Genomic DNA, 72,089 nt, shown 5'->3' on the forward strand with positions numbered 1-72,089 from the left:
GTACAAGTTATACAGATTCCAAGCACCAGAAAATCAAATCGTGGCGTCATCCCAAATGATGAAAATGATTCAAAAAGGAGCACCAGCCTATGTAGTACAATGTCACCAATTAGAAATGTTATCTACAAAAGTGATTAGTGAAGAGTCACCAGAAGTAGACGAGCAAATTCAGGAGCATGAAAAAGTATTCCAAGACCTGCCCATGAAAATGTCGCCTAACAGGGAAATCGAGCATACAATAGAAGTCAAAGTAGGATCAGACCCTGTCAACATCAAACTACATAGATATCCGCATCACCAAAAGACTGAAATTGAGAGATTAATCCAAGACCTTTTAAAATGTGGAATCATCTCAAAAAGTAAGAGTATGTATGTTGCTCTAGTTGTATTGGTAAGGAAGAAGGATGGATCGTTCAGGCTATGCATTGACTATAGAGGATTAAACAAAATAACAAACTACATGGTGCAAAATACTTCTCAAAATTGGACTTAAGGTCAGATTATTACCAAATCATAATCAGGTTGGAAGACATACCAAAAATTGTGTTCTGAACACACGAAGGTCACTACAAATTTAAAGTAATGCCCTTTGGGTTAACCAATGCACCAACACATTCCAAGACACTATGAACAAGTTATTCCATCCATATATTAGGAATTTTGTATTAGTATTCTTTGATGATATTTTTATTTAGAGTAAAACTTGGAAGAAGCACCTACAACATCTAGATAAAGTTCTTACACTACTGGAAGAGCATCAATTCTACGCCAAGAAATCCAAATGCACCTTTGGGAAGGAAGAAGTAGAATATATCGGACACTTAATATCCCATGAAGGAGTAAAAGTGGACCCTAATAAAATCAAGGCTATAAAGGAATGGACCAAACCTGTTACTATATCCAAGCTAAGAGGGTTCTTAGGATTGACTAGATATTACCGAAGATTTATTAAAAATTATGCACATATAACTGCACCTCTAACAAATGTTTTAAAGAGGAATTCATTTCGATGGAATGAGGAAGGAAGAAGGTGTTTTGAAAAATTGAAGGAATTTATGTCTAACGCTTTGGTATTGGCAACTCTAGATTTCTCTAAACCATTTATCATTGAGTGTGATGTTTCCGGGTTCGGTATAGGTGTAGTGTTAATGCAAGAGGGGCATCCAATAGCTTTTGAAAGCGGGAATCTCAATAAATTAAAATGTCTTAAATCCACATACAACAAGGAAATGCTCACTATTAGGCACGCACTGACCAAGTGGAGACAATATATTTTGGGAAGTAAGTTCTCCATTCGAACAGATCATAACAATCTCTTGAACCTCCTCCAACAAAAAACACTTTCTGAAGAACAAGAAAAATGGATTGAGAAAATTGTCGCCTTTGACATGGAGATACTACATAAAAAGGGAAAAGACATTGTAGTAGTAGATGTCCTATCTAGGAAGGAAAAAGAACCAACATTACTTGTAGTCTCAATTGTTGTTCTTGAATGGCTTAATGAGATTCGAAGTGAGTATGCCAAGGATCCATAAATAATTGCGATAATCAATAACCTTCCAAACAACTCAAAATTTGAATGGAAGAACGATATTCTATGGTACAAAGGAAGAATCTATCTGAAATCAAACTCCAAGTTTAAATCCAAGATAATCAAGGAGTCACATGATTCACTATCATCCGGACATGTAGGATTCTTTAAAACTTACTACAATGCACGTCAATCATTCTTTTGGAAGGGGATGAGTCGCGATATTTAGAAATATGTAGCAGAATGTGACAAATGTCAAAGAAATAAAAGTGAAAATATTATGACACCTAGATTACTTCACCCCTTAAACATTCCGAATCAGAAATGGGAAGAAATATCAATGGAATTTATTGAAGGATTACCTGTATCTGATGGAAAGGATAAGATTTTCGTAGTAGTCAACAGACTCACCAAATATGCTCACTTTATTGCAATGAAGAAATCAGACTCAGCTAAACAAATCACTGAGATATTTTGCAAAAATATTTATAAATTACACGGTTTTCCGAAAGTCATTGTGAGTGATAGAGATGCCAAATTTAAGGGTAATTTCTAGAAGGAATTGTTCAACCATATAGGAACCTACCTAAATATGAGTTCCTCTTACCACCCTCAAACAAATGGACAAACAGAGGTTGTCAATAAATGTTTGGAAGCCTACCTACGTTGTTACGCTACAGAAAAACAAAATAAGTGGGTTCAATGGTTGCATCTCGTTGAATGGTGGTATAATTCTACTTATCATACATCAGCAAAAATGACTCCATTCCAAGCTTTGTATTGGTACGAACCTCTGAAATGGAAGGATCTAGCTACTGAGACAAATCTACCAGCTGTTAAAACCCAACTAGAAGAAACCTAAAAAAATTGTCCAAACCCTAAAAGAAAATTTTAAAAATGCAAGAAATTATATGAAGCAACAAGCTGCCCGAAACGGAACCAAGAAATAATTTGAAGTTGGAGATTGGGTATTTGTCAAGCTCTATCCATACAAACAGTTGTCCTTGAAACAAAAAGGAAAAAATAAATTAGCACCAAAGTTCTATGGACCATAACAGATCAACAAAAAGATCATCCAAGTTGCATATAGTTTAAGCCTTTCGGATAAAAGTCATGTTCACACCGTCTTCCATGTATCCTGCCTTAAAAGGGCACTAGGCGACCATCAATTAGCACAAACAACGCTTGCACCCTTAGATGATGAAGGAAAGCTCATTTTAGAACCAGAAGGTATCATATCCACCAGGCAAAAGAAGCTTTGATCTCATGTAATCAAGGAATACTTGATCAAGTGGAAGGACTTACTAGAAGAAGAAGCTTCTTGAGAGACTGAAGCATTTTGTCAACAACATCCATCGTTATGTATGCTTTGACGACAAATCATTTTTTGGGAGGAAGGCAGTGTTATATAAAAAATTAGTTAATTAGTAGTTATTAGGCAAAGGGCATGATCAAATATCATGCCCATTCACCAAGAGGCACCCAAGGCAGTATAAAACCAAGGGACTCCCACAAATTGTAATCATTTCTATATGTTTAAATAATAATAAAATATGTTTTCATTGAATAATTGAGTTTCTCTGCCGCAGATGTGTTTGTATTGATTATTGTAAAGCATATTTTAGATGCTAGAGTCAAAAGAAAAATATATTTTGAGTCAAAGTCCCATTGCGACTTTTAAAATTTGAAATTTTTGGCTCCAAGTTTGTCAAGTTGGCCCTAGTAGAGTCACACCTATTTGACTCAGGAAGAACTTTGTACAAAGGCAGCTTGACCTCCTCCTCGAAGCTACAATTCACATCTCTCTCATAAATTATATCCTAGGCAAGCAAGCAAAGGACAAGAAGGACAACGAGGACAAATTGCATCTCTATTTCTCTCTCTCTCTCATGCTCGCACGTGTGGATACTCTCTCTCTCTCTCTCTCTCTATAGTTCTCATATTTCTGAGCAGTTTCCATTGTAGGGGCTGAAATTCTAGGCAGTTGCATGGGGCCGAAATTTTGGGAATCTAACAGTCGTAGGAGTGTTGAAATTCTGGGTAGATCTGCAAGAGTGAAGTGTTGGATTAAATTGGGAGGCTTGACTTAGATGGTTTGACCAGGTGTGAACTAGTTAATGACTAGAAGGTCTAGGTGTGTCTCTTGTTGAACAAAAGCATTTCTCTATTGAAAAGGTTGTTGGTTTTTTCTCCTTATTGGGTTTTCCCAAGGTAAATCTTGTCTTCTCTTTGTGCATTGTGATATCTATCATTCTACTGTTCTTGTATGGTTGAATTTTTGAAATATAATTATTGAATGATATATTGAAATAATTTAAAAGAAGATCAACAACAAAAGTAATTATTAGTTTTTCATAAATATTGTGCTAGTCTCAAATTCTACACCTTATAATGGGAATGTTAAATGTTGAGTTCTTAAAATTGTGAGTACACATAGCGTAGGTAATATGAAAGAAAAATAGAATAATTGTAAGATGAAAAATGTCGTTATGTTATTCAATCCAATCATTATAAATTACAAGGCATCAAATAATGTGATTAACAAACTAAGCATGATTATCTAGTAATCAGAGACCATCAAGAAAGACAACCCCAACACATACAGTGTGTACTAGTAACTACTCCCATAAGATAAAACCATATATTGTCTAAAGTGAAATAAGGGTTAGGTCTATAAATAGGCATTAGTGTGTTGTACCCTTATCTCAGGGTATTGTACCCCTAAGAGATGCCCAATCACATTAATGTGATCCATAATGGACCACAAAGAATATATAATACATGACACTAAATAGCCACAAGTCAATCATAGAGATCATATCTCAGATAATATATGTGTTTATACATGCTTTAAAAAGTGGCATATCAAGCTTAACAAGATTGGATTTGCTCTAAAATAAACAAATGGGAGTTGGGGAATTGTTGATAAAATATTTTATCATGGTGGCTCCCCTCTTTTGTTGAATGAGTTCTTTGAAAAGTAACATATCAAGTTGAATAAGATTGGATTTGCTCCATAAAAAATTGGGAGTTGGAGAATTGTAGGTAAAAGCTTTATCACAGTGGTTCCTCTATTTTGTTGAATGAGAAAATAGCCTTTTGGATGAGACACATTTATGTCATTCGATAAGGCAATGACCAAGTTGGATAAGGTCAATTGATCATTTTTACATTTATTGGTCATTGGGCTGGCTTAGATTCATACCCATCAATAAAGTCGTTTATTCATATGGAGTGGCCATTGGTTGACAAGTGTAATGAATTTTTTATACCTTTAATTTGAGAGGTGTCTAAAAAGTGTGTTAGTGCAAACATCATTAGCCACATTGAGAGCATGGACACCTACTAAGCACAAAGTTATATTTTAGCCTTTTTAGTTAGTTATAAGTGACAAAAATGTGACCAAATAAATTATTACATGTTTAAAAATTCAAATACTTTATCATTTTATAAATTGTATAAAGAGATCATACTTTAATTCATGAAATCATCATCACTAAATTTTCATGAGTAAATCTTGATTAATTCGATGAATTGTTTAATTGTCATGCATGTCGTTGACCACTCCATGTCACCCACCCTATAGTAGCATACAATTTTTTCAAAGCACTCCATTATGCTCGAGCAATCAAGCAGCCAACGGTCATCATTATCTTTCAGCGATTTGTGAAGTCATGTAAATCCAAATTATGCAACCTTTTGAGCCTTTATTGTAAAAATGATTCTAATATGACTATGAAGTCATGTAACACACCTAAGTAAGCTTAGGAATTTTCATCAATGAGTTTCATCCTAAGGAGTTTTTTTAACCTCAACTAATTATCTGTTTTTTTAAGCAGCCAGATAATTAATGGAGTTTTTCTCCCAAATATACCCCCAAAGCAAGGGTGGGATTCAATGATGGTAAATCCAAATTATGCAACCTTTTGAGCCTTTATTGTAAAAATGATTCTAATATGACTATGAAGTCATGTAACACACCTAAGTAAGCTTAGGAATTTTCATCAATGAGTTTCATCCTAAGGAGTTTTTTTAACCTCAACTAATTATCTGTTTTTTTAAGCAGCCAGATAATTAATGGAGTTTTTCTCCCAAATATACCCCCAAAGCAAGGGTGGGATTCAATGATGGTAAATCCAAATTATGCAACCTTTTGAGCCTTTATTGTAAAAATGATTCTAATATGACTATGAAGTCATGTAACACACCTAAGTAAGCTTAGGAATTTTCATCAATGAGTTTCATCCTAAGGAGTTTTTTAACCTCAACTAATTATCTGTTTTTTTAAGCAGCCAGATAATTAATGGAGTTTTTCTCCCAAATATACCCCCAAAGCAAGGGTGGGATTCAATGATGATGTCTTAAGTGAGTCCTAGTGTATCGAGTCTATGTAAAATTATCATACTAAATCATGTCTTGATTCTTACAGAATTTTGTTAAGTCTAAGTGTCTATTTTTAATTATTGAAATTTCCAACTGATCGGATATTTTATAATTAGTTGGATGTAAATTGTAAAATCAAATGATTGTAAAAGTTGAAGGAGGTAGAGTACTCATAATTAAAACCTCTACACCTCAACTTAGTGTTTGAACACATTTTAAGGGTTGAAATTATATCTATCCCCTCAAATTATTTTTATTTTTTGCTTTCTGGCAAAAAGACAAAAAATTAGCCAAAAAATAGTCAAAATTTTAAAATTAACAGAAAATAAATTTCTCTCCAAGTGGAAAAACGAATTTTTGAAGAATGTGGTGATTCCCAAGAAAGAATTAAATTGACAAACTCAATTCGAAGGTAGAAAAAACCACAAGAAATTTTTTGGAGCCAGACAAGAATTATTTTTTTCAAGAAAAATATTCTTTTTGATCCAATGAGTTGAAGAAAATTCGTGGGTCCAAAGAAGTCAAATTTTCAAGGCCCTCCATCAAAGGAAAAAATCAATTTTTGAACAAAATTGAACTTACAAACCAAGCTGATTAAGTCAAAAATGATTTTTTAAGGAAAAAAAATAAAAATAATATTTTTTGGATCACGAAAAAATGGAATTATTATGGAATTCGAATTTCTTCATCAAGATCAAGAGATAGAATTTAATTTTGGCATGCATCAAGCAGCAACTAGCCGTTATTCTCTAGGATAAAGTCAAAATTGTGCACTTCTTTGGACCTAGTCATTTTCCACTCGGAGGAGAATCTAAATCTCTCTATTTTCTATAAATTCAGTCTGAGGCTCCTCACTATAATCATCTTTAGATGTTGTAATTGGCTCTGGAAGCTCTGTTAAAAAAATGCATTAATAAAATAAAAGTTTTTGGGGACAAAGTCATCTGTGTATGTTTGCAGTGTATTATGGTAAATTTATTCTAGTTATGTGCTTAATTTTCTACTGAATTTTAGTGTTGTTATTTTCATGTCTTTGGGATTTATCAGTATAAGTATCTTGCATTATTATTTCGTTGAGTAATCATTGATGATTAAGCAGATCTATTGGTTTCCTTAGACTTCATTTTCAATGTGTAAATCAATCCCATTTGGATTTAACAAGTTTTTCGAGTGTTTGTAGAAATATCTTTTGAAACATATCTCAAGCGTGCGGGAAAGTTTTCCGCTAAACCATCCCACTCTTGAGCATGAGAGCCTAAAAACCCTTAGTGAGACATCTCAAACACTGGTCATAAGAACATTGTGTAAGGGGTTGTCTTGTCTTTTACTTAACCTCAGCTAGATCACTCATTTTAAAATTAAATCTTTTACTCATTTTAAAGAACTTCATTAACTTATCTGCTAAATTTGGAATTATGTTATATAAACAGTGGTGTCTTCGTACCCACCTATAAATTAAACTTGTAAATTATTTGTAAATGTTTAAACTTGTAAATTATTTGTAAATATTTCTGTAACCTTTGTAATGATAAACTAAGTTTTTTATATATTTTGTTTGGGTTTTCTTCACAATTTTGTTGTAGATCTGAAGACAAGGGTTTGAAAATAAAATTAAATTAAATTAATTTCCTCAACGCTGAGGGGGCCTTGAGCTATTTTCATCCACCGAAATTGAATTTTTGCCAGGGAAATTTTTAGCAATTTTCTTTTAAAATTTTGTTGGGGTTTTGGCTCTCTTGCAGGCTGAGTAGACAAATTTTCTTGGAAAAGCTATGCGCTTGAACCCTTTTCAAAAAAATTGTAATTTATAAAGGCCCCAAGGGTTTACAGAGATCGATTTTTCTGGATACTCCAATGTGATTTTGCAAAGGCCGCAAGCCCTTTAGGGCTTATTCTTGCATTTTGATATATTAAACTCTAGGTTTTACAGAAATAATCGAAAAAAAATTAGGAGTTTATAGCAAAATCAAATAAAAAAATTGGTGGTCGTTCGAATTTCTGGAACCCATCTGCGAATCTTCAAAAGTAAAACTTGAATTTCTGAAGTCGTCTTCAAATTTCTGGGAGTCGTCATCAGATTTTGAGCCTATACGATTTTTTCTTGGACGTCCAGCAGTTTAAACGGAAACTCTTTTGCGGAGAAAGCGGATTCCGTTTTTTGGAAAGGGTTCTAAGCTTTCTTTTTTTTTTGGGTAGTCGGGGAATTGTCCAAAAGTGGCCGGAATCCGGACCAAAAAAAATTCAAAAAATCTTGTAAATGCATTGTTCGAATGGTGTTTTTGATGGTGGAAATGGATTCAGCCCTATCAAAAACTTTTAGAGCACCTAAAATTATGAAAAACGTTTTGAGCACCTAAAATTATGAATTTTGACAGCTTTTACTTGGATTTGCAAAAATCCCTGCTGGAATTTTAGCTGGAAGTTCCATAACCTTCAAGGCCAAAAAGCATAGCTTTTTTTTTGTTCCATCTGGGAAGAAATTGATTATTTTAAAGCTTACAAAAATGTCAGATCTATTTTGGGGAAGCCGTCCCTTCCTCATTGTCCTCACTGTCCCTGCAGATCTATGGTGACTCCAAACTCATAAAAGATTGTGTAAATGCCAAGCATTCCATAAAAAATCACAATCTCACTGGATGGATGAACAGAGTTGATTCTCTCTGGAGAACAAGAAAGGATTATACTATAAACCATGTGAACAGGTTCCAAAATACTCAAGCAGATGAACTATCAAAGAAAGGGCTCCAAACTCAAATAGGCAAATGGAAAATGAATATAACAATGGGGAACGAAACGCACCGAATTCAAGATTTTTCACTTCCAGGTACATAATTCTCTCTGGTCACACATCAGGCCCTGGTATGTACCATGAACCTGTTTTTTCTCAAAAGGCATATGCTTCTCAGATTTTTGCAAGTATTGTTGTTTTTGGTTTTTCTCACCTATTTCCAGATTCTATTCTTGGTAAGGTTTTGTATGGTATATAGATTGTATCTTGCACTATTGCAGTTTGTCTTCTTATCAAGCTGAATGTATTAGCTCTCTATCTTTTTGTTGTATTGGGACTCAATGGTTTTAATACAATCATGCTTTTTCGTACTGAAAAAATAATCATTTTTCCTAGAGGGAGCTTGAGGTCGTCCCCTGGTATCCCATCTAATTCTTAACATTCAAATGTTAGATTTAGATTTAATGCCATTTGCTAATAGCTTTTGAATCACTTGTTTTTACATTGATCTAATTATATGGTGGTTTTATTAGCTATTTAATTAAATTCTCAATTTAATAATTTAATATAATTTGCTAATTGGTATCTCCATCAAAATTGTTCTATCTTGTCATAGATACAATTTACATTGCTTCATTGGGCCAAATTTATTTACTTCATTAATTATTGGTATAAGTTAATCTTATTGAATAAATTGTGCTCAAAGTTCGAAGTGCTAATTCAATCATATAAGTGGAATGGTACTTGCTATTGGTAAATTTTAAATACATTTCACATTATGGATAATTTTGTTTTAATTAATCTCATTGAAGCACTTGATTAAGATCTCATTACTAATTTGCATTTCATCTCATTTACTTATGCTTTATTGAGAAATTCATAATTGTTTCTTTGGAATCATATTAATACTCTAAAACACATATCCTAATTTGACAAATTGAAAGTGAAATTGTATTTTATTGTTGATACATTTAAAGCATTTCACTTTTGAAACATTGTGGTTGATCTCATTTGGGGCGTTTGTTTAACATTTGCATTTGCATTTAAATCTAGATAGCATCCTAAAAGTTACCTCCAAGCATAAGAAAGTTAGGAACCCCTTCTCCACCCAACTTGTGACATTTGGCCCTTGCTCAACAGTTATAACAAGCGACCTTGCAGTTCTATTGCAGGGAATCCCTTGTAGGAACGAAGGCGCTTGGGTCATCAAAACTCCAAGGGAGGTATTGTTAATGAGGCCTTAGCCTCCTTCCCGTGGACTTCTTTCTACAACCTTGGGTGAGACTTACTTCAAAACAATTGAGGAGAAGGATTTCATTTAGAATAGGCATCTAATTAAAGTTGACCAAGATTCTTACATTTCCCCTGGATAGGCTTTGGCATTCATCTTGCATTTTCTCATTGGGTTATTGTATCTAGAATTGTGCGCTTGTTCATCTATTTGCAAGTTTTATCTTTCATGCTTGTATTTGTCCATCTTATGCTTTGCATGTCATATCATCATTGGTAATCTTTATTTGAAGTAGAAGTTAAAGTTATTCATTCTTGCAAGTTTCTTATCAAGTATTATAGCTCATATTCTAACAGTGTATAAACTTTTGATTCATTGTATTAACTCTTTCTTTGCAGCATTGCTTATCTAATTAGCTTGAGATATCATTGTGCAAGTATCTTTAATTTATTTGGGCATTGTATCAAGGCATTGGTCTCTTATTTTTTCATCTTAAGTGTCATATTGATCTGATTGAATCTATCACATTGCTCAATTTAATAATATAATTTGCCTTCTAATCTTAATTCAAGTTACTAAGAGAAGTGATTGTATGGCCTCTTGATCTCTTAGACTTCTTGTTCCAATAAGTTTCCCATTAGTTTTCCATCTTTGGGGACTACCCCCATTGACTTAGCTAGGAGAGAGTTTAAACGGAGTAAGTAGGGATCAAAGTGACAGCCCCTATTCTGAGCATTGTGCCTTAGGTGTACACTTTATGTGACAACACACGTACAACCTCAATGTGTATAAAAATCCCATCATCTTCAACCAACCTCAATGTGTAAAAGAAGCCCATTTCTTCAATCAACAGGTTATCATCACCAACATAAGCAACTATGTTTTTGCTTCACCTCCAATCTACTTATCACGTGTGTATATAACCTCACTTAATGAAGGGAATTGTGGTTAGGACCCTTTGCAAACAATGGATCTGCCCAGATAATGGATAATAGCATTATCTAAAATATGTTCTATGCAGTGTAGTAATTGTTAAATTAAATGATGTTATGATTATACCTTAACTCTCCCAAAATTAGCAAAAGTCGTGTTTTTTCTTTCATAGTATAATCTAGTGTTATCATAACCAAACCAAAACCGACAAAATCGGCCAATCCAACCAATTTTGGCCCACAACTAATCCGATTAAGGCTTCTCAAATGGTCGGTTTTGTAATGATTCCGGTTCTGTGCAGTTTCTACCTGCACAAGTCAACATAAAAAAAATGTTTTTTTTTTTTTGGCCCACTTAAAATTCTTAACTAGGCCATTTTAATATTCAAGCCTGTGACCCTCAGCCTAATATTCAAGTCTATGGCCCTAGTATTACTATGCAATTCACGATAATGTTAAATTCTTAAAGTAAAAGTGGCATTCTTCTTTATCTTTCATTTTCATCATTCTAGTTAAATTTGTAACATCACCATGAAATGACTCGAGATGTTTGAGAGTGGTTCCAACCTCATTGGATTTCATATGAAAAAAGTAAAATTTTAGATTTCACTCAAAATCCAACAGACTTAATAGTAGTTTTTCAAGATTTCAGGATTGGAGGGATTGCAACGTTTCCATTGGATTTTGTCATGTACGAGGGTATGGAACTAGTATTTAATAAAGAGCACCAAGCCCTCTATGTACTTTGATGTTAGTGGCATTGGTTGTTGAACTCCTCTATCATGACTCTACTAAAAATGTACCCATCGCTCAAACAAAATCTTGACATGACATGCTACTTTTTTTCTATCTTATTTTAATGCTTAGCGGGTTATATTGATGACAAATATCCCAATATATACAATGGTTTTGATGATATGTAGGAATTTGTTATAGCATGATTTTTTTTTGGATGTTAGATGCCATCTAGGGCCTATTTGTTGATATATTTTCAGTTCAAAGATGGATTGCACTCGATGTTATTTTGGTTATGTGCACCCTTACATACTATGTAAATGAAAACTTTTGCTTATTTGTGTATTGGATTCATATGGACGCACATGTATATATATGTTTTTCTTTAAAATTTAAATATTTTGTTTTTTTGGTCAACCGGTTTTTGTACCGGTTCCGCTTTGGTTCCAACTAGTTCCCGGTCCACAAGGCTTCCCTGTCGATCACTGGTTCGGTTCTGATAGCATTGGTTTAATCCCTCCGGCTCTCCATCTATTATTCCAAAATTCAACTCCTTTCCCATCTTCATCAAGGTTACCTAAGCAAATTTATAATATTTTGGTCAAGAAAATGAAACTATATGTGCATAACCTCTTAACCAAGTAAAGATAACTCAATCTAGCAATTTCAAAATTCAAAGTCAAAGTATGGTATGATTTGTTTTAAAACGTGGTTATTCAATATCGTTAAATCCTCTCAAGATATGGGACTTGACACAACATTCAAAGATCAATCCAGTGCTACGAGCTTAAATTATAATGGTTTTAGGTTGAAAGGGTCGAGAGTCCACCAAAAATATTAGAGCAGAACTAACTTAAAATTTTAGATTTCTTGCATGTCAAAAGAGATGGCATTCATATCTTGCCCCTACATGGAAAAAAATTAATTTATGGCTCCCATTTTTTCCATCCTAGAAAGATTTGTTGGCCAAGGACGATACATTTTAGTTCTATATGTGCCCCCCTATGTCACCCTGTTATATTATGCCACAATTAACAAGACTACAATAGCTCATATTGCTGTCTATAAGCAATAATATGCATATTTGGCTGCATAGGACACAAACAACTTCATTGTTTCATAGTTACAAATTTAACCTCCAGGCCAAAACATCCAGACCAGTTACAATATATGTTGAATGAAGGCCATCTAACTTTGGGCAAATTTTGAGACCCGAGACAATATCCAAGGAACTGATTTACTAAAATCTTCAAGAGATAAATACCATGCAATCTAGACCTTTTCATGTAGTCATAGTTGGCAGTAAGGGAGAATCTATAGAAACAGAAAAAACAGCTATGAAATCTCCCCAATATCAAGATGTAGAAACAGATTCTTCAATAACCTTACATGGACGCTAGATTAAAGTAGATCATTCAGTTGCTTACTGGAAATTAAAGGGATGTAGACTCAACTCTTTAAAGCAATGCTATAGGCACAAGTTACATTGCATAGAGCCTAGTTGAATACACGTCACCAATACAGAGTAAGTGTATTCACGATATATATTGAAATTTCAGAATTCCATCCCAGATGCCTCCTTGTGACAGTTCAAAATATGCAGGCATCCAATATGAGTACAAAAGTATAAATGTGTCAGTGTTTGACAACCTTGATTTTATTTGTAATTGAGCTCTCCTCTGAAAAGTGCCATCATCACAACATAAAACATATGCGAAACAAAAATAAGACTAAATGGCAACTCTATGTTCCAATAGGCAAACATTGGCCTTTTGTCACATTCAAGATGTAGGATACAATCAAGGACGGAATTTCAAGTGAATCATCCCAGAAGAAATGGGAAACTGCTGCCGCAAATGATGACATGAAATCCACATGTAAGATCTGATTAAATTGAAGAATCATCCCAGGAAACACCAAAATCAGTTAAAAAGCGAGCAAGCACCGTTTCATACATCAGCCACCAAAATTGCTTGAAGCTGTTTCACATCGAGGGCATAAGCCCTGGCATTCCAATATCTCAAGAGGATGGGAATCTCAAAAATAATGAGCAAATGAGACAGGGAAAAGTGGAGAAATGCTACCGCATCTGATGATTTGGAATATACTTGTAATATTCATAAGGATTAAAAATCAACCCAAAAAGGTTCCACAGAAATCTAAAGGCAAGATAGCACTGCTTCATACGTTAGCCACCAAAACTCCTTGAAGCTAATTGACATCCAAGGCAGAAGTGGAGCTACTCCAAAATTGAGAGAAGATGGGACTCTGAAAAATTAGGACAAATATGATCCAGAATAAGTGCTTCCAGAAATTCCAATATCTTTATCGTTATTCTATCCTTCAAATTTTTCAATGATTGTTGAGAAAAAACGCACCTTCCTCCACTGAAAACTTTGTAAGCACATGAAACACCAGATGACAATGACAGCCCCTTGAAAGTTTTACCGAGATGTGGAGAAATAACTTCACCTGTAATAGTTGTCTGTATATTAGTGAATACAAAATTGAAGTTGGCTCTATGTATAAGAAGCATGTTTTATCATTTGATTTAAAAATATTGCCATAAATCTTCATATGTGATCACTTTTAAATCAGGCAGAAAGCTATATCTTTTCCTCTCGATTCAAAGGCAAAAGAACCATACCTAAACTTGCAATATTGGTACCTAGGACAGATATGACATTCTGTGAAACATAAGAGAGAGAATTAAATGGTTGGAATCCAGTTGGTGACTTTGCATTGATCAGATGAGCAGATGAGTCCTCCACAGTTCCAACAGAAGCTAGCAATGTCCCTGAATGGACATCTACTTTTTTTGGTCCACTGAATCTAATGCCTGATGAACTCTTGGTGCATATTTGTTTAAACCATATCCCAGAAGGAAATCTCTTTGGATGGATCAGCCAGATGACTATTTCAGCATATGGAAAAGCATGAAGGATCGATATCAAAAATTGGAAACCAATGCATACTAAACTGACTACAGTATTTAAAATTGTGAAGAAAATATAGAATACTGATGTTGTGGGAAGCAACAACAAAAGTGGTGTAAAAACAAGCGATCCAACAACATGCTGCTCCACACTATAATCATAACTGTCAATCCTTGCTCGTAAAGGATTTCGTTTTTGGCCCCTGTTCAATAAGAAATATACCATCAGCCCTGAATGTTACTTTGCAAAATTTGCAACATTCAAATATTTTACAATTTATAGAGGAAACTAAAGAGCAAAGATGTGACCTGAAAAGGCGCAATAAAGCAGCCAACGCTTGAATTTGATGTGAATATACAAGTGCCAACAACCAATGTAGAGTTGATATGTGCAATGTTGCAAGTAAAAGAATATCTACAAATAATGCAGCTTGTATTGTGAATCCAAGAAAAAATCCAGAGACAGCTAGCACTTTAATGCCATACTTTAAAAGTGGCTTAACAAAGAACCATAAAGTAGACCAGACTTGGATGCTAGTCAGTGAAAATATTCCCAATGTTTCAGCAAGTTTAGTGTTCAGCTTGAATCCTGCTGGAACACCCATAAGCCAAGCACAACCAGAACGTAAAATATCATCTGTTATGTCATGGACTAAGTATAGAACCCAATTGCATATAGCTTCACAATGAATGATCAATATCAGCCCTCCAATACTTCCTAAGAAAATGTCAAAGGCAATAGCTGACCAAATAGAATGCCTTAACAATGCAGTTCTATGAGCAACAGCTACAGTCGGTTGAAACCTACACAAAAAATAACCTTAATTTAGAAAAAGCTTCAATATACAACATCACAACATGACGGAACAATGACAATACATCTATAAAAGATCCAAATGTTGAAAACCAATATAGAGGGATCTGTGAGACTTTGTGATGCAGCAGCTTGCAAGATAACAATTATTACCGGAAACCACTTCCTACAAGAATGACAGGCCAATATATCAATTGACGACTGCGGACATGTAAATTTATCCATGTATTTCTGAATAATTTCAGAAATATTTTATTCAGAAACAATAATGGTCCATTACGCAGAATCATGGCAGTGAACTGCAGACTGATGTAGAATAATGTGGCAACAAATGCCACACTTGCAGCTATCATAATCCATATGTAATTTATCATACTGCAAAACCAAACTGCATTTCAATTAGAAATTCCATAATTCATAATGGACTAGATAACAAAACATAAAACTCTGTTCAAACTTCAAACACATCAAAAGAGCTCAAGACATTATGCTACTCTAGGTATCCCAGAAATGCACATACAGCAGAAAGTGCCTTACATGGAAATTAAAGAAAGCCGCTTACAAGATGTACCTAGAGGTTTCAATGATTCCTGGACTATAATTTGTACTGCAGATGAACTATTCATTGCTGACATAACCACATCCTGAAAACACCCTTAGTCATATCAGCATTCTGTCTGACACCACCCAACAGATTGAGGACCATCTCATTTGTCATTCTTCCAACTATATATTATGGGTACATGCTTTACTAAGCCATCAATAAAAGGTTAAAAATCAAATTGCCAAAGATGGTCATGGAGTCGTAGGCATGGAAACTTACAAGGTTAGAAGGTTCCCGTTGTTGCTCAAGATCAACCATCCACTGAGGGATTGAAGGAGACCTTTTACCATCCCGTAAAGAAACTTTAGGAGGTTCCGACAAGAATCTCCAGGATTTGAAAGAAAAATGATGACTACCATATCTTGGTTGTTCATATATTACTGTCTGCCAATAGAGAACTGGGTTAAAACTTAATATTCATTTTGACAATTACATTAGAGTAACAACAAATTTTGTTTTGACAAATGACAGGGATGGGTATGTTGATTAAATGAACTCGGAAGTGCAAAAAAGTGATAACTTAAATTAATACAAAAAATGCATATTGAAATAAATTGCATACGTGAATATCCGGAGCACAAATCAACCCCTCCCAATAAAAGTAAAATAATTCTGGAATCCATCTAAGCTCTTTCCTTGGTACAGACTGACAAATTAATTCAATCCAAACAGTCCCACATTTCTGATACTTCTCATGCAACCAGCTTCTGTTATGCAGATCCTTCTCACCACATTCACTGTGATTCTTATGAGGATCAATGTCAGTCAACCCATTTTCCCTGTTGTTAGGTACTATAATGTGATTTCTATCGGTGTTGCTTCGTGATTTCTCATAGCCTTGTTCCACAATACAGCACCCAACTACTAGTAGATTTGCTCGCCCTTGCAAGATGAATGACATTTGAGTTTGTGTGGACTCAACAACGGCCTGAAAGAAGAAGATGCATTCTACAATTAGTGCTGCAGAAAAAGCCATTTACATATATGTAAAGGAATACATGTAGCATTATCTGAAAGAGTTTCTAACTAATTGCACCATATAGCATTATCTTTTCTAACCAGCTCTCATCTTGTAGCTCATAATAAAGGCACAACGCTATACTAGCATCCACCCAAACCATTACAAGCCTTTGTGTCTGTTGTTGTTGAGATCACAACAGAGAGAGGAAGGATCGAATGGATCCACCGTACCACCAACAAAACCTACAAACTGCAATAAAAGAGAGAGAAAAGTGCTGAATAAACACTTGAACAAGTGTGCTATGGCTGCAGTAGAGGTGTGCTATAAGGAGAGATGCCAAGCATGTTGATGTAGGTCAGGCAGGTACTTCTGCACAGGCCTAAGTGTCTAGGTGTGCGGAAGTTGCCTAATACACCCTTAACCTTAGCAATTGCTTTGGTGATTAAAGTAATTGACTTTTATAAGATAAAGTAGGTTAATCTAATGATATGCAAATGTTTTTGCATTAGTGAATTAGATGAATCTCAACCATCGATCTCTGATGTTGAGATCTAATCTCAACCGTCAATCACTTTGGAGATTAGGGTTGTGGATTTGATCATAACTCGCACTTATAAAAGAAAGGCTAGGCGAAGGGAGAAGACACATACAGTAAGTACAATACAGTGAGAGTGAGATCTCAGTGATTGGGTGGAGAAGGACTTCCATTCAAGCATGCCGGGTTCATGGAAGACTGCAAGGAGCAGCAAGGGAGACAGATCCAGATCAGCTGAGGAAGATCAAAGGACAGATCTAGAGCTTCATCAGTTGGATTTGTATTTGTAATTTCCTCAGTGGGCCATTATCCCAATAAGGGAGGCCATGTAGATTCTGGAGATTTAATGAGCTGATTTAATTGGGAAGAAAACTTTTGTGTGTAATGTGTGATTGAGATTAGTTGTTTATTTGCTTCCACTGTTTAGTTTTGTTAAGATCCTAGTCGTGCTTTTATTCAGTAGAACTATGATAAATCTGCTAGGTAATAAATTGCCAGGTTACTGGGTTCAAATATTAACAAACACAAGTGTAACACCAATTTTAATAAGTGAACACATTCTCTAAGAGATGTGCTTGCACTCCCACATTGTATTCTTACTAGAGGTATTCTTCAGTCCTATTGACCTACTTGTGTGGTCTTTTTTTGGACATTAATAGAATTATCTTATGTCCTCTTCTATTAGAGACAGGCACTCCTATGATGAGGACCCTGATATGCCCGATGATGCTCCCTAAAATTTGGATATGTCTCCACACGTCACCCAGATGTGTTTCCACATTCCTGCATTCCCACATCACAAAAACTTGTTGGAACATTTGGTTTTGCAACTTCGTGATGTTAATAAAGTTGTATGGACTTCTCAAAGGACAATCATCTAATATGGTAGGCAAGATTTACTATGGCTGGGGTGGAATGAGGAGTGTACCTTGTTTCAACTGAAGCTTTAAACTTGCCATTAAACAAAATATCATTATGAGGAATGTACGTTGTTTAGAGTCCAGTGGAAGTTGTAAACTCATCAATAAACAAAATAAGGTTCCTTGTTACAAAGAGAACAGATTGATACAATGTCCCATGTGTTGCTTTTTACACCTAGTATTGTATGAGGTTCCACGTGGAGTAGTTAGACATGTTAAATTTCTAGTCGTGCTCCCCCTTCTTAGGCATGATGTTCAAGGCATGCAATATTTTATTTGTTTCCTAGAGAGGTGTTAGTGTTAAAATCTCTACTCCAACAACCTCAGTAAATTAAATACTTATAATTTCTTTACTGAAAAATTGATTTAAAATGGATTCTTCAACTCATTGAATAAAATACACTTGTTGGAAATTTCAATTAAAATCAAATTATCAATAGAAGCTACAAGAAACCAATCTCCAAAATACACAGAAATTTTTCTCTTACAAATATCAACCTTTCAATAAAATTGCTCCAAGTTTACATGGGCTCTCAAACTAGGAAAATTGCCCCTGAGCAAACAAGAAAAAATTACAGAAAAACCTAGTTGTTTTGGTGCACCGTACAGCCTATACAAAGATACCAAAACCTATTGTAAAAACCCTCCTACTACTACTAAAATCTGTCCCAGAAATTTGAACGACCGCCCTTCTCGTTTGTTGGGTCATATGGCCCTCTTGAAGTTTCCTCTACACCTGTTGTGTATAGCCCCTTCAATTTCTGAGAGTTGGGATAATCTCCATTTACTGCTAACACTGTTTCCTCCTTTCTCCTTTGGACTTGCACACTGAGTGAAAATCCTCTATCACTCTCTCACTTATGTTTTTCTAGAACTCGGTGTATCACACAATCTGTCTTTTCCTTTCATGTCTTCTTTTATAATATTGAGTTGATAACCAAGTCTCTATAACCCTAATCTCTCAACGAGATTGACAATTCAGACTAAATCCCAATTGACGATGGAGATTACATCTAAATCACTAATGTAAATAATTTACATTTTATTAGACAATCAACTCACTAATAAGAGACTCTTCACTTTAATAATTAATTTTAATTAATGTGAGTTACAAAATAAAAAGGACTTTTTGGACGATTTCCACACGTCTAACACTAAACATGTGCCTAAGTTCATGTCTGATGCTACAAACATCAAAACTCCCTCTTAGCGAGGAAGGAACTTTTTCAAGAGACACCTGGGATTGGCTTTCCCTTCGATCTTGGCACGATGTCCCACACATCATTCTAAACCATGGCATTCCTCCAAGCCTGCTGGTTTGTTGCTACTTCAATGATGCTACTTATTAGTGGCATATAGTTTGAAAACTTCTTTGGAGGCTTGATATCCCTGACTGCACTCCTAGGACCCTCCACATGCTCTTGAGCATCTCTCAATGTCTACGTGAACCATCGAGGTTTCCTAACAGGACTAGGAGTTGATCTCTCCTCATCTAAAGGTTGACTTCCTGAATTGGAAGCTATTGATCTGCACTCAACCTTTGAAGCATCCTGCTCGTCCTCTATCACTAGTAGGGTCTCATGTGACTTCCAATATGCAGGGTCCTCCTCGAACTTCACATCCTAGCTCACCACAGAGCTCCGTTGTGCTGGAATGAAAATCCTATAAGCCTTTGAAGTCTCGTTGTATCTTGCAAACACACCCTTTATGCTGGAGGGCTCCATCTTGGTCTTCTTCTCTTCTGATACAAGTATATACATTGGACAACCAAAGATACGTAAGTGGCTCATCTCTGGCTTCACGCCAGTGAATGCTTCTCTCATGTCTTATCCTACAACATTTTGTGAAGACTCTTGTTATGGATGTAGACCATTGTAATCCATGCCTCTACCCAAAGGAACATGGACAAATCTTGATCATGGTCCATGGCCTTAGCAACCTTATATTTTACCTATTCTTTCTCTCTGCAACCCAATTTTGTTGTGGGTTGTAAGATATTGTCAGCTCCCTCTTAATTCTTGCCTCCTTACAAAAATCCTTGAATTCATTATCGGTATACTCACCACCATTAACTAATCTCACGACCTTGATCTTCTTCCCTATCTAGCTCTCCAAAAGAGTCTTGAACTCTTGAAACCAACTGAAGACCTCATCCTTCGTCTTCATGAAGTAGATCCATGTCTTCCTAGAGAAGTCATTAATAAAAGATATGTAATACATGCCTCCCTGTAGTAATGTTATTGACATCGACCCACATACATGTGAATGCATCAAATACAAAACCTCCTTGGATCTCGATTGGCTACTTGTTAAGCCTTATATGAATCCCATGTTAACCCTAAAACCCTTTATTGAGTCCCAGATATTGTGTTATTACATTTTCATTGTTATATTGTTATGTTAGTTAGAACCTTTCATTGTACCATTTCATTATAATTGTACCCTTCCTCTCCTATATATATACTAATGAGACCTAGTCTTAGGATCATCAAATTTTGTCTTAGACAATGTATTCATTGTAAAAGGAGGTTTACCCCTCGAAGTGGACTGTAATTATTGGTTTTTTATCATTTTTTGGGCACAAGGTTAATAACACTTAGAATCAGAGCTATGATCCTAAGGTTTTGTTGCTTCAAACGAGTCATCTAGCCAGTTTTGCTATAACTTGTTTTGGGGAAGGCCTCAGAGCATGAAATTTTGGGTACATCGAGAAGTCATCTCAAGGCACGTCTAGTAAAATCTTAGATACCAATTCACTATACTTTCGGAGGTATACCTTGTTGAAGTTAGGGTTTATGAATGGTCTTGAAATTAGTTTTAAAAATGTGATTTGGAATTTTTGTTATAATTCTTTTTCTGACAAGATTCAAACCATGCAATTTTGAGCATATTGACAAAACATCTCAAGGTACGTCCTATAAAAATTTTATACTCTACTTCATTGTAGTATGCCCAGGAGGAATAATATGGGGTACAAAGGGAGGTGCCCAAGGTAATAATGAGATGTACGGATAATAAATAAATGGGCCATAGTTAATAAATAAAGTGGTTAACCCACATAATGTAAGGGACCACAAGTAGTTAGGAAATAATGTGATAAGCCCATAGTATTGGATATATGGTACTGAGAGACCCATGGTTATTACCCATGGTATTGTATGTACGAAGCCTATAGAGAGGCTAGAGACTCTCCATTGAGGGATGTCAAGTATTGTTGTATTGACAAGCATACAGCGTGTGGAGTAATCTAATCTGCAAACTCGTCGCCCAAATAATCCCAATACAATTACAAGAACAAAATAAAGAATCTTCAAATCTTCATTGATAATGATATCAAAACCCTTAAGGTAGGGCAACACCATACAACTACTACTTAAGGAAGGAGATCACTCCACAAGCCATATGCTTGTCAATACAACAATACTTGACATCCCTCAATGGAAAGTCTCTAGCCTCTATATAGGCTTCATACATACAATACCATGGGTAATAACCATGGGTCTCTCAATACCATATATCCAATACTATGGACTTATCACATTATTTCCTAACTACTTGTGGTCCCTTACATTATGCATGTTAACCACTTTATTTATTAACTATGGCCCATTTATTTATTATCCTTACATCTCATTATTACCTTGGGTACCTCCCTCTGTACCCCATATTATCCCCCCTAGGTATACTGCATTCACTCTAATTTCAAAGATATATCCTATGCATTGTTTTAAGAAACGGCCGTTTCGAAACCGAAACGGCCGGGTTGATCCGAGCCAATACCTTTTTCTATGACCCGGCCTTTGGAACGGTTCGACTGGCCGAGTTAGCCATGACTCGGCCGAGTCATTGAATGACTCGGCCGAGTCATGGCTGACTCGGCCAACTCGGCCGTTTCCGTTATGACTCGGCCGAGTCACAAAAAAACGCCCAGCATCATGTCAAACTGCGATTTAATAAAATTTTAATGGATTTTAAAATTGTTTTTTGGTTGGTTTGGACTCCAAGCAGTTATAAATTTTCATGGTAATGTTAAATTCTTAAAGTAAAAGTGACATTCTCCTTAATCTTCATTTTCATCCTTTTACTTAAATTTTTAACATTACCATGAAATGACTCAGGATGTTTGAGAGTGGTTTCGGCCTCATTGGATTTCATATGGAGAAAGTAGAATTTTAGATTTCATTCAAAATCCAGCAGACTTATCAGTTTTTCAGGGTTTCAGGATTGGAGGATTGCAATGTTTCCATTGAATTTTGTCATGTATTAGGGTATGGATTCTGGAACTCGTATTTAATCAAGAGCACCAATCCCTCTATGTACCTTGATGTTAGTGACATTGGTTGTCGAACTCCTCTGGGATTCGCTCCCAAACCAAGAGCTTCTCAAAATGTCGCTCCCGCTCCCCTTTTCGCTCCCGCTCCCCACTTTCGCTCCTGCTCCCAAGTAACACTGAGCCAGATGATGTTGGCAACTCTAGTAGTAGCCATTAGTACTGGTCACAGAGTTTTGTTGTAGAGGCCATTTATAGCCTCCTTGGTTATGTGTTTTTGTTTTGATCTCTATATCATCATCGTGTATGTATTGGACAATGTACTGGGTGACATTTTGATATAATGGATATATTCATGAGCCTACTTTGATCATATGTTGTCTTCTATCTATATTCTAATGCTGTGTGTTTGGAAATATGAATGAAAATCTTTAAAATTATGTGTTTTTATAAAAAATAAATATTTAATGTATTTTTTACAAGGACCGAGTCATTGAAATCGAGCCGGCCGAGTCGATACCGAGTCGGAGTCAACCCTCGGCCGAGTCGGAGTCGGAGTCAGAGTTTTAAAACATTGATCCTATGGAAGTTAGGTTTTTGAATGGTCCTAAAATCAACTTCAAAAGAATGATTGTGGCATTTTCACTGTAACCTTTTTTTTCCAAAACACTTTAGACTATAAAATTTTTAGAGATCTGAGGAGATATACTAAAGTACTTGTTAATTTTAGGCAACAATGGTATGTTCTATGTTTTAGAGCAATTTTACTTCAATTTCTTTTATGAGCCCAATATCAATTTTAGTTTAGCAATCACATCAACATGATAGTAAAACGCAGATAGAACATAAACATAAACAGTAGAAGACAAACCAAGACAAGAAGACACAAGATGTGGCACCACCCAGGGACAAACCCCAATGTGGGGAAACCCTTGATCAAATCTTCTTTTAGTCTTCAATAGTTCAATAGAGAGAGTACAATTTACAAATGTTGATAATTTATAACAGCAGCAAAAAAGCCCTAACCAGAAAAGTCAACGTTGGTCAACAAGGCAGATTTGACCCTCAAAGATTCAGTCAACTTCGGCCTCCAAACAGCAAGATGAAACAGCCCTCAAAATAGTCGAATTCTGTCTAGTCAAAGTCTGGTCAAACAGTCAACCTACAGTCAGCCCTAACAACAGTGAACATTGGTCAAACAGTATAGATTGCCTCGATTTTTGTGCCTAGAAATGTGACCTGCCCAAACAGAATTTTCCCCAACAAAAACGCAATGAAACAAGTCAATGTTGGCTAGTCAACGCTAGTCAAGCCCTTTCTGAAATTTGGTCAATGCTGGTCAACATCCAAAACTGAAAATTATTGTCCTTTCCTTCGCACATGTGGAGAGAGAAGTTGCCCAGAAATTCGTACCAAATCAGATGAGGAGAGAGAAATGTGTGAAGATGAGTGATGTCCAAATGAGGCCAAGTCACCTTATATGCAACGTTGAGGATGAATAGACGTGACTGTTGGGCTTCTAAGCCTAGATGAGTTTGTTGGCGACCTTGATAATTTGTCCAAAATATAAATAAATTCATATCTTCATTTGTACATGTCAGAATCGGATGATCTTTAGATCAATCCTACACCTCTCCGAGAGAGGAAACTAATAAGAATATCAACTGTCATAAATAAGATGACCCATGTGGAGTTTGGCCCTAGTTGCCAATTTTAACAGTACCTTATATTAAAATTTCAAAATCAAATTTGAAAAATTGGACATGTCACACACTATACAAGTTTGCTCTTAGGAAGAGGCCACAAATTAGCAAGTTTTGGAAAAGTTACCATAACTTTCACTTGGCACATCAAATTTTAGTCAAACTCGTGGAATTGTTGAGAAGACATATTAGAGTATTGCAAACCAAATTTCATATTCAAAAGGGTTCAAATTTCAACAATATATTAGGATAAAGGTCAGCCACCCAGATAGTCTACAAATTAGGATTTTGAAAGGTATGTAACTTACAATTGGTGAAACTTCTAATTGGAAGATGTATTTTTGGTGATTCAAAATTTGTGATAAAGAGGAAAAAGAGGAGCATTATTAAGTGCTCATATGGCTACTACGGGTGCTTCAAAAGTTACTTCACCACCTAAAACTCTAGAAACCTCATCCAAGACTCATGAAGAAATAGAAGATGTCCAATACCAAGTATCAAAGTTGAAAGGTCAATTATCATACATGGAACAAAGGATCAAGGAAAACAAAGAAGAAATGCACAATGTCAAGGAAGAAATACAAAAGTCCATGACTGAAAATAAGGAAGAAATACAAAAATCCATGAATTCCATGGAAAAGCTTCTCTTGGAGAGGCTTCCTAAAAGGGATATTGAGATCCAAGGAAATCATAAAAATAAGAAGAAAAATTGTGTTAGAACTATAACATATGGGGAGTATTTTATCACAATTGGAGAGCACAAATAGCGAATCATAGAACCATGATCATGATTTTTCATGTCAAAATCCACATCAAAAGGGCTTCAAGTCCGCACCAAGGAACTACTACATTCCAAAGATCAATACGAGGAAGTTTAATGGTAACAAACATATAACATGGATATTCTAGATGGAACAATACTTTGATCTACACAAAGTGACACCCTTACAAATGGTAAATATGGCATCCACGTATTTAAAACAAGATCAATTTGTATGGTATCAATGGCTTTGTGAAAGGAAAAAGGATTTTATTGTATCTTGGTCAATTGTCACAGAGGAATTAATAGCACATTATCGGGATATTAAGAGCAATACATTCTTTAGTAAATTCATAAATCTTCGGCAAAAGATCCAATTACAGAACTCATTTAACAATTCCAAAAGTTGAGTCTCATGTTAAAGAACATTTCAAATGATAATTTGTTAGACTTATTTTGGCAACTTGAAAGGAAAGGATCCAACATAAGGTGTGTCTCTTTGAACCTAAATCCCTAGAGCATGCTTTCAGTGTAGCAAGGAAGGTTGAAAGTAAAAATATGGCTAGTAGAAAAGTAGTCACTAATGACTATAGAGAACATCATGCTCCCTCTCCTAAACCAAAAAGGTTAACACCTCAACAAATGGATGAAAGAAGATTAAAGGGACTAGTTTCAATTGTTATATCAAGTATGGTAAGGGGTATAAATGCAGTGAGAAGAAATTATTCTACATAGACTATGAAGATCATCAAGAAGATCAAGAATGGGAAACATCACAAGTCTAGAGCTAGAAAAGACTACTCCAAAAATATATTGTCATGCATTGGCCAACATTAGTACTCCACAAACCCTAAAGATAAAAGGATATATCAAAATGAAAAAAGATAACAATGCTGATTGATTCATGTAGTATCCATAACTTCATTAATTACAAATTGGCAGAATTTCTTAATTTCTTGGTATATCCAACAACAGAATTTCAAGTAATGATTGCAACTAGAGGTAACACAAATTGTTCAAGGAAGTGCCATGGTATTAAGTTGAATGGGGGGGGTTATTTATTAGATAGTCCTATGATTGCAATCTGAATGGGTGGTGTTGATGTTGTATTAGGGGTCCAATCATCAATGGTTACAATCACTGACAACAATGGCACTTAATTTTCAAGATCTTTTCATGAGATTTTCCTCTTAAGGAAATGAAATTGAGCATAGAGGTATCCAATGGAAACCCTCTAAAGTGATAAGCTCTTCTAGCATGACAAGATCACTAAAAAAGGGACACCATGGTGTAATTGCACAATTGTGTTCATTAGATGTTCAAACTTTGATATCCTCTGCTCCAATGGACCTCGAAAAAGTTATCAAAAATCATTCCAAGGTATTTGGAGAGATGTCTAAGAGTCTTCCGCCTGTTCAAGATCATGACCATGTTATGCATTTGCAACCTAGAAGTGTACCACTTAACATTAAACCTTACAGGTATCCATATGCATACAAGAGTGAGACTAGGCATATGGTTCAAGAAGAGGTTGGCATCTCAACCTAGCAAGAGTGCTTTCTCTTCACCAATGGTGATGGTTATCACTGTTGATAATATCGGCGATATATCGGTGATATTCGGAAATATCGCGATATTTTCGGCAAAACGATATATCGCCGAGAAATTATCGCGATATTTTCTGTTTTGAAAATATCGTGATATTTTCAAAATATCGGCAAATATCGGAAAATATCGGCAAAATATCGCGATATTTTGAAAATATCGGCTATATTTAAAAATTTGAAAAAATTATTTTTTATGCTTGCCGATATTTGCCGATATTTTGCCGATATTTTCGCCGATATTGCCGATAAGATATTTTATGGACCCTCGCCGATATTTTGCCGATACCAATATTTTCAACACTGATGGTTATAACAAAGGATGGATCATGGCATATGTGTCCAAATTACAAACAACTCAACAAAAAGACAATCAAAGATAAGTTTCCCATTCCTATCATTGATGAATTATTAGACAAATTGCAAGGAGAAATTTTCTTTAATAAGTTGGATCTTTGTTCTGGATATCATCAAAAAACAGAATGAGGCGCAAAGAGCTTCCCGAAACAACCTTTAGAACTGTAACACCCCTATTCGACACCTAGAATGTAAATAGCATGAATATGCAAAACTAGGCTGGTGAGAAGAGACACACCAAGTAGGTTGGTGAGTCGAGGACATCTTTTGAGGATTGTGCTCATGTGCATGTGTGTATATGTGTTATAAGGGGCATTGTGCCTATGTGCATGAATGTGTACATGTTTTATATTTTGAGGCTAGAAGGTCTGGTAACGTAATTATGTAACACATGCATTTGATTAAATATAATGGTTGTAGACCGAAAAGACAAAAACGAGAATGGGGACTCCATGGATGAGTAAAAGAGACACTCATGATGTAATAATCATAAAAAGTGCCCATGCATATAACCAAAGTCCATTAAGGGCTTAAGGAGTGCCAAGTGGCGGAAGCCACTGAAAATATGCATGCATACAAAAGAGGCATGTTTGGCACAATGAAGGATTACGCAAGGGATCAATACACGTGAACCCATGTGGAGGATGCTAGCAGACGACCATGAAAGCAAGGAGACCGTTGTGGAAACGACGCATGTAAGGGTACCTAGAAGACCCAAAGCACAGTGGAACTCTTGGAAGCCACAGAACCTGTTGGTTGGAGGCTACTTGGCTCGGTACCTTGGCTATGTGAGGCATAGAAGGGTACTTGGAAGGCCTGTCAGGGCAACAGAATTCCTGGAAGCCACGGGACTGCTAGTTGGAGGCTGTCAGGTTTGGTACCTTAATTGTATGAGGCTTGGAAGGGTACCTGGAAGGCCTGTGAGGGCAATGGAATTCCTAGAAGCCACAGGGCTTGCTAGTTAGAGGTTATCAAGCCTAGTACCTTGACTATGTGAGGCCTGGAAGGCTTGTGAGGGCAATGGAACTCCTAGAAACCATAGGACTACTAGTTGGAGGTTATCGGGCTTGGTACCTTGGACAGTGGTTGTTGGTAATGGGTGTGTACCAAGTTTTGGGTGTGTTTACGCCCATGTAGTCAAAGCCCTAACTTGAGGGTGACCCACTGTTGGCAAATATGAACAGAGTTCGGTTGGAACGTCGAAGCCCTACAGCGAATTGGCCATAATTATAAAATATAAGTATTTCTCTGTTATGTTTATTTTCCACTGCAAGGTTTTTATGTATTTATGAATATTTGAATCTTAATTATGAAGCATATATATGTTAAAATATGTCTGTAGATATGCATTACATTATGCATTTCATCAGACAAGAATTTATTCCGGATAATGACGAAGATAAAGAATTTAGTGATGTCAATGATGAAGATGGAGATGCAATTACATAAATACATTGAGACCATGAGCCTGGACTTTTAATTTATGATTTCAAATGTATCTACTTGATATCATGTTTCTTCATTTGTACTTTTGTGTTAAAAACTTGTGTTTAACTTTTTTTTACACTCATAATTCTCCTAAGACTAGTGAGGAAATCAAGATGACGAGATCATATATGTCACATTGTTTTGTAGTATGTTATGTTTCATTTTGCTTTTCAATGAAGAAAGACTGCTAGTTTAAAATTTTGGATAGTTTATGTATATTTTTTAATTTTATAAAAATTTGAGAAATGCATGTTTTTGTATCTACAAGATCTCTGCTTCGATATTTTAACCACCTTGGATTTTTTTTGTTACATATTTTCTCCAATGTTCAATAGGGACATGCCCCCCCATGTTTCTCATGCTATGGTGGTGGGGGGCTGCACCAAGGGAAATATTTCCCCATGTCCCCCTTTGGAGTAACTCAGGAAACACATGAAGAATGTTTCCCAATGTGGGGGACAGATTTCCCCAAAAGGGTGCATCTAGGCACCTCCCCTCCCCCCACCAACTCTAGGAGGGGGATGCCTGGGTGCCCCACCCCCAAATTTTTTGTTCAACAACCCTTTAAAACAGAACAAAAGTATGGGATAGAAATTTGAGGAGTTTGTGACCTTGGTAATTAAGGGAAATATAAATTCTTAAAGTAAAAGTGGCATTCTCCTTCATCTTACCTTTTCTATCCAAAGTCTTATTTATCACTGACATTCAGTCATAAATGAAACTAATTGGATAGAAAAGGTAAGATGAAGGAGAATGTCACTTTTACTTAAATTTTTAACATTACCATTAATTGTTTTAGGATGTTTGAGAGTGGTTCCAACCTCATTGGATTTCATATGGAGAAAGTAGAATTTCATATCCCTTCCAGAATTCAGAAGACTTATTATAGCATTGATTGGCAGGAGTATAGCATTTCCACCAGATTGCACAATGATGAATTTGCATGGGATGAATTGTTCTTGTTCGGATTTTATCATTATTATTTTTATTTTTATAATTTTAGAGGCGGGGACCCCTATACTAGAGATGTTGACATTCCCCCACCCCCCAACTGAATTTCCATAATTTATGGGTACTCCCACACATCCCCCATGTGCATCCCATTCCAGCACTCCCCCATCCTGGAAACTTCGTGAAACATTGTTTTTTTCCATACAGAATCGTATTTGTATCTGTATTCATAATCAAATATTGTTACTATGGTTTAATGTGTTGGGGTTAGGCATTACAAAGGAGTTTGGGTACAATTGATTATGAGATTGACCAGGTATCAAGGTTTTTGGAAGAACACCAGCAATAATTCCATGTCAGATTTGCAAAGCATTGAGTACCAGAATTTCAAATTTTTATATCTATGACAGACATAATGATCAGGATTGACAGAGATGGAAGATTTCTCGAGCTCAAATATTAAATATTGATAGTTTAAAAAAGGCATCAATGACTTGCAGGCAAGGACATTGATGAAAGGTCAGTTTAAATTTTCATAAAGTTTCAAGAAAAATTCTGAATTAGACACTAGAGCCATGAACTTGGAGAACATCAACAAGAGTCTATGCCATGGATAAGTATGTGAAAAGAAAAGACTGAGGTCAGGTAACAGCAAGTGAGACTAGCATGATGAAACCTGTCCAGCAGACTTTGATCATCTGAAGTGACAGAAAGATCGAGGAAAAATAGGGATGCCAAGAAGTGGTATGACTTTTCCTATGAGAAGGCATTTAAATGCCACCAGAAGGGCAAACTTCTATCCAAAGTCAAAGAATAGCCCATTCTACACAGCAAAATATCGTTGAGATTGTACAAAGTCTGACAAAATCACAAGGATTAATGACAGAAGTAAGATTGCGCTGACATTTTTGTTTTACAATAAATCTGCACACTAATGGAGTTTTCAAACTTTCCAGCAGCTTCTGCATTTAACTGGGGGTTGAAATATGGTTGTCAGGAGTCAGAAGTATATGAGCAAAACAGGAAGGATTGATGATCACTATGCCATCTGCAGCACACGACATCATACCGGGTGCCTCAAGTGTAGGGCATGGAACATGCATGCTGAAGAAAGAGTTCATGAGTTTTGTATGAAGATGCAAATAAAACAAGAATATTCATCTCTAAATCAAGCTATATGTGTCACAGACTCGCAAATACAAAATAGCAGATCAATGGTGGCCACCTAAAAGGTGTTAAGGATGCCAATGAGTCTGCAATCAGTGAAACAATACAAGAAAAAACAATTACAAATCAATTGACTTTAACAATTCACTTTATTTATTTGAAAATATTCTTGAAACATTGAACATTCCTACTGGACATTGATCCTCTGAAAAAGTTTTCACTACATGTTACAAGAAAAACTAAGAGACAAACAGTATGATGGTGAAGCCAACAAGGGCAATGCATTATTACAGAAGTCAGAGGCAAGTGAGAGCAAGCAAATAAAGGTAAGATCTTTTAAAATTGCATAGCAAGAGAGTTTGGTCATAAATCAAAAACAGTAGAGTACCATTCCCTTACAATTTTCGGAGACTCAAATTATTATGTCGACAATAAAATGGATACAGGGAAGGAAAATGCTTGAAAGAAATTTTCTTATGTTACCAATTAGTCTACAGATTGTTGGTAACTAGACTTGAGTTCTTTGAAGTGCATGACTTCCCAAGTTTTCCTCTCTCTCAGAAATGACAGAAACCAAACTCAATAGTGGCTCTTGGAGATGAAAACTATATGAATAATGAAATGTAGGAACAAGGTACCATACCAATTTACATGAAGAACATGAGAAGTGAAATGTTCCACCAAGTTTTTGGGATGCAAAAGAAGGGAAACACATATTGGGTACGTGTGGAAACATCCCCCAAATTTAGGGAAATTCATAGGAAACGGAGGGACAGAGGGGTGCCTAACATAGGGGGACCATCTCTAGAATAGTTATTTATAAAAAATAAGAATAGAAAATAAAAATTATTAAAAAAACGCAACATAACAATTCAACATCGTGCAATGGATTATTTTCTAACATAGTTTTTCTTAAAAAAATAATAATTTTTGGGGTTTTCTGGAGAAAAATCATGGCAGGACATCCAAGCATATTGCTTTTCAAGGGCGGACAGTTGGTGTTCGACAGGCATGCACCCAGAAGCCCCCCATTTTGCGAAAAACATCCCACACATCGCCAAAATGTTTCACAGTGTATTTCACCAAGCTGCACAAAATGGGAGGCATGGCAAAACATTTCACAAGGCACCCCCCATCCTAGGGGCATGTAAAGTGTGTAATGTCCCAAACTAGATTTTGCAATAATCTTCACAATTACCATCGAGGCATTTTTAACCAGCACTTTGCAAAAATGACATTGCCAATGATTTTCTGCTAATTATTAATGTAAGGACATTTCGTCAAACATATTGCATACAATTTAACATGAAACCCTCATTTAACAGTAAGCAAAAGCAACAAACTCAGCCTTATTATATTAAATATGAATCTGAATATACATGAGAAACTGTCAAGACTCCAGCAAGATGGCACAAATGGCTGACAATGACCTCTCCACTGAAATCGTTGTTGCCCAATGAGAAACCTGGATGACTCCTCCTTCAAAACAGCTAGGGTGGAGTCTTTCACCACCAAAGACCAGTTATTTTAATCAACTAGGGAAGGTAATTGCTCCACCCACGAAGATCATGCTTAGGGTTATAAACCCTCAAGCAAGCTCCAAGAGCCAAAGTAAACAATCCATCAGATATCCAGACATGCCTAAAGAACGATCTTGAACTCCCTTATCCCAATACCATGGGTAAGTATTCCATGGGTGCCAATACCAAGGGTACCAATACCATGGACAAGTAATCCATGGGCACCAATACCATGGGCAAGTAAATACATAATAATGTGACTTTATAAAGCTCCCCACTGTTCTCCTGACCACTTTTTAATCTAATTAAATCAACCATTTCCCCTACAGTGATCACTCAGAAAAAGGACATGACAAAGTGCAGGGGGCACATCCCCGACCCTGCAAGAATCAAGACATGTCCCCATGGAACACTGAGTGAAACACATCCAAAATATTCTATATATCCCTGGTTTGCAGAACAATCTTCTCAATGTCAATCATGTTGCTAATAACACAATGAGAGGAAGTTCAAAACTGACAAGTGTTTGATTTGATAAGATAAGATAATTTCATACCACAAAAGTAGGGTAATGGGTTTCAAAAGTACAATCTAGTAGTGACATGCGACGGAAGTGCTGAAGCAACTCCTAAAAACTAGAACATAAAAAGGAAATAAACTAAGCTACTGAAAAAGAGAAATAAGCAAAGGCATAATCATCTGCAACATGAAAAAGGCTACTCATCCTCATCAAAAGAGGAAGCCCTAATGTCTCAATAGAAACAGTAGTGAAAATAGAGGAAGATGATGATGTCCTTGCCAAATCACCAACCACAGAGAAAACAAACACAATCATAAAGAGATTGTAATTACTTTCAAGGAGAGATGCCTTTACAGGTTTGAATCCATAGCAACAAAACAAAATTACCTGTAACTTTTGTAGATTGATAAAATATGGCACCGAAGGTACAACCATCTCAACTACTATTATCTTAAGCTAGTGACTAGGCACAGAATGGTGAATGGTCCACCAGAATCCAAAGAGAAGCTAGTACCAGTGAAGCAGGTTCATCAGGAAAGCAACACCATGACAACTTTGTAAGAACATGGCACGGTGAGTGAAGCAAAGGCTAAAATTAGTGGACAGTGATAAATGGATCGACAAGGATGGAACCAATTGGTGGCTCTGAATATTTTCCAGTGTTCTGTGATCAATTTAAAAGCCTTTGAAGTATTTAAGAAATTCAGAAAGTTGTTAAAAAGGCAGAGAGGAAAAAAGACAAAGGTTTCAAGGACTGACAACGATGACAAATATAACCCATTTTACAGGTACTGCAAAAACCATGGGATTGAAAGACAACAAACAATTGGCAACAACCTGTGCCCTGAGCAAAAGAGGATTGTGGTGTGAAAGAACCATGAGATTCTGGAGATGACCAGAGTGACAGACATACAGTGCATGGTAAAGGGCTTGATTATTATTTTTAGGCAGAAATGATGAACATCTAGAGTTGCAGTTAGTGATAGTTCACTAGATGCTAAAGATAATATTGGTACTTAGAGAGTCACAAAAGTTTCTGCTACTATCTGCAAATTTACAATTGTATAACATGCTATAAGACTGCAATCCAAGGAAGCTCAAATATAAGAAATGTGAGAATGAATGTATTTTGTAACTTGTTTAAGATTGATAAGTATCTTTAAACAGGAAGGCAAATTTGTCAAAGAACCCAAGCATTTTTATGAGTAGAGAATGTATCTTAGAATATACTCCATGAAAAGTTATTGATGTCTAGAATGTGAGAACTGTCTATTAGGTAATTTGTAAAGTATTCACTTGTTCTGGGAAATGAAGGCCCGATGAGGTGTGAGCATTCAAGCCTCTTTGGTTAGCACTGGAACAGTGCTATTCCAAGAGAGTATGTAATATCCCCTTCAGTAACCTAGATTTGTATTATGGCATGCTTAGCACTTTAATTCAATTGCATAGCATAGAAAATTGAGCTATATATGATTCTATGACAAGGCATCATGCACCAACACTTGGCATGGCACAAAATTGCAACTATGCTACCAACCAAAACTAGATGTGAACAAGCTTGTGGAGGTCTTCCTTGGGAAACAGGTCTGCTATATTTCGAAAGTCACCAAAAGTCACCATGATAGATAATTACTGCATCTTAGGGGTCTTGTTTTATGAATAAGTTGACTTGAAATTTTAAACAAGCCCAATCATAAAACCTTGAGTGGAAAATTTTGAATATTTTAATCAGCCATTTTGTTTTATTGAGCCTTAACCCTAGCCAACCTAACCTAAACTTCGGGAAGAATATTGTTGACTATATCTAGTTGAAATTGTCCACTTTGATACCCAAAACTGGCAATAAGTATTCATTTATAAATAAAACCCCAGACAATTAGAGGGATACCCACCACATAGATGAACCATCTCTCTAATCCGACTCTTGAATGCATTTAAAACTATCACAAGAACTCAGGTCAATTCAGCACCTACACGTGTGGATAATAATTTCCTGCGTAACTTTCAAAGAAACCAATGGTTTTAAACACTGAATTAAATTTTGTGCTTTTAATCTAGCTATTACAATTTTCCAGAAGGGCTGCATTGCTATTTTGTTGACTTAAAAATGATATTGGAGCATCAAATAAATACAGGTTTCTGTATATATGTTTTGGGTTAGCTGATTTCAGAAGTCTCACATGAATGAACCAAAATTAGGATAATCATGTGACTCTAATCAGTAACCGCTATCTGTCCCATAATGAGCCACGTCTCTTGCCATCTCTCAGAAGGGTTTGATCTGTTTTGTTTATTTTACTCAGGAGGCTTGCTTGTATCCTTTATTTGCTGTTGTTTATTTCAGATTTTATCTCTGATGGTTCTATAAAGCCTTGGATGGCTTGATCTGAACATATTTATGTTCATCCAGTTTTGTCCCTGTAAGCCTAGGGTGGCTTATGGACCTCACCTTATGAAAATGTGTATCTTGAGATTTAAAGATCGTTTGCATGTGTGCATGCTTGTATGTTAATATTCATGCCCTTAAGTTGCTTGAAATCCTGTCATCTCTGACTAGTCCAAGGATTGGCTCTGATATGGAAAATACGTACTAATATGCTTATGCAATGGTAATTGCAGCCCCTGGGAATAGTCAGGGTTACCAGATAATAGCCTCTCTGCCTGACAATAGTTCCTGAGAGTAGTCCAGGCCAAGGTAATTGAAACTGCGCAGCAAGACTAGAACCAACAGGCCTGGAGTGGTTCACAAGGGTCCCAAACTGGACCAGATACCAACTCTGTCCCCGCTCAGCCAGCTCATAACCCAAACAGATCCGTTCATCTGGTTCCAATCCAGGGTTCAAACCACCCCTCAACAAACCCAGGCCCACACACATGCCCCCCTGGTGAGTTGACTGCTTCTGCAAACTGACTCCCATTTTCCAACAATATCCAGTCTGGTCCTGGTCTAACTCATAATCAGTTTCACTTCCAATCCAAATAACTTTGATCCAAGCTACCCCCTTATGGAAATTAATATTTATGTGTACGCAGATCCTAGGACTAATCCAGGGTGCTTGCTCTCTCAAGGCCATCAAAATTATTATGTGAAGACTCTGGGAATCATCCTGACTGCATTCATCTCCAAAGATGGGCTCTGATGGAACTCCTAGTTCTAGAATAATAGCACCAGAGTAACCATGGGCATGATTGAGATAAAATCTATTATCTCCTTTAATTAAATGATCTTTAATTTATTGTTGTGATGGAGGTCTCCTCCCATGCTTGTATGGCCCCATGAGCTCGTGCTGATATGATCCTTTGTTGATAATGGTAATGAAGAACTCAAAAGAATCTGGTCTAGTACATGACCTCATGTTCATAGTCTAACTCAGTCTCCTCAAGAGGAAGCCTTCATGCATTTATATTGATTGTCCCATTGTTATTGTTGAGAAATATCTTGGTTTATTTGACTGCCTGCTTGATGAATGCTAATGAATGTATCCCTTCCAGTTCCAACATACTATTTTCATGGTGCACTAGGCATGACAGATTGGCTTCCAGGAAGAGTTCTATGGTTGGGCAGAAAGTGACTTGCAATGTAGAGGTCTATGATTGGGCAAAAAATTTAAAATAACCCATGCATCTTTCCAGCAGTTGCATAATGGTGAAAGTAACTGGTCTATTTCATTTGTCTAATTTTGAGATTTGACTGACACGGGATTTCCAGTATTGTGATGAGGTTGTTGCAGGTCTAGCCCAGGCAGATTGCATTGTAATTTTTCTAACACTGTGATTACAGAATTTCTGTGAGGTGATGAACGTTAAATGTTCTCTGGAATTTTGGACCGTTGTACCTTTTCAGCAATCTGCGGGCCCTATTGAAGTTTAATCATGGTGATGCATCTACACTCTTCATTGTATAAGCTTGGGAATAGCTTTGTTATATTTGGCTATCCACAACTATTGTACTGGGCAGAATCCAGATAGGCCCCAGATATCAAGTGATGATTTAGACTTGTAGACTTCAATATTTGTCACAAACCAAACTGTGGATGACTGGTAATAAATAGTAATGTCTCTGTGATTGAATATTGATCATATTTTAGTGTTCATAAATATTATCAATAGACTTACAGTTTAATGCCTGGCATGAAGAACGTATGTGTTGTTGTTAACTTTCCAATCCAACTCCCTCTTGGAATCTGTCCAAGAGTTCCAAGAACGAGAGGTTATAACCTGTGTCTCAGTTTTACAACTGTTTTGTATCACCTGTAAAGGCTGCAAAGCTTTTATGCCTTATTAATTCTTGAATCTTGATCAGGATGTTTCTTTGGCAGAACTTTAAGTTTATGTTAGATAATCCCTTGTGTAACATTGCTCTTAAGATTTAAATATAATTGCTTAATAACTAACCAGTTGAGTTAGGAAGGTCAACCACTTGTCCTCATCACCCTCCATATATGCTTCGTGTCCACAGACTAATAGGCCACATTGAAGCCTTAAACCTGGTAAAACGTAATGAGAACCCTTGTTCAAACCTCGTGGAGGACATGTTGATGTAACAAGGCTGAGAAAATGTTGTACTTCATATACCAATATAAAAATGTATGTATTGCATGTAAATTTGGGACAGCATCGAAGTGGGATGTTACAAAGCATACCAATACAGCTTATGGCTAGAAGAATAACCAGGCTACAAATGAATCAATGTCCCAATGGACAAAAGATTACCTCATTACTCCCTGAGAAATTGACAGGACTGGTGAGAGCAGGTATCTCTTACTGGCTCTGCAACATTTCAAATCTTTAGGGTTCTCATTTTTTTACACTGTTCTGCAGCCACAATTTCTCATATAGGCTTTGGATGTTCAATGAAATAGGGACCATAGTAATCCCGATCTTCAGAAGAAAACACAGATGAGGCTCCAGTGATGGGTGCATTGGGATTTTGATATTAGCATCCCTGCTATGTCTGAAACCAAAACATGACAATGGTATTATAAACTTGCCCTCCAATTTAAACTGATTCACCAAAGGCAACCAATGGACGAGCTACTTTCTGTCCTCGTGGAAGTTCAGGTTCAAGCATATCATGGCAGTTTAGCATGGATTGGATAACATGTGCCATAGGCTTAGACTACTATCTTGCCCCTGCACTTCCAATGACTCAAGCAATTCACCAAATCATATGAAAATACTTTTGAAGCGTCATCTAGGGTTGTTCGGATTCCGGAACTGATATTATTGATAATTGTATATACCATCACTTCACATGAAGAAAAAATTAACTTATGCAACATAACAACAGCGCCCATGTATAGGTAGCTTCAATTGAACCAAAACCTGTATAGGTAGGGCCTGCCCTTTCTCTAAAGAACTCGGCGGCCAACTAATTTGGCTTTACTGTCCACCCTCTTCTTTGCGCACCTTTGTTGGATCCTTGCTGGGAAGGAGAATCGGTGTGTGCCCCAGGTCACAGGGAACACTATGAGCAAAATCATAAACGAACGGTGCAAACTTCCCAAGCCATGTTAAGCAAGGGGATGCCAAAGCATCAAATTACAATGAAGCCCTTAACCCCTTCAGATCAACATCAAGTTTTCAATATCTGGAACTCTGAAACGATACATGCCCGCGATCCCAAAATTCACATTCTTAATATTTGTAAAAATAAATTTGAAAAAAAATAGAGCGAAAGAGAACACTCTGACAAGACCCATTAGGGCAAAAGCCTCCGAAATTGCCATGATCTAGAACATCAAATAATTATATGAAAACTAATCATTTGTTGAAGTCACTGAATGTTTGTTTCTGAAACATGGATTTGGATACAATGGCAAGTACTATTTTTCCTTAGCCTTTAAAAATGAGATATAGAACTGAGAATATATACCTCCTCAATGATGTTCTTCTTCTTGACAAATGAGAGGGAAGAGGGAAGAGAGATGAGTTGTTTCTTCTGTGTATACTGTGTTAGGGCTTAGGGCTTCTTCTGGGGCAGAATGAGAGGGGAAGGAGAGAGATGGGCACCATTTAAAACATCTAAAAACAGTAAGTATCTTGTTTTTTTGTAAGGATATATAAAATGTGTATACTGCACAAGAGTATAATAAATTTGGGCACAATTGCATACCTGGAGGTGGGTACCAGTAGGAGCAGAGCCACCTTCGTTATCAAGTGATACTGAAGCTGCCACCACAATGTCAACAGAATTGTGAAATCCATGGATCACCCAACCCAGCAACAGCATGGTGTGATGGGGTGACTCAGACGAAAGATGGCGCGGCCACCATAGCCTGCACTGCATTCTCGTCTTGTCTTCCATCATCCCCCAATTTCGGCTCTGTAACTCCATTTCATTATACATACTTCTGATAAAATTGCAGGAGCAGTGTTTTCGTTTTTTTCTTTTCTACAGGAATCTCTTCCGTTTTTTTTTCGATACAGGATTCTGATCTACATGCTGCATATCATAATTTGGGTGCATGTTGAACACCGAAATAAGGTACAGGGATGGACGAGCACATCTCAAAGAATGTATTTTTATTGGATAGTGGGCCTTCAGCGGTTTTATATTAGAGTTTCCCCTTTGTTTTATATGCTGAGAGTCTCACAGAACCAGGGATGAAATTTGATGGTTAAATTTGATGTGGCCATTTCATTTGATTATTAAATATAATAAACAATGCAGTTTGACTATCCCATATAATAAAAAAACTTAAATGATTGGTTTTCAGATTTATTATAATATTTAAAATAATTAGTTAAACTGGTTAAATTTGAAAGGTAAATTTGTTTGTAAATTCTAATTTTATATAAGGTTTTTTTTTTTATTTCTCAGTCAATTAATTATCTTTATAAATAATTAATTAAAAGAAGATATGTTCAACCAGGTTATGTTTTTATTATGTGTTTTTTATTTACTTAACAGAGGATATGTAAAACAAGGTTATGTTTTTTTAATGTGTTTTTTATTTAATAAATAGAGGAGATGTTCAACCCGTTTTGTTTTCTTATTTATAAAATTGATGTATTTTTTATTTTTATATAGATTATATATAATTATAAGAGTTTGGAGTATGCTTAAAATTGTTTTTGTTTAAGTTTGTTTTTGTCAGGAAATAGGTTAATGGATCAAGATTTAGAGGCATTTGACAAGAGTTAAAGCTTTGCTCTTTTAAGTACTACTAAGGTGGAGTGGTTTTCCTTGAATCACAGTGATGAGTCAACTTGCATTTGGGGATAGCAGTTAATAATACAACTAAATTATAATAAATTTTCTCATATAAAAAAATATTAAATATATATATAAATTAATCTTCCCTAAATATATAGTAAGAAGATGTAAGAAAAAAAGTTAGAACAATTTTTTTTAATTATAAAATAGGCATTAGATAAATGTTATTGGGTGTTCTGATGGAAATTTTGTAAAAGAGATTTTACCAAATATTGAATCAGTAGAGAATAAAAACTCATTATTATATCATCAATGGTGAACAAAAATGAATAATAAAAATATATCCAACAAAAAAACATTTTCATAAGTCATTAATACAACTTAATCAAATGTCAATAAATAGTGGATGGGATGAAAGAAATCATGCATAATAAAATTATTGTATCAATAATTTTCTAATAAAAGTGAAATAGATTAATACAACTTAATCAAACAGAGCACAGTTGAAGGAGGGTGGAGTAAGGCGAGGAGAAAATGAGGCTTCGTAAGGGTTTTGGGTAAAACCCTAGGTTTACTGTAGCACGACGCACCACCTGAAGGCACCCGGACCCGGACGACCGACAGTATTCCGTTTCTCCTCCGTTTCAACCGCAGTTGTCCCCATCTGCCGGCGGTTAACTACTACCAGCATGGGCGATGTCATGGAGGTTGAGGAGCTTGATTATTCCGAGGAACCATTTCCCGACCAGGTAATTTTTGGAAACCCTAACCTAACTTCGTTGGCCTCAGGCTCTACTCCCCTGTCTGTCTCTGTTCTGTCAAGCACTGCGTCGGTGGTTACCTATCCTGGTCATAGTACATCCCCACTGGTTTTTGGGTCCCTATCCATTGATTCTCCCGCCCTCGACTGCCCTCCATTATCCCCGGGCACTCTACACATTCTCACTGCTATCACTCCACCATCGCCCTCTTTTGATCCAAATCCACCGATAAACCACCTCCATCCATCTAGTTCGACCCTGTTTTCGGCTCTGTCTGAGGATATCCCGGCATCCTGTGGACAAATCCCTCCCATCTCTGCAAACTCCCCATCAGGCTGTTTTGAAACTCCTGCGGTGAAGGTTAAATCAGCGACTCATCTACCTCAGGAGGGCTCTGTCACACCAGATCCGTTGTTGGACCATCCATCAGCACCACGAATTGGGAAACGGAAGACCAAGTGTGTGAAGGCTACCTCAAAGGACATCACCATACATTTTGGCGAGAGTACTGCTATTGGGGAGGCTGCTTACATGGCTAGTACTGTGCTGGTTGGACATGTTCGAGGCAGAGCATACTCAGTGGACAGACTCACCTTATGGGTCCGAGAGATTTGGGGAAGTATGCTTAAAGAACTGCCTGAGGTGCAGGTTTTGCCTAGGGGCTGGTTTGCTCTTCATTTTGCTAAAGAAAATTACACAGATCTGATCCTCGCTAGATATTGGCATATTGAGATGGCTCCAGTACTCCTCAAGAGATGGAGTCCCCTTTTCGATCCGGAGAGGGAGCATATTGGGGCGGGACCTCTATGGGTTCGCTTGCCAGGGCTTCCACTACAATATTGGTGCGAGGAGGTCTTCGTTAGAATTGGAAATGCCCTCGACACTTACCTGGACCACGATAGAACTTTCGTTCAATCGAAGAATCGAACCCTAGCTCGCATCCTGGTCCACCTGGACACTCGAGAAGGATTGGAAGAAAAAATCACTCTTCAATGGGGGAAATACACTCGGGTGCAGATCCTGGACTACGAAGGAGTCCCCTTCTAATGTAGAAGATGTCACAGAGTTGGGCACATCTTTAAGGAATGCCCACTTATCAAAAAACCAGAGGATCCTCCGAGGGCACCTCCTACATCCTTGGGGCCAGATGCACCTGCTCAGAATCGCTCTCCTAATTCGGCTCCACAGGCACCGGTCACCACCAACACCACGAAGATGGTTGCAGGAGAGTACAGAACGCCATCGCCCCCTCTAACAAGAGCTCGTGCAGTAGCCGAGGCCGCAAAAATTTCGGGTATTCCTCTGACCTCTTTCCCTTCCTCCATTACTTTCAGCTCTTCACTTGATTCATCTGTCATTAATACAACTGTGGCTCATTGTACATTGGCTCCTTCTTTACCCACCATTGCCACCACCACTCCATCCTTGCCCTCTTTTTCATCCATTTCCACCTCCCCATCATCTGACGGGAGGTTTTCATCCCACAACTACAACCTTCGCTCTCGTTCACACATTGATGGTCACCCGACTCATATCTCAAGTTTGGGACTTTCCCAATCTGGATCGGTCATACTTTCAACCCAAGGGAGAAAATCTAATCTCACAAAATCCATTCAAAGGGTTGGGGCAGAGGTCGCCTCTGGAAGACAATTCACTTTGGAAGGGGTTCTTAGAGCACTGAATACCCCGGGCAGGGTTCCCCCATGAAGTGCCTCTCATTTAATTGCAGAGGCATGGCTAGTGCCTCCAAGAAACTAGCCCTGCACCGGCTATTCGAAGTTGAGCCTTCTGATATCATCATGCTGCAAGAAACCCTAGGTGAGGCCGAAATCATCACCAGCACATTAGCCTCCTTACTTCCTGGATGGCAATTTTTCGCCATAGATGCTTCAGGACGATCGGGGGGCCTAGCCATTGGTATCAATCCCCGCACCATCAGAGTAGTAGCATCCTGGGGAGGTCCTGGATTTATCGGTTTAGACCTTTTCTCGGCAGAGCTCAGCCTAAACCTGAGGGTCATTAATATATATGGTCCTTGCCATCAGAGAGAAAACTTCTAGCAACATCTGTTTAATCTCTCGATCTTTTCTTCTGATCACATCATACTTGGGGGTGATCTCAATTTCTCCATGGGATTTGGGGAATCATGGGGATCACAAGCTCAAGTGGACTCTATTACTGGCTTCATGACAAACCTTCTGGAACAACACAACTTTGTGGATATTCCCATGAATAAGCCACTCCCTACTTGGCGAAACAGAAGGGTGGGGGATGCTGCTCTAGCCAGAAGGTTAGATCGTTTCTTGATTAAGGTCCCCCTAATGAATCAACTGCACCATTACAAACAATGGGTGGGTTCCGGGGGTGTCTCGGATCACTCTCCCATTTATCTTGAAGTATTTGGACCTCATCCCAAACCCAAAGCTCCATTCAAATTTAATCATGTCTGGCTTCAGGATCCTAGTTTCATCAACCTGGTCTCGGATTTTTGGAAAGCCAACCCTATTGAAAGACATGAATCCTTAACTAAGGGTTTTTGCCACAACCTGTCCCAGCTCAAGCATCTTTCCATCAATTGGGCCAAAGAGAAAAATCAGAGGGAGGATCAATCTTTATCCCAAATTGAGGCTAAATTGTGTACACTACTCGATGACCGCAACCGGGGGTTCACTTCAGCTGATGACAAAGCTCACCTGATCGAGTTGGAAAACCAAAAGGAAAAGATTCTGAAGGAGAGAGAGGAATCTTGGCGTCTCAGGAGCAGAGCTACATGGTTACAAGCGGGAGATGACAACACAGTATTTTTCCAGAACTATGCAAAAGGTAGGAAACTTTCTAACACAATTTGGAACTTACCCTTACCTGATGGGGGAGTAGCAGACTCCTTCAACAAACTCTCCCATCTTGGTACCTCTCATTTCAAGCAACTCTTTAAAAGCCCCCTCGGTCTAACCTTGCTGATATCATCAATGTTGCTGGACATTTCCCTCGTTTTGTAAACAATGATGAGGCAGAAGAGCTAAACTCTCTTGTTACTACTGGCGAACTAGAAGGAACGTTGAAATGGTTTAAAAAGGACAAAAGTCCTGGCCCGGATGGGTGGACGATAGAATTTTATCTTGCCTTCTATGAACTCCTAGGGAATGATCTGTTAAAAGTAGTGGAAGAGTGTAGACTGGATCCATTTACAATGTTGTCAACTCAACTTTCATTGCCCTTATTCTGAAATTCGATTCCCCCTCCTCTTTCAATGACTTTAGGCCCATCTCATTATGCAACTGTCTGTATAAGATTATTTCCAAAGTCATTGCGAACCGTATTCGGCCCATTCTCTCTCGACATATCGCCCCCCAACAGTTCGCCTTCCTTGAGCACCATCAGATCCACGAAGCCATTGGCATGGCCCAAGAGGCCATTCATTCGATCTGGACTAAACACATGGAAGGTATCATCTTAAAGATCGACCTGGCAAAAGCTTTTGACCGAGTCAGTTGGCTCTACATCAAGATGCTCCTTATTCACCTAGGCTCTCCTTGTGATTTCATCACCTGGATTATGGCATGCATCACCACTCCTACCTTCAGTGTACTTATCAATGGATCTGCCTCCCATTTCTTTCATGTTGAGCGTGACCTTAGACAAGGTTGACCCCTCTCCCCCTTACTCTTTCTGATTGTCATGGATGGGCTTAGTAGGCTACTAGAAAAAGCTAAAAGAGATGGCAGCCTTTGTGGCCTCAAGATAACTGACTCCTGCTATCTCACTCATCTCCTTTTTGTAGATGATGTACTCATCTTCCTTGATGGGAGCATCCGAGACTCTCTTACCTTCTCAAAAATCCTCTCCCTATTCTCGAAGGCTACTGGTATGCAGGCTAACCAAGGGAAATCCACCATCACTTTAGCTCTCACTTCCATCCAGGAGTCTCAACTTGCTCAGCACCATTTCCCTTATTGTATCATCCCCCTTGACAGAGGCTTCAAATACCTGGGATTTTGGATAAAGCCCCTCAACCAGAAAATTGCAGATTGGGTCTGGCTTGTCACCAAGTTGGAAAAAAAGCTTTCTAATTGGAGTCATAGATACTTATCTAGAGCAGGCAGATTGGTGCTCATCAAATCTGTTCTTGAGGCCACCCCTGTTTTCTAGATGGCTTTAGCCTGGATTCCCAGGAACATTCTGGCCCATCTGCAACAGCTTTGTAGCAGATATCTCTGGAATGGCCAACAAGACAAAAAGATATTTGCATGGGTCAACTGGAACAAGATCGCTTTGCCCAAAAAATGGGGAGGATGGGGACTAAAAGACCTAGCCCTATTTGCACAAGCCCTGGCTGCAAAAATGGGTTGGATATTATTGACCGGGCAGAACCTATGGACTACAGTGTCATATTACAAGTACATTTGGCCTCACCAAATCATGGATTGGGTTCGTATGCCTAGTTGGCCTAGATCAGGTATATCTTCAGTTTGGAAGGCTCTTCTACATTCCCTGCCTAACATCAGAAACAATCTCGTTTGGAGAATAAATGATGGATCAAAGGCTCGCATTGGACTGGATCCCTGGACTAGGGGAGGAGGAAGATTCCAGCTATCAAGAGATCTCCTCCAGCACCTTAATGCACATGAGATAAAGGTATTGGCTCACATAGCGGATCCAATGAACACCAACATTTTCTCTTAGGGATGGAAAACTGCCCATCAACTTGATATTCCTCCACAGTGGCACAAAGAATGGCAAGACTACATAAATGCACTGAGTGAATCTCACATCAGAATTAAGGAAGGACCAGATGAACTTGTTTGGAGCCTTGCAAAGAATGGCATCTATACACCAAAGGTCGAATACCTCAACCTGATCTCACACAAACAGCCGAAGCAGACAAAAGTATGGTGGAAGAGCATCTGGAAGCTTGTTTCGCCCTCGAGAACAAGACTGTTTTTTTGGTGTATTCTCAGAAATAAAGTACCCACGGGAGAGTCACTATCACACCGCTCTTTCCATGGACCACACTGGTGCGTCTTATGCAAAAATTCTACTGAATCGACTGTGCACTTATTCCTTCAATGTGATGCTTTGAGCAATCTCTGGCAGATTGTCTCTTCCTCGATTCATTTATCTGGGAAATGGGAGGGTGATAATATAGGTCAAGCTTGGGAAAACTAGTGCAATCTGCACCATGGCACAAAACAATTATGTCTTCCCTTACTTATTTGCTGGCACCTATGGCTGGCCCGGAATCGAATTATATTTGAGGACAGAGCTGCTAGCTGGCCGCATATATCAGCCCAGATCATATCAGCTTATCACGAGCTGCCCGAGCCCCACAGACCTCGGCCTCGAAGACCGCATGACCCTGCTCCTATTGATAAAAACTCTCCCTGGGCATTTTTTGATGGTGTTGCACAGCACCATGGATGTGGTGGTGGTTTCATTTTATATCTTAATGAACAACATTTCTACAAGGTCAAGATGGGGCTTGGCGAGGGAACGAATAATTTTGCAGAACTTATCACACTCCGACATTTGTTGCATTTTTCTTTGGGTCATAATTGCATGGATCTAAACATATATGGTGACTCAAAAATCATAGTAAATTGGTTCAATAATATTACTGTTTGTCACTCACACACTCTCAGTAATATTCTGGATGAAGTGAACTTGTTCAAAGCACAGTTTAATTCTATTTCATGTCAACACATTTACAGGGAACATAACTGCTGTGCTGACGGGCTTTCCAAGGAGGCCACAATACTTCCCCGAGGAGAGTGGTTGATACAGGAGCATAGAGGCACAAATGAGTACCGATACTATCACAGGCCTTACAATGATCAGATTTACCACAGGGCAGATAGTCCCTAATTTTTGAGTCCTTTTTTTGGTTTCTCACCTGATGGATATGCACGACTTTATATATTGTATATATTTTGCACACAGTTTTTTATATCTTGTTAATATATACAGACCTACAGAAGGGACATCACCCTGCGTGGTGTATGTGGAATATTGTAGATAGCAGACATATTTATAGTTTTCATAACAGTAAATGACTGAGCACCCTGCGTGGTGATGGATGATATATGCATCCTATTTTTTGATAAACTGAACAACATATTTTATGACCACAGAAATAGCAAAGGGCCAACACAGCATATGCTAAAAAGCATCTACAACATGTAATTTTTCAATCATAATGAAAGATTACGATTTTTCCAGTGGAAAAAACCTAATCAAATGGCAATAAATAGTGGATTGGACGAGAGAAATAATGCATAATAAAAATAGTATATCAACAATTTTCTAATAAAAGTGAAATATATAAATTACAGTGACTAATTCGAAATGTGTGATAAAATTTTCTCCTATATAATTTTTACCAAAAACACTCTTCTTAATATAATATGAATCACAAAAACTTGAATTCAAAAATTTCTGAATTCTAAATTATTTTAATATGTTTTTATATATAATTAAAATATTAAAAAATTAATAATATAATTTAGCCCTGCTATAATCTATTTCCTTTGTTTACTCTTCCTTCATAATTAAAAAGCATATCATACATAGTTGAGCTATCACTTTCAAAGTATTATAAAATATAATCGAAAATTCACGAGAGAACTCGATATGTCTTCTCCTCCAATCTATTCAATATCTAAGTGAATAGATAAAGGGGTTTCAAAACATTAAAAAGAATCAATAAGATGATGTAGATAAAGGGTTTTCAAAAAACTAAAAGAATATATATATCCTTATGGTGTTTAAGAGGTATTCCTTCCATTATGAATTTATATTTTCACTCAATTAGCATCATGTTTAGATGTAAATCATCATGTTTGTTTAAATGTGAAATAAAAAATAATATATATTATTAAAATAAAAAATAATTTCTAATCACAAATTTTATATTTTTAGGTTTTTATTTTATCCTTACGTATATTTTTAAAAGTATTTTTTATTAAGTAATATACACATTTTTTACTTCAAAATAGTATTTTGGGAATGGGTGTATCCTTATTATATAATGGGGATTGGGTGTATCTTTAATGAAGATTTAGATGGGGATTGGGTGTATCTTTAATGAAGATTTAGATGAATAAGATTAGGTGAATGTATTTCCTTGTGAAAAATCTCTTTATGTTATTATTATTTGACATTGAAATTGAAAAGTTAGTGTGAGTTGTCATTTAATAATAAAATTTTAAACGTATTATTTAATTATAAAAAATAAAAATTTATTTATTTAATTTTCATAAAAAATATTGTTGATTGGGAGGGAGAATGGTTTTGCATTTTCTTTTGGCGCTTTTTCGCACACTGCAGCGAAGAGGGCACAGATAGGGTTCTATCGTACGGTTTGAAGACAAGAGGGGGCGAGGGCACAGCAAAGTCATAACGACACAAAATTTACGAACTCGTTTCTACCGTTACAATCTAGTATCCCGTGAAGGTTGTGCTAGAAGTTGTTAACATTGCCTGCGGGGGTGGTGTCAGCATCATAGTCGTTGGATATACGGAGATTCGCAAAATGGAGATTAATGATGTTGAATACTCTAAACACCCATATGAGGGAATCCTGATTTGGTCGGTTCCTCCACCTCAACTCTTTAAGCCTGTAACCCTTGTCACAGCTGACAAATCGGGGGTAGGAGATTTTCCTTCTTTTACCGATTATGCAAATTTCTCACTATTTTTCCAAACCTGGGAACAGAGGCGGTGGAACTCCAAAATCATGAGTCATTAGGGTTTTCAGGTGCTCTGTTTGAAAGCAGAGGATGGAAACCCTTTTTGGGTTCAGAGATCACTGCGGCAGGGATATCGCTTAAGGCTATAAATTTCGTTGAGGGATGTTTTGCACAGTTATTTAGTGAAGGGATATCAAAAGGGGTGGGTAGCAACACATATGTACCCTTCATTATCTCTAGCTCGTGATACCCCTTTGGAGGTGGAAACTTAGGGTTCCATGTGCAGGAGTGTAAGACTTCAGGAGCGGTCGTTGGTTCCTTCCAGGCCATCTGGTGTCAGGTTTCCAGACAGAAGCTCTGTCAGCATCTGAATTTTGTAGGGACATTCCTCACAGCCATGTGGACCTCCTATTGACGATGAAAATGTTGGGGCTCAGGACCAGTAGGCCGACATAAATCTGGATGAGGGAGTGAATAAGAAGTCCAAAAGCACCAAAGTAAAAGAAAGGGATAGAGCATTGATTTTGGGAGACGGTCTTAGATTTTATGAAATAATGGATACAGTTGAAAGAGTATTGGTGAGTAGGTTTAGGGGACGGTGATATACGGTTGCTCAGGTTTAGGGGACGGTGATATACGGTTACTCGTCTGAGAAAGTGGGTTCAAGAAAAATGGAGTAAGGACATGAAAGCATTGTCGGGGATTCATGTCTTGTCACGAGGGTGGTTTGCACTCAAATTCAACAATCCAGATTAACTTTGTTGGGTAATTGCTAGCCATTGGTATATTGAGCAATCTCCCATACATTTTAAGTGATGGTCACCTCTCTTTGACCCAGAGAGGGAACGATTGGGGGTTGGACCCCTTTGGCTCAGAACGTTGGGTCTCCCTATGCATCTTTGTACTGAGGATATATTTCGATGGATAGGCGACGATCTGGGTAAGTTTTTGGACTATGATGAATCATTTTTGGAGACTGGTATCTTACATGTGCTCGTCTCACTGGATACCAAGGAGAGTTTGGTGGAAAATATCATTATGCAGTATAAGGGCTATACTCGTAATCAGAAATTGGATTATGGGGGAGTACCCTTTCGTTGTAATCGTCGTCATGAAGTTGAGCATATCTATAGGGAATGCCCATTGGTTCAAAAAAGTCATGGCTATAGAGTTGTGCGTGGCTCAACAGGCCAAAAGAGAATGGACAATAAGGTGACAGACAGGAATATGGATCAAAGGCGGATGGCTTCATCTCAAGGGAAGTAGGGCTCTCAAGAAATGGATGCAGAATTTTTACTTAAGATGATCTGGTCAGCCATCCTCCTCAAGTACTCGAAAGGGCTTTAGGTTCATCTCCACCAATGACAGGTATCTCCTCCTCTCCTCCTATTATTAATGGCCTAAATGAAAATACTTTGCTTTCTCAATTATCTATTTACAATATGGAGTCCATGATAGGAAGGGTATCATTGTCATATGTTGGGGTTATTCACTATCTAATTGAACCAATTATTGTATGTTGTTCTTCTCCCGGCCCATCCATATCCAAACCTGATGATACATCAATTGATTCCTGTAGAGCGCCCCGATATAATTTGAGATCTATATCAAAAGATTGGTCACAAGAAAATGCTTTGAAGTATTCTATGGGGGTTTTAGGCCAGTTATCGTCGTTCAAACTTCCCAAAATCCCTAAGGGTAGACAATCTCATATCTCCAAAGCTATTCATCAAGTCAGTCAAGATATTGTTCAAAAATGAAGGTTCTATCTTTCAATTGTATGGGTTTGGCTAGTCAACCTAAAAAACTAACCTTAAAACAGTTGTTACTAGGGGATCGAATTGATGTGATCTTCTTACATGAGACTTTAGGTGTTAGTATGGAAGTTGAAAATGTGCTAAGAGGGATGCTTAACAACTGGGAATTTCTCGCATTAGATGCCAGAGGGAGATCAGGGGGTTTGGTCATAGGGATAAATCACAGAACTGTGAAGATATTGAATACTTGGGGTAGTGAAGGCTTATTAGTTGTTGACATTTTTTCTAAAGAATCTGTAGCCAAGATCAGATTAATTAATGTCTATGGGTCGTGTGTGGAGAGGGTGGGATTTTGGAATAGATTAATGAACAAAATTTATGCATACGACAAACCTAGTGATTGGTGGGGATATGAACTTCTCATTGGGATTATCAAAGATCTAGGGGACTCATTCTCGGCAGGATCAATTATCTTATTTTTCTCCCCATTGGATCGAAAATAATCATCTCGTTGACACTGGATTAACAAAGCTCATGCCTACCTATAGAAACCGTAGGATAGGAGATCAGGCAATTTCTAGAAGAATCGATATGTTTTTTATTAGAGATTCTTTTTTGGAAAACATACTGGTCTTCAAGCAATGGCTTGGGAATGGGGGAGTATCTGATCACTTTCCCGTTTACTTGGAACTGTTTGGGCAGTCTAGGAAACCAAAAGCCCCTTTCAAGTTCAACGTTACATGGTTAAAGGAGTAGGATGTTATTCAAATAGTTAAAAACAACTAGAGACATGTGGAAGCTCATGAATGAGGGCCTGCAACAAGATGTTTTTAAGAAAATTTGAAGACAATCAAACAAAAAACGATGGAATGGGTGAAGCACAAGAGAAAGAAATATGAGGAAGACCTTAATAGAATTGCAAAGGAAATCAGGAAATTGGAGATGCCTGGTGGAGGAGGGTATGATATTAATGAGTCCAAAATGTGGCTTATTAAGCTAGAATTAAAAAAAAAAACAAAAACAAAAAACAAAAAACAAAAACAAAAACAAAAAAAACAAAAAAGAACAAATTGCTCAGGGATAGGGAGGAGACTTGGAGGCTTCAAATTCGGGCCTTATGGCTTCAAATTGGGGATGAGAATACAAATTTTTTCCAACAATATGCCAAGGGAAGAAGGGCCATTAATACCATATGGGACCTATCAAATGCTCACAAGGGGCAAGGCTCTTCTTTCAATGAGTTGGAAAGAATGGGGGTAAGTTATTTTCGATTTGGATTTCAGGCACAACAGGATAGCTCTCTCCCTGGAATCATCCAGAGTGCATCTCTCTTTCCCCGATATGTAGACGAAGATGTTAATAACTGGCACCAATAACATTGGGTGAATTGGAAGTAGTCCTTCACTGGTTCAAGAAAGATAAAATACTTCGGCCACATTGTTGGCTAGTTGAATTCTTCCTGGAATTTTATGACCTGATTGGAAGTGATATTCTGAAGGCAGTGGAAGAGTGCAAAACCCCACATAAAATGTACGATGCTTTCAATGCCATATTCATAGCACTTATACCGAAAGTAGACAATCCTCAAACTTTTGATGATTATAGGCTTATCTCATTGTGCAATTGCATATATAAGTTTATTGCAAAAATAATTGCCAATAGGCTAAGACCAATTCTATCTAACCATATCTCTAAATAACAGTTTGTGTTCTTGGACAATCGACATATTCATGAAGCTATATGAGTTGCACAGGAAGTGATGCATAGCTTAAAGACAAGGAATTAAAGGGCATGATACTAAAGATTGATTTGGCCAAAGCATATGATAAAGCTAGTTGGATTTATATCAGGATGTTACTCACGCATTTGGTTTTCATATCAATTTTATAAATTGGGTCATGTGTTGTATCACATCTGCTTCCTTTGTTGTTTTGGTGAATGGTGTTGTTACTGACTTTTTCCATGCAGAAAGAGGACACATACAGAGATTTCCTCTCTCCCTGTTACTGTTCTTACTTGTGATGGAGGGTCTCAGCATAATTATATCAAATGCAAAAGCTAGAGGTGTATTGAAAGGAACAGGTATCACAGGAATCCATCATTAACGCATCTTTTGTTTGTAGATGTTGTCCTGATATTTCTTGATGGATCAAGGAATGATGCTACTGCTTTTTATCAAATCACTCAATTATTTAAAAAAAACCACGGGCATGGAAATAAATCTGCTCAAATCAACCATTATAGATGTTGGTTGTTCCATAGATGAAATTTCGTTCATCAGGGTTAAATATCCTTTCCAACTGGTTGATATGGAGGAAGGTATAAAATAATTGGGTTTTAGGCTGAAACCCAATGATTACAGGAAGATGGACTAGATGTGGTTGATAGAAAAGATAGAAAAAAGGCTCAATTTATGGTGTCACAGGTGGTTATCCCAGGCAGGAAGACTGGTTTTGATCAAATCTGTGTTGGAAGCAATCTCGATTTTTTGGATGGCCCTTGCCTGGATTCTGAAAGGCATTTTAAACATAATCTAGAAGAAATGATGTGGATATTTATGGCATGGGGAAAAACAAGGTAGGGTATTTGCTTGGAATAAACGGGAATGCATTTCTTTGCCAAAAAGGTGGGGTGGATAGGGAATCAAGGATTTGTATACTTTCTCAAGGGATTTGGCTGCAAAGGTGGGTTGGAGATTGATAACGACAAACAATTTATGGACGAATATTGTTGTAAGGAAGTACATCTATCCTCTGTCTCTTATTGACTGGGTTCGAATTCAAAACAAATATAAATCTAATGTATCCACCATATGGAAAGCGGTGTTGGCATTATTTAAAATTATTGAATCTGGATTGGCATGGACAATTGGATCATGGGAAGAGGCCTTGATAGGAATTGATCCTTGGTATGGCAATGATGAAAGGTATGCACTCATACCCAAACTCATAAATTAGATAAATAGGAAAGGGATAAAAACAATTAATCAGATATCAAATCTAGAAGCTTCATCCATTTGGGGGAAAGTTTGGAAGACAACTCATGATCTAAATATATCAGAACAATGGCAACAAAGTTGGAAGGAATTTACAAATGCGTTATCCAATTCACATGTTTGAATCATTGATAAGGATGATGAATTGATATGGGTCCACTCCAAAAGAGGTATATACGATCCTAAAGAGGGATATCTCATTGCATATAAGTATAAGGAACCTGAAGTAAAGTGTTGGTGGTGGAATAGTATCTAGAAGTTAAAAAGTCCCCCAAAAGCTAGACTATTATTATGGTGTATTCTCACTAACAAAATTCCTACTACAGACAACTTAAAGAAAAGGGCTCTTCAAGGACCTTCATGGTGTGCTTTATGTCAAAGTGTCGAAGAAACATTAGCACACTTATTCATATCATGTCTAATGGCAACACGTATTTGGAATATGGTTTATCAATCACTAAGTATCAAATATAGATGGAGAGGAGGATCGGTAAATGATGCATGGAAGGAATGGTGTGAGGAGCCCAAATCCAAAAAGTTATGGAATATGTCGAGTCAGATATGCTGGGTAGTGCGAATAGGAAGGAACAAGAAGATTTTCAAAGAGAAAATGTACAATCTAGAAATAATAGGAGCTTTCCTACTCGCCAGATATGATCTTATCCTTGAAGATCCATCCATTGGTTTAATTCGAGCAATTACGGCTGAGGACATTGATCATTCAAAGCCCTAGGCGTACTTCGATTGTGCTGCAAATGCAAATGGCAGTGGAGGAGGAGCCATTTTGTACCTAAGCGAAAATCATTATTTCAAAATGAGTATTGGCTTTGGGTCAGGTACAAATAACTTTGTTGATTTGTTAAGTTTGAAATTACTCCTATTGTTTGCACTATAGAAGGGATGTGGAAAAATGCAAGTTTTTGGAGACCCAAAACTTGTCATTCACTGGTTGAATTAGATAGCTCACTATCAAACACACACTTAAAAACTTATTAGAGGAGACTTAATGATAAGAAGCCATTTTGATGACATTGTATATTCACAAATTTACAAGGAGAGAAACACCATTTATGATCAGTTATCCAAAGAAGGGACGCAGCAGGTTCCGGGCACATGGATGATTCAAGAGCATAGTGGGGCAGATTTCTATCAGTACTACCATCGTCCATTTTCAGATTATCTTGCACAGTCAGCATAATAGCTTTCAAAACCATGGGATAATTTAGATGTCTACATGTCGATATACATAATATTCTCGTGACTTCTATTGATGATCCATGTTTTCTGATACTATGTATTTAATTTTTGAAACCGAATGTATAACTTGCTCATACTATTTGGGACAATGAAACTCTCTATAGGAGGTACTATACTGTCTGGCTGATGTTTTTTGATATCATACAGGAAAATCATATTTATCTAGTTTTATATCAATGGATATGCATGGATGCATCTACTACATGTAATTTGCATTTTATATTTTAATGGAAATTGCGATTTTTCCTTGGGGAAAAAATAAAAAATATTGTTTAATTTTATTTATTTATTTTTATTAAAATATTATTTTGTTTTATTATATAACATATTGAAAATTAAAATTAGGTATGGAGTATGCTCTAAAATTGCTTTCGCTTAGTTAAGAGCCTATTTTCCTCAAATGTAAGGGAACAAGTTAATGGCCTAAGACCCAAAGGCATCTAGTGAGAATGAAAGTTTTCCCCCTACGAACCACGAACGGGTAATTCCTGGTGGTGTGGTTTTTCTTGGATAACAATGATGAGTCATCCTGCGTTCGTAGATAACAACCATTGATGGTTGTCCTCACTATTGATTTGACAACTAAGTTATGATATGTTTTCCGACTGTGTAAAAAAAAAAACTAAACAAAATTTAAAGTCAAAGATTAAATTAATAATAGTTTAATGAGTAATTCATTGTTAGAGTCTTTCCCTCGATCAAGGTGTTTTCCAAGAAAAGCAGTCGAGAATGGAGGATCACTCATTGGGAATGGATGACACGGGATGGAGCATGGTGGATCCATTGCTTCAGCATTCAACCAACAATCAACATTAATACTATAATCGGGTTCACACACTTGTGCCATCACTCTACCTCCTTGATATCTTACAAGGAAAGTATCCCTCCGAGTGCAAATAATTTCACCTTGTTGAGGGAGAGCTCTACAAAATACATTGTTTTTCATCCCTCTACAGTTGTTTCCCCTGTGCAATGTGGGGAGTGCCTTGGTCTCTCTGATCAGGCCTCTCCATGGCTCTCTAAGAACCTCATTCGAATTTGGTGGTAGGCTGCATACTATGTCTTGGTTAATTACAAGAGTGTTCTTACCTGGTGTCCGTGCCTCTATAGGTTGTTTATCTTAGTTCCTATTTTGACCATGGCCATAAGGCTCTATGTTGATAGCAACTCTTTAAATTATGTTGCTAATATTTCTAGTGTATGTCGGGATAGTCCAACGGTTTTATTTTGGACACACCATGTCTTTTTTGGCACAAGAACTTTATATTTCCGCCATTGGTTTGGTTTCCCAAGTGGCAAACTGTGGCAGAACTATCTTTAATGTACTTATGATATTTCAGTAATACAATGGTTTAGTAGCTTACCCAAAAAAATAATCATTGTTAAAGTTTTTGGTCTTCTTCAATGTACTAATAAAGATTTATTTGTGATAGCAACAATCTATTAGAGAGTTATTGATATTGTTATCACTCAAAAATGTCCTCTTGGTTGTGAAAGAGAAGTTCCTAAGGTAACCTTTTCAAACCAAGCTTGTAGATTGAAGGCTAACCCCTTCAATCCAGAGAGGGCTCTCTGTGACAGCCTAATCACTAAGTTTAGCAATTGGTTGTATCTTCAAACAATGACTAGATCTTCAGTAGGGTTTTTGGATTTTGAATGCGGTGGTTGGGTAGAGTTGATAAATATCAACTATTGGGCAATGGAGTCAAATATGAGTGTTTATAAATATTATCGGTGACCGATAAAATGCTCCATGAAACAAAGGCAAGGTAAATGATGTGTATTTGTGAATATTATCATTGCAGTATGAAAGTGGAAAAAACATTAACAAACAATCACATTTGAATCATTTAACAATGGATGAATTTCAAATGTAAATATGGTCTTTAATTTTATGAAATGGAGCATCTAACAAAGGATGAGTTCTACAACATTTACTTTCAGTTTAAATACTTAAAAGATTTACACATAAATCAACAACTGAGAAGGGAATCATATACACATGAGAAAAGAGACAAACTTCAAAACATCATCGTCATGAATCTCTGGTATAAAAGTATTATGTACTTATGCACTTAATATAATTAATACTCAGAAAAAATTACAAAACAGAGCAATATTTTCTTCTCCAAAACTTGAAAATCCAACCTCTCTTCCTTCTTTTCCATTCATTATATAGGAAAAATACATAAATCTGAGATCCATAATGTTTGGGAAAGTATTAATTACAATAACCATCAAGATCCAAAAGAAATGGATCTGAAAAACCTCTTCACCCATATTTAGTCTTATCCCCAAGTCGAATTTGATGAGGTGGCCTTCAACTGTTGACTTGGCATTTTTATAAGAAACAAAATTTCAAAAAATCTGACAAATTTCTGAAAAATGGGCTTCAAATTTGCATTCATATATCCCAAACTGTGATAGTTGTGTAAAACTTGAAAGAGGTTTTTTTAATCAGGTCATTCCCCACAAAAACCTCTTTCATATTTGGAAAATTCATCTTCATCTTCTCGAAAACCGTCGCCAAAGTGGATGGCTAAAACAAGAAATATTTAAATATTTAAATCCTGAAAAATAGGCTACAAATATTATTTCATATATTTCAAACCATAATCTATAGGTAAAACCTGATAGAGGAATCTTTAAATTTGTATGTTACCAACAAAAACCTCTTTTGATTTTGACAAATTCATCTCCATATGTTTGGAAATAGTGACTAAAAAAACAAAATAACAAAAGCTGGAAAAATAGGCCTAAAAGATTCCTTTGTAATTTCCAAACCATAATGTCTGGGTAAGATCTGAAGGAGGTTTTGTAAATCATCTCATTCTCAACAAAAACCTCTTTTATTTTTTTTTAAATTCATCACCACCTATTTTAAATCTGTGTTTGAACATGGTGGCTAAAATAGGAAAACGTCGGAAACTGCCATTTTAGGACAAATTGTCATTTTAGGGTTTAATTTAAAATCCATGTCTTAGGCTTTAAAACTCTTCCAAATGTCATAACAAGGTTTAATAAGAATGTTCTTGAAAAATTGTTTCGACACTTGAAAATCAATTCGAAAACTCATATTTTCAAAATTTCGTAGCGCTAGCTGTAAGCATTCAATAGGCTCTGATTTGCTACAAAACTTAGGGAAAGCTTAGATATAACTTAAATAAATCGTTTTGAAATATTTATAAGCTTTATGCCACCCTTCCATAAAATAAATTCATAGGCCATTACATAACCCCTTGCACAATGAACTGATAATCATAACCTTTGGACCTTTAGGAAATGTGCAAACTTGGTGCTAACAACTGGCTCCAATGGGGATATTGTCTCCCTAGGAGGTAGTAAAGAACACATAGACCTTGTTCCTGATCCATTGGGATGCTCCCAAGCTTTAACTTGCAACTTGTAACCTGAATTGCAACTGAAAGCAAACTAAAATCCACACTTCACACCACTACAAACTGAAAAATTGAACTCAAAACTTTCTGAAAGAAATGCTTGCCTAGACAAGCTTATTGCACACCCTCTCTACTCTTAGCTACTGAAAGTCTATGCTCAATTAGATGATATGTAATTTCCAGTGCAGCCAAGCAAGGAGATGGCCACTTGTTGGAATTCTGCTCACACCTTCTTTGAGCAAACATAAAATATTAGAAAGTGGCAACTCACTTTGATACCTGAATCCATAGTCTATAAATATCACAAAATATGCCCTCACTGATGTTCCTAATAGGTTGGAAAAATAATCTTGAAAAGCATGCAAACTCACCTCTTCTTGATGAGCAATAAGAGGAAGAAAATCTCCATTCATAATTGCTTCTTGTTCTAGTTTTATACCTTGATTGTTAACATCATTCTCAAAAAACATGGCAGCAAGTTGTTCATTATTCACATCAAAAAAAACCTTTGTACATTCTTGAACAGGTTCAAATATGACAACCACATCATGTTCATTGAAAACATTCGAAATTAACCTTTCTTGTGATTCAATGAGACTGTTGTCTTGGCCCTTAAAAATTTCTGAGTTTTTCAATTCCAAAGGCGTAAAATCAAAGATAACTTCAGTGTCATTCAAGGTGTTTAAACATCTTACTTTTCCTTAGTTTCTCCTTGTAGTTCTAGGTGACTATCATCATGATTGGTTTCACTGCTTAATGTTTCCATACATGCATTTTCAAAAATCTAATTTTGACAAGTTTCTTCATGATACAAAATCTTAGAAAATGAATGAGATGAAAAACAATTTGAATGATTCTTCTCATACTTTTGACTGTATAAAGATTGATAATGTTGCAAATCTTCATGGGATGTAACTTGACTGTCAAGATGTAGAATTATTTCATCTCCATCAATTTCAAGGGAAGGATCATAAATTTCAGATCTAAGATCTTGATCTATTTTACTTTCAGCCAAGGAAGAAACTAATGTTTGTTGTTGGGATGAAAATGCATAAAGGGCTTCCATAATTTCCTCATCCATACACTCCTCATTACCACACAAATCTTCAAAAAATTGAATGAAGTCTTCACAATATTTACAACAATTTCCAAACAACAATAAGGAAGGGTAACTTTCTTTATAATATTCAAAGAATGTTGTGTGGAAATCCTTCAGAGAATATAAGCTACCAGGTTGTAGTCTTTCATACCATGATCTTGCATCTTCTTCCAAGGTAGCCATAAACATCTTCATCAAACAATCTTCATGAAACTTAACCCCAAGCTTATGTACATGCATATGAAATTTAATCAAATGAAGTACAACATCATCTCCATTCTGATCTCTAAATTTTGGCAAATATGATTGCTAATCTATGCTCGGAATGCGATTTAGAAAACCTGGTATATGTTCACGGTTCATCAGAGCATACCTTGTAGATTTGTAAGCCTCCATGGAAGCCATCTTCGTATTGTGGAGTTGCCAGTGACACTTTAAATTTTGGATATCGTTGACAATGGAGTCGTCAGGTGAATGATGTATAACCTCTCTTGTATGTCTGATTTCTATCCACCATCAGGAATCAGATCTGAAACAATAGCAATAGGTTTTAGGAAGATGAGTCACTCTTCTGCAATATGCTCACCAAGATGTTATCACTCATAAATGTCCTCTTGGTTGTGAAAAAGAAGTACCTAAGGTAACATTTTCAACCCAAACTTGTAGATTGAAGGCTAGCCCCTTCAATCTAGAGAAGGCTCTCTCTGACAGCTTAATCACTAAGCTTAACAACTGGCTGTATCTTCAAACAATAGCTAGATCTTTAGTAGAGTTTTTGGATTTTGAATGTGGTGGTTGGGTAGGGTTGAAGAAATATCAACTATTGGGAAATGGAGTTAAATTTAAGTGTTTATAAAGATTATAAATGATTGATAAAATGCTCCAGGAAACATACACAAGGTAAATGATGCCTATTTGTGAATATTATTGTTGCAGTGTGAAAGTGGAAAAAGGATTAACAGTCTATCATATTTGAAGCATCTAACAATGGATGAATTTCAAATGTAACTTTAGAGGAAAGTTATGGTATTTAACTTTATGAGATGGAGAATCTAACAAATGATGAGTTCCACAACATTTACTTTCAGTTTAAACACTTAGAAGATTTACACATAAATGAACAATTGAGAAGGCGATCACATACACATGAGAAAAGAGACAAACTTCAAAACATCATCGCCATGAATCTCTCGTATGAAAGCACTATGTACTTCTGTACTTGATATAATTAGTACTCAGAAATATTACAAAACAAAGCAATACTTTCTTCTCCGAAAGTTGAAAATCCAACCTCTCTTCCTTCTTTTTTATTCATTATATAGGAAAAATACATAAAAACAATGTAAACTTTGAAACGAGAACTATAAACTCAAAACGGGTACTCTAGCCAAAAAATCCCCCTAAAACATGAAAATTCAACTCGAAAATGAAAAGTGTTGATGCTAGAATAACACTTTTTTTTCTAGGGTAAATTTTCAACATGTTTTAAAAATGGCAATGAAAACCAATTTTTTGTGCAAAAATTGTGCAAAACAACCTGAAAACGAAAAGTGTTCATGCGTTGATATTGAAATAACGTCTTTTTTTTTTTTTTTTTTTTTTTTTTCATGATAAATTTTCACATTTTGAAAAAAATGACATAAAAGATTTTATCATGACTATGACAAACATTAAAATTTCAAAAGAATAATGAAAACATAAATTTAAAAATAAAAACAATAAAAAAAAAAAAGTTAAAAAAAATAACAAAATGTAAATAAAAATATATATTAAAAAAACATAATATTAAATAAATGACAAAAAAAATCAAATATATAAAAAAGCAAAAAAAAATCAAACATAAACAAAAACAAAATTAACCTAAAAAAAATCAATCATAAAATTGTTAAAAAAGAAAAACAAAATTAACCAATAAAAATTAAAATTAAAAAATTAAAACAAATACAAAGAAATAAATAATAACAAAAACATGTTTTCTAAAAAAACAAACTAAAAATTATAAAAACTATAAAAATAAATAAATAAAAATACAACAATTTTAACAAATTATTAAAAAAATAGAAAAAAAAAAAAAAAAAAAACCAAAAAAATTAAAACAATTTTAAATAATTTTAAAACAAAAATAAAAACAAACTAACAAAAACTTGTTGACACCTAATCATCAGGATTGGGTGAAAATAATGTAAATAAATAAATAAGTAATGTGAACAGTCATTGGGAGATGAAGTGAACAGTCTTTCCCTCATGTATATAATGAAGACCAACCTGAAGCAATAGACATACGAATCAATTTTGCTCAGAGGAGTTACTGCCTGGCCTGACATGGTATCAGAGCCAGCTCCGAAAATTAGGTTTTGTGTAACTCCTGGTGTCAGTTTCTGCCTATGTTCTGCCTATTTTGCAGAATTCACACCTGCCCATCTGACGGAATTCAATTTCCCATATATACGCTGCCCCTTGCTCTAATGCGCAGCTAGCTCTCATATAATTTGTGTGGCTCAACGATGTCACCATTGTCACAATGCTTCTCTCTCCTTTGAGAATAGTTTGCTGGTTCTCTTGATGGAGAATTGATTTTGGAAATCCAGAGGTAGTGACTTTCACAAATGGTGTGGATTGCACGGTGAGACGTGGACTCTTGCTGGTTCCGGTAGAGTTCATGGGAGATCGACATAGGCTCTCACTTTGCGCAGTTATTGCTATGCGACATCGTGAGCCTGCATGTTACATTAACTGAACCGAGACCTAAACCGAGACCTGCTACTGCCAGCGTTACATTAACTTAACCGAGACCTCCTTTCCATTATGTTATGCATTCGCCTGTCTAAAAAAAGGACTATTATATAGCAGCACTTCACACAAGTCCGCTTGCCTGCCAGACATGGTTTCAGTCGGTTTTGCTGAAGATGTATCGACTGTCTTTCATTGACATTTCAAAACGGAAGGGGTCGGTGCTGGTGGCCAGAGGAATAGTCTAATCGAGGAGTTAATTAAGGTGACTGATTTAAATTCTTTAATGCTTTAACACAGTGTAATGCTTCTCAACCTTTAATTGAAGAGTGTGACGTGTGGGAACACCGTGAGGGTGCATTGAATGTTATATGAAGCGAGGATATCATGGCATAAATGGTGTGTTTGAGTGGTATGTTGTGCGTTAAAAAAAATGTTTTGAAAGTCCATAGTTACACTATTCATGCATTGGTGTAATATCGTGTAATGGCTATGCGTGAGACCATGTGCACAATAGTACTATGTTTCAATATAGTTTGAATACTCTAAGTTTTTTCATTATAGTACTATATTTCAATATAGTACTGTCATACCAATGCCTCTTTGAATTGTAATTTTAAAAAAATTACCACTAGAAGTACAATTTCACTGTATATTTGCAGAAGTATTTTTCTATCAGCAGAAGCATTTTTACAGTACACAGATTTTTTCCAGCAGAAGTATTTTTTTACAGTATGCATTCAATCATATCTATTGTGGGAATAGTTTTCACTGGCAAGGAGAACTATCCTGAGTGGTCCCGGATGATAAAACACACCCTCATTTTCAATGAGTTGTGGAAAGGAGTGTGTGTTGGAGACGGAGACAAAGAACCAGAACAACCTGCCTCAAACAAATAGCTCGTCATTTGGGAAAACAAGAACAGCAAAGCTTATGCATTAATCGCAGCGTCTGTAAATGAAGAGGTGAGTCGACATATTTTGCCATTTTCCACTGCCTTTGAAGCCTTACAAAAGCTGAAAGAACTCTATGACTCACATTTTGCACTTGAAGTTGTCCAACTCATGATTAAACTCTTCACTCTTGAACTGCAAAATAATGATCCTCTTGCTCTTGCATCTGAAGTAAAGTCTATAATGCATGATATCAAATCCACTAAGGTTGAATTGGATATTCCTCTTATTGCTTTTCTCAAGGCACTATCCTACTTACTCCAATTATCTTGAGTCATTGCAAGCAAATGGAAATCTCAAAGATATCACCTTTGACTCTATTGTGAAAAAGTTTGCTGAAAGAGAGAAAGCTTTTGGAAAGAAGACAACCTCTGAATCTTTTGAAGAGACTGTGTGCCTTGCTCATAAAGAAAAGAATCCTGCTAAAGATTCTTCAAAGGAAGAGGTGGTCGAAGAGGAAGAGGAAGATATTTCAGAGGCGCGGGGGGGGGGGGGGGGGGGGGGGTAGACACTCTCAAGGAGAAAAGGCAGATTTGCACTACATATGCTGCAAAAGAAATCACATCTTTTTTTTCTTTAAAAGAGTTTTTCATCTCAAGAGATTTGATTGTTAGATGATCCAAAAATAAAGATTATCATAGGTTATTAAGTTAGAATAAAATAATTATTAATTTAGGATATTAAATTATTAATTATTAATCTAGAATATTTAATTATTTAATGGAGACATTTAGAATTAGTATATTGTTGTAAAAGATATGACTCTACAAATATGTCGTATCTTAGGCTCTATTTTAGGAGAATTGTTAGTAAGTTGTTTGAATAGCTTTTATTGTAAGTGGACACTTGTTATTTCATAAGTGATCCATAATTAGAGGTAGTTAGGACATTGAGCTTATAAATAGCTCATTGCAAGAGTGTTTGGTTGTTCGGGTGTAAACTCTTGCAAAATTTCAAATGTAATTGTTTTTCTTATTAATAAAATTACGTGTATGAGGACACTTCTGCCATTATTGTGGTATCAGAGCTCCAGTAATGCTGCAGCTGATGTGAGGAGGAGATTCCAGCTCTACAGGCACATGGAAAACTCCATTAATTTGGTCAGTTAATATTTGGTATCTAATTTTTTTCTAGAAAAGAAATTTAATTATATCATCGATTGTAGATTGAGTTGAAATCAATGGATTGTCTGTTATTGTAAAGTATCACTTTTTTTTTTGATTGGAGCCCCCAATTTTTTGCAGTTGTGCTTGAATATCTAGCAATTGAGGTTAATATTTTTTCCCCTAAAAATACTTGATGTCGAAAACTTTTTTTCCGGATTCGAAGAGGGTTTGCAGGGAGGAAACAAAAGTTCTGATTTTTTTGGATGATATAATAATACGATATGCTAATTGTCATAATCCTTGCGTTCTAAGACTGTTGAATCCCTATTTGTGTTGCATCGCATAAGCGAGGATTCTCAGGCCTGAATTTAGACTTTTCTTATTCCGAGGAGGACGATGTTCATTGAGGAATTCCTATTCCCGATCCTGCTTCTTCTGATTTCTGGGTCTCTGTCTTAGAGCAAAAACTCTGGTCTTTTCTTAGACCTGCATACTATTTTGAAGGGCATTTACCACGTTTTGCTCATCATTTGCACGCAGACTTTGCAATCAGATCTAATCATTGAATGCAAAGAGAGTTGCACAGAGGCCCTCGTAGTTGTGCCCTCCGCTACGAACACGAATCTCCCACCCAAGTTTTATGCAGCACGCCACCGTTTTCTGCACCTGTTGCCTGCTCTGTGGGACAATCAGAGCATATGGCTTGGGCACACTCGATTCTGTGTAACGTAGATTCTGCACAGCAAAATTGACTACTGAGTAATGAAATTGTAGAGAGAACAACCAGCGATAGCGCCAAATCGATCATAAAAAACAACATCAATTATACAACAGTTTTAGTACATATATTTTCTTTGGTCTATAATATCATTACAGAGAAAACTTCTCTCTCAAGCTATGAAAACTGCAGAACGAGAACCCAGAAAACAGTAGTGCATTCTCAACCCCTTTATATTGCAACAATCTTCTCCTCTATAGCGTGGATCTGGATCCTCAAAGGAATTACAATAGTGTAATTCAGTTTCTGTTGTTCTCTCCTGCGTTGGAATCTTTTTTTTTTGCGTCTATTGTCTCTGCTTTCCTTCGGGAGCTTCTTCTCTGCCTTTGGTGATGCAGGAGCATGTGACTTGGAGGGAAAAATCTTCAAACTTATTCCAAAAATAAAATAAAAAAAATCTACAGGCAAAGGAGTGGGGTCCTTTAGCCATCAATTTCCATGCTTTTCTAGTTTAGGATAGAGATAGAATTTAAGAATAAGATCATGTTGTAATTATCATTGTATGGATAAGTTGTAGTGGAGGTTCTCGAGGGGGATGTCTCGCAGAACTGTTAGTCATAATAAATAAGTTTCTGTTTTAGAAACTGGTTGCTAAAATAAACCAGTAGATATGTAATTGGCATGCTATTGTAAAGGGATAAGGACCGAGTGGGCTTTATCTCTTATTATTTTATAAAGGAAAGAATAGGACATCTCTGCGGGGGTGGAGCCGGAGACATTGTGATCTTCAAAAGCCTTCCTCTGTGCATCTGAACTTACGGTTCTCTGTTAACTGGTATTTGCATGTGTATTTGGTTGCGATTCTTTTCTTCTGAACCTTGTTAATGGTGATTCAACCTTGTTTTTCCTATTAATACTTGATTTAAGCTTGTTGGTGTGGTTTTCCCTTATAACGGCACGCCTGTTTCCCTTATAAGCATTTCTGCAAGCGGAAACTCTGTTTTACACAGGAAACCCGTGAAAGGACTTAGCCTGAATGAAGTTCTGGACCTAAAATCTTATTAAATCTGGCTCATACCTGTATTGAGTCCGAACCATTATCGCATCGCAGAACCACAGTGGAGCGGAAGGACCTTTGGAACTGCGGAAGTCCGAAACTCTGATAGCTCGGACTGAAATACTATAGAGTAGGGTGGATAAGTTGTCGAGTCCGTGAGGCTTATCGCATTGCAAGAACAGAGCGGGAGGAGCCTAGCGTTTGGAATATTGGAGTCACTGATTGTGATCTCCGATAATACTACGTGTTATCGCATCGGAGAAAGGAGCATTGTAAAGGCGATAGTTAACCGCCAATAGTGTTATTTGCATATAATGCATTTCTTTGAAATCAACCACTGATAGTGTAATTCTTTGGAATTAACATTAAGACCATTTATAAGTCATGATAGTGTTTTTAAAGCACCAATAATGTTATTCCATTCCTTTGGAACAAAAATCCATCGATTGGGTATTTGCGTTTAAAACGCATTTTCCTTAGCTTACAACAACGATAGTGTATTTTTATAATTCCTATGGAATTATAGTCCTGGTAGAGGAAAACAAGCTTATGGTATGATTTGTGTCCGATAACGAGGGTTGGGGGTGATCAAAAGGGAAACTCATGAAGCAATCAATCTAATAATAGGTGACTGATATACCATTTGATGCAGAAGGAGAAATTCAGCCAGAGTTAGAAGAAACTATATCAGTTTTCAGTCTTTTTTCCATATCGCTTACACCAGGACACCATTTGGCGCGGGTTTCTTCTCGGCCGCAGGAGATTTCTTTGCAACTGGCTTCTTCTAGGTGGGCCTCTTCTCACCTTTGGGAGCCATTGATACTACAAATCGCTGGTCAAGATCATTAGCAGTATTACATGATCGAAAGCCAATCTAAATTCTAAATACAGTAAGAAGCTAGTCAGCGTGAGCCAGCCAACCACCAGCGTGAAGGACGAGTAAAAAAAATCCAACTTCTTACAATGTTTGTTTTTAAGTAAGTTTAAAGTTGAATCGGAGAAGTGAAAAAGTCTTTGCTGGAGAGATAAGGAATATTTTTTTAATTTTGTAAATTTTTGGAGAGATAAGGCATATTTTATTTAGGAGAGATATGGTGAGTTTTTGTATTTTGGGAATTTATTGTTTGTAAAATTTTTGGAGAAATAAGGGGATATTATCTGTAATTTTTATTTGGAGAGATAAGTGTGATATTGTAGCTCAAAGTAAATTTTTACTTTGAGGGGAGGGTCAGAGTTTTGTTTTTTTTTTTGAAGGAAAATTTGCTAGAGACTATAAATGAGTCAAATTTTGAAAGATTTCATTGTAAAATTCTTAAGAGAAATTTGACTAGAGTCAAGTGCAAAGCTTTGTCATTTTTTCTCCTTCAACGACTATACAAGGGTCAAGGCCAAGCCCCGATAGATCATTTTTTCTTTTTGCGTAGTGTTGCGTGTTGTGTTGCCCATCTTGATATTTTTTTCTGAGCCTGATTCTTGGTGCGAAGCTTCAACACTACAATGTGATTAATTTGTTTTTTGATTCCGACAAACTTGAAGGCACAAAATCTTACAAAACATGGAAACGCCTCATCAAAAGCACTCTCATTTATAATGAACTGTGGCATGATATATGTGATGGTGATATTAAGCCAAATAAACCCACAGATGCAACTGCACTAGCAAAATGGGAAGTTAAGAATGCCAAAGCATTAGCTCTCATTAAATCTTCTGTCAATGAGGAAATGTATGTCCATATAGCAAATGCTACAGATGCATGGTCTGCTTCGAGAACTTTTAAAGAATTCTTTGATACTCACCCTGAATCAAAGAAAGTTGATCTATAATTAAAATTATTGCAACAAAAATTGACTAAAGGAGGTGATGTTCTTGAATATATCTCCAAACTTAAGAATATTAAGCAGGAAATCATTAATGTTGGTTTTCAAGCAATAGATGATAGTTTTATGGTCACAATTTTAATTGCTAGACTTCCTTCTCCTACACACATTTTTTGGAGACTCTACAATTAACTGGAAAGTTAGAGAAGCTAAAGTTTGATGAGCTTGCGAAATGTTGACCCAACATGATAAAACCTTTGGGAAGAAAAAGAAAGTTGGTGAAGATGCCTTTTTCACAGAGGCCAGCACTAGTAAATCATCAACCGACAGTTCTATAAACAAAGGCAGAGGGAATTTCAATCAGAATCAAAGTAGCACATAATGTACAAAGTAGAGGTCGAAGCCAAAGTAGAGGAAACAACTTTAATAGTGGCAACAATTTAGGCAGGAGTACTTTTCAAGGTAGAGGAAACAATCAAGGAAGAGGTTATTTTCAGGGAAGAGGAAATAATAATCAAGGTAGAGGACAACCTCAAAACAGAAGTCAAAGTAGAGGCAAAGGACAATATCCAGGAAGAGGAAGAGACTTAAGTCAAATTGTGTGTCGAAGATGTAACAAAGTTGGACATTATGCTGAAGATTGTCGAACCTCTCTTAATAAAATTCCCAAGTTTCATCAGCACTCGGCACAATTTGCAAATGATCAAGATGATGATAACTCAGAATATGTTTTTAATTCTTCGCCGACATTACAACTTTCATCCCATCTTAGAAGTGATTATGAAGATGCTCGGATCTTGGATTTAGGGGCAACTAAGCACATGACTTATCGACGTGATTTTTTTGGAATTTTCAAGATTGCCAACTTAATTCCATTTTTCTTGCAAATGATACAAAACATACTCCCTATGGAAAAGAAGCAGTTAAAGTTTTTCTCCCTGGCATTGGAGAAAAAATGATTTCAAATGTATGGTATGTACCAACCTTTAAGAAAAAATTATTATCTTTAGTCACGATTCGACAAGCAGGACATCAGGTAATTATGGAAGATGGCCTAGTTAAGATTAATTCAGTCAAACAGAGCTTGAAAACTGTGATGACAGGTTATGAAGATGGAAAATTGTTAAGGATGAAAGGGACAATTATTCCAAGGCATTCTGATTTTGCAGGGGCAATGACTATAGGAATTTCACCTATAAGATTATGGCATGTAAGATATGGACATTTAAATTTTGATAGTCTTTCTCAATTGTAGAAACAAGGGATGGTTAAAGGACTTCCCACTTTCAAAAAGGAAAATGCAAAATGTGAAGCTTGCATTTATGGAAAACAAAGTCGAGAAAGCTTTCCAACAAGTTCATGGCACGCAAACAGGCTACTGCAACTAGTTCACAGTGATGTGTGTGGACCACTACAAACTTCATTCGGTGGTTGCAAATATTTCTTACTATTCATTGATGATTTCAGTAGAATGACTTGGGTTTATTTCTTAAAGCAAAAGTCAGAAGCATTTGAAAAGTTTAAAATTTTTCACCAACTTGTTGAAAATGAAGTCAAAGAAAAGATAGGTACTCTCAGGATAGATAATGGGGGAGAATTCACTTCAAATGAATTCAAAACTTATTGCAGTGATAATGGCATAAGAAGACATCTTACAAATGTTTACACTCCACAGCAAAATGGAGTAGTAGAAAGAATGAATCACACCTTGTTAGGAATGGCGAGATCTATGTTAACTTTCAAAAGGTTAAGTCCAACATATTGGGCAGAAGCAATTCATACAGCTGTTTACTTAAGAAACAGGTCTCCAAATGCTTCTTTAGACGGAATCACACCTTATGAAGCTTGGTTTGGTTTCAAACCTCGAGTTAAACATCTTAGAGGTTTTGGATCAGTATGTTATACCTTAGTTCTGAAAGAAAAAAGAAATAAGCTTGATTCAAGAAGTTTGAAATGCACAATGATTGGATATTCTTATGAGAAGAAAGGGTACCGTCTTTTAACCAATGGAAAATTTATTGTGAGCAGAGATGTAATTTTTTATGAAACAGAGAGTAAGAGTGCTAAAGAAATTGAAAGTCTTCTTCAAAAGCTAGAAATTAAAGGCACTCAAAGAAAAGGAAATATGCAAAGTCAACCAAATTCACCAAATTGGTATGAACTTGATTTTCCTTCATCTGAAGATGATTCCTTCAGTCCATCTACTTCAACAACACCATCAGGATCTTCTAGCAGTTCATCCACATCTTCAAGCAGCAACAGTTCTTTAGACAATGATTCTCCACCTCTAGAGTCTTCAACTGATCGACGAACATCAGTTTATATTAATCCTCTTTACAATGATGGTGACTTTTCAGAATCTCAAACAAGTGAGCATCAACTACCAAAATGGGCAGTTCAACTTTTGAAAGATGTAAAGCCTGATGAGTAGAATAAAACAGGCACAAGAAAGTCACACAGAAGTGAAGGAAATTTTGCCTTGATAGCAAATGATTTTACTGAACCTTCCACATACAAAGAAGCAGTAAAACATAAAGAATGGAAACAGGCTATGATTGAAGAATATCAAGCAGTAATTGATAACAACACTTGGAAACTTGTTGATTGTCCTCAAAATGTTAAACCCATAGGATGCAAATGGGTTTACAGAATTAAGTACAACCAAAAGGGAGAACTTGAAAAGTATAAAGCAAGACTTGTGGCTAAAGGTTTTGTGCAGTAGGAAGGCATTGATTATGAGGAAACTTTTGCTCCTACAGCTAAATGGAACACCATCTGATTAACACTTGCATTGGCCGCTCAGAAAGGATGGAAAGTTCATCAAATGGATGTGAAAAGTGCTTTTCTCAACGGGGATTTACAGGAAGAAGTGTATATGACACAACCACCAGGTTTTGAAATTGAAGGGCAAGAACATAAAGTCTACAAATTGATCAAGGCTTTATATGGGTTAAAACAAGCTCCCTGAGCTTGGTATGCAAAAATGGATGAATACCTTAGGAAAGTTGGTTTTCAACGAAGTGAATCTGATGATACTTTGTATGTGCGACAACAGGGTAAATATCTGGTGATTCTTGTTATGTATGTAGATGATTTGATCATTACTGGAAACAATGATGATCATATTGCATAGGTGAAAACAGAGTTACATGCAGGTTTTAAGATGACAGATTTGGGATTACTTCACTACTATCTTGGAGTTGAAGTCTTCCAATGTCCACATCATATTTTCATTTCTCAGAGTAAGTATGCAGCAGAGGTTCTTCAGCGATTTGGAATGCAGGATTGCAAGCCCGTTCTTACCCCCATGGAGCAAAACTTGAAACTTTCAAAATTTGAAGGGGGGAAAAGGTGGACAGCACTACTTACAGACAATTGATTGGCAGCGTAATTTATTTGACAAACACTCGCCCTGATCTGTCTTATGTCGTCAGTTTTCTTTCACGTTTTATGCAGGAACTACGAGACAGCCACTGGAATGCAGCCAAAAGAGTTCTTCGATATATCCAAGGAACAAAAGATTTTGGTCTTCTTTATACAAAGACTAAAAACTTTGTACTTGGTTGATATTCAGATGCTGACTTTGCTGGAAGTATTGATGATCGAGCATCAACATCAGGTTATTTAATGAACATGGGGTCAGCAACAGTATCTTGGAGTTGTAAGAAACAAGCTATAGTGGCCACTTCTTCAGCAGAAGCAAAGTACATTTCAGCATGGGAAGCAGCATGTGAAATTGTCTGGTTGCGCAGAATTTTGCAAGACTTGGGCATTTCTCAGGCAGAAGCTACATCATTATTCATTGACAGCCAGTCAGCCATGAAACTTGCCAAGAATCCAGTTTTTCATTCAAAGACAAAGCATGTGGACACCAAGTATCATCATATCAGATCTCTCATTGCCAAAGATGTCCTCAAGCCAATTTATTGTCCTTCAGAAGATCAAATCTCCGACATTTTCACGAAACTGCTTGGCAGAATAAAATTTACTAAGTTCAGGGATGAACTTGGTATCTGTTGTAATGTATTTTTGGATCATAGGGGGGAATGTTAAATGATCCAAAAATAAATATTATCATAGGTTATTAAGTTAGAATAAAATAATTATTAATTTAATAAATTAAATTAATAATTATTAATCTAGAATATTTAACTATTTAATGGAGACATTTAGAATTAGTATATTGTTGTAAAAGATATGACCCTACAAATGTGTCGTATCTTAGGCTCTATTTTAGGAGAATTGTTAGTAAGTTGTTTGAATAGCTTTTATTGTAAGTGGACACTTGTTATTTCATAAGTGATCCATAATTAGAGGTAGTTAGGACATTGAGCTTATAAATAGCTCATTGCAAGAGTGTTTGGTTGTTCGGGTGTAAACTCTTGCAAAATTCCAGATATAATTGTTTTTCTTATTAATAAAATTATGTGTCTGAGGACACTTCTGCCATTATTGGTCCTTCTCTAAGTTGGTTTAATTTTCTTCTTTAAATGGACTATATTTCATATGAATACCATTTCTCAACACCATAGCTTATCACATCTAAAAAACTTCTAGTAACTTGACCAAGTCAAGTTTACCTTATTATTTTGATTTTTTTTTTACTTTATTTTGATAATGTTATTTTTACCCCCAATCGGGGTGCGAAGGGAACCTCGATTCGGACGGAAATCAATCACATGATTGAAGGAGGAATGAGGAGGGTTCATGGGTAGCCCATCCAAGGACCCCACACGAAGGAGGCAGAAGGAATCGGGAGAAGAAGGCAAGTGGAGGATGCCTCAGGAAAACAAATGGGTAGGTGGGTGAACATTCAAGAAAGAAAGGTGGCGAGAGAGCTAGGTGAATGCATGCGAAGTGTGAGAGGAGAACGAGAGCCAGGTGTTGCGGGGGGTAGTCGAGAGGAGAACTAGACCAGCAGGAGAAGGGGTTGTTGTTGGCAACTGGA

At 36.6% G+C, this 72,089-nt stretch overlaps 1 protein-coding gene across 1 annotated transcript; it reads right to left on the reverse strand.

The window, feature by feature from the left end:
- Positions 1-13,418: 13,418 nt before the first annotated feature.
- Positions 13,419-39,218, reverse strand: LOC149243614 (uncharacterized). The gene is made up of 9 exons (XM_089374579.1): positions 38,765-39,218; positions 16,456-16,821; positions 16,113-16,277; positions 15,827-15,933; positions 15,443-15,664; positions 14,785-15,279; positions 14,188-14,678; positions 13,919-14,012; positions 13,419-13,808 (listed from the first exon to the last, which is right to left on the reverse strand). The coding sequence occupies exons 1-9, from the start codon at positions 38,996-38,998 to the stop codon at positions 13,700-13,702; spliced, it is 2,283 nt and encodes a 760-aa protein (XP_089230705.1). The 5' UTR covers positions 38,999-39,218; the 3' UTR covers positions 13,419-13,699.
- Positions 39,219-72,089: the final 32,871 nt, after the last annotated feature.

Source organism: Pinus tabuliformis, chromosome 8 (assembly GCF_031772625.1).
Source record: "Pinus tabuliformis cultivar Carrire ecotype Pingquan chromosome 8, CPIR1, whole genome shotgun sequence".
Lineage (NCBI taxonomy): Eukaryota > Viridiplantae > Streptophyta > Pinopsida > Pinales > Pinaceae > Pinus > Pinus tabuliformis.

Bases quoted from the DNA above. Each gene is read 5' to 3' on its own strand.
- LOC149243614 (XM_089374579.1), bottom strand. From the start codon at position 38,998: ATGTATAATGAAATGGAGTTACAGAGCCGAAATTGGGGGATGATGGAA. The intron at 16,278-16,455 runs GTATGCAATTTA...CTCTATTGGCAG, and splicing joins TTTGTGCTCCGGATATTCAC to ACAGTAATATATGAACAACC. The intron at 15,934-16,112 runs GTAAGTTTCCAT...GGGTGTTTTCAG, and splicing joins AACGGGAACCTTCTAACCTT to GATGTGGTTATGTCAGCAAT.